Source organism: Natrix helvetica (genome assembly GCF_964273705.1).
Source record: "Natrix helvetica genome assembly, chromosome: 10".
Classification (NCBI taxonomy): domain Eukaryota; kingdom Metazoa; phylum Chordata; class Lepidosauria; order Squamata; family Natricidae; genus Natrix; species Natrix helvetica.
The window spans coordinates 20,921,246-20,992,035 of record NC_138561.1 but is presented as its reverse complement, the minus strand read 5'-3'; the positions used below and the strand labels follow the sequence as shown (position 1 = coordinate 20,992,035).

Genomic DNA, 70,790 nt, shown 5'->3' with positions numbered 1-70,790 from the left:
GTTAAAAATGTGCGATTTGGTCATTCATAGCCAAAATCAGTCAATCCTTCATTCTCTCTCTCTCTCTCTCTTTCTCTTTCTGGGGTGCAACCGATATAAAATTATATTTCAGCATTGTGGTGATGACAAAACTATCCTTGGCTGGATCTAATCACACACAATTTTTCCCATTTCAGCAGCTTCTAGAAAAAAATGTGCTCATCCTTGTTTAAGGGATCCTGAGATCGAGCCCTTGAAATTCATTCTGTCATATTTTCCTCCAAGATTAGCTACTCCAATCTTTCTTTTCCATTGCTGGACAAAGGACCAGAGGAAGATTTGTAAGCAATGCCAACGAAACAGGCCAATCTCTTCAAATCCATCAAGATTTTTTCAACCGATCTCGTCAGATGGGGTGTTGATTGATGGAGAGGGCAAGAAAAATGCAATTTTTCCAATTTGGGGCCAAGCTGATTGTATCCACACGCACCTAAGTTGAGTCGCCCTGCCTCGATTTAACCCAGCAAGAGTCCCATGGCAGCAAGCAGAGAGGAGTCCCATTGGCCAAGGTTACTTTTTGTGGTCCAGTTGGAAAATGGGAACTCCAAACTAATTTTTCAAATTTCCCGATGCATTTTGTGTTGCTTCACAACACACACCTCTCCAGTGAACAGAAGATATACTTAAGCAAGCTTTGGAGCTTTCGCTCAGATAAGAAAAGGATACGTGACAATATGGGAAAATGCAAAGATTTTGTGATGACAAAAATGGGATTTTCAGAAAAGTGCATTAAGAGAGTTGCTTGTAAAATATGGCGCAAAATATGTTTTCAGAAGTGAAATTACTTTTTTCCCTCACAGCCAAGTTGAAGACGTCTCCATCAGTCCTCCAGTGAGCGAAAAATAAAACCAACATGCAGTTTACTTCTCTGTTATTTGCATCAGATAAGTATATATGGAATTATAACCATTTACTCTTTTAATGACATATAAGTGTTTTTTTCTCTTTGCTGTAGTTCTTTCCCTTTTTTTGTTAAAACAGTTTTTACAGGTTCTTTTCCTCTTTTCTTTGACAAGGCTCTGTTAACATCTTTGTGTTTTGCTCTTTTTCTTTCTTTCTTATTGTTATTTAATAAAAGCAATGCAAATCAATAAAAAAATGTGATTTGCTGCTCTGTCGCCAATCCCTAGTGACTATTTCAAGCCGATGCCAGTTTTCCTTCCAAGATAATGGAAGACAGTTTTTATCAAAATGAAGTTGCTCCTGGCATGGCAAAAATAAGGGATGGAACACGTTCATTGTAACATTCCCCTCCAAGGGTATGACATTATTCCTCCAATTTTTGCATATATTATTCTCGCTGCCGTTATGTTATGTATAATTAAATATTGTGGGGGTTTTTGTCATATTTCCTTGTAGGTATTCCCAATAGAAATAATTCCAGTTTCATATCTATTTGCTGTTTAGTAATTTCTTCCAGCCATTTTCCTATTCTTTTCCAATGTTGTTTAGCCTTTGGCATGCCCCTTTCTCTAAGTCTGCAGGAATCAGGAGCGGAATAAATCTAATAAATAAAAGAATGGGGAGCCAGTTCACTTGGCATTAAGGAAAGAGGAATCCAACTATTTCCTGCCTTCTCTCCTGTGGATCAAGCTACACAAAGAACGAGGGCCATTTCGTTTTAACTAGTCTCCTCCAGGGAACAGCTCCTATCTTTATGAGCTACAGGCAGGAAATATGGGACATCCTCATCTGGAAGGTTTTCCCCTTCGGAGGCAGACTCGCGTCTGCTACTGCCCTACGTTAGATTAACTCCGGTGTGTAATCTTGGACCAGCCCTGATAACAAGAAGGCCCGGAAATGAAGAAGAAGAAAAAACCTCTCAAACTTCTCTTCTGGAGTGGAAAGGAAGAAGGACGCAGCTTGAAGATGCAATTATCACATCGTTTCCCATGAGGAGAGGCTGAAGGAACGGTGGCTTTGCTTGAAATCACATTTATCTGAAAAGGTTTAGAACCAAAAGAGAGCTTGGGGAACATCAGAGAATGTGCCGGGGTGCTCAAGATTCTTGCTTTTATAATTAAAGAGGCATGGACTTCCTCATAGCCTCATTGCTTTATCCTGTTAGAATAGAATAGAATAGAATAGAATAGAATAGAAATATGGATAGAATAGAATAGAATAGAATAGAATAGAATAGAATAGAATAGAATAGAATAGAATAGAATAGAATAGAATAGAATAGAATAGAAATATGGATAGAATAGAATAGAATTGGAGAGGAGAGGAGAGAATAGAATAGAAATATGGGTAAAATAGAATAGAATATGGATAGAATAGAATAAAATAGGAGAGGAGAGGAGAGAATAGAATAGAATAGGATAGGATAGAATAGAATTGAATTGAATTTCTTTATTAGTCAAGTGTGATCTGACACCCAAGCAATTTGTCTTTGGTGCATATGCTCTCAGTATACATAAAGAAAAAATAAAAGATGGATGGATTGCAGAACCCCCGTTTTGCTTGCTTCTAGGCTCATTTAAAAAAAGAAGACTCCCCCCCCCCAACAAAACCCCTTTCTTATGAAGAAATCGGAAAACATTGGTAAGGTTTTATCTAAGGTCAGACTGAATCAAGTTCCCCCAGACTAACATCACTGCAATTCCTTTCCATCTGTCTGTCCCCAACTCTTCGAGATAACGAGAGAATGGAGGGAAATGCTTTTTACCCTATTGTAACATCAAAAACACGTACGTCATGTGTTTCTTATGGCCGATTCGAGGTGATGGCTTATTTATCATTGTTTCCCTGCGTTTCTTGTGGTTTTTTAACTGTGTTGCGTGCTGACTTGGGAAAATTAGACCCTCTCACTCTTCCAAATCAGCTTACAAATCTTTCAAATTTAGAATAGAACAGAATAAAATAACAGAGTTGGAAGGGATCTTGGAGGTCTTCTAGTCCAACCCCCTGTTTCGCAGGAAACCCTATACCACTTCAGACAATTGGTTATCTCTTCTTAAAAACTTCCATTGTTGGAGCATTTACAAGTTCAGGAGGCAAGTTGTTCCACTAATTAATTGTTCTCACTATCAGGAAATTTCTCCTTAGTTCTAGGTTGCTTCCCTCCTTCATTAGTTTCCATCCAATGCTTCTTGTCCTGCCCTCAGGTGCTTTGGAGAATAGCTTGGCTCTCTCAAATGTGTCTGAAATGGTATAGTGTTTCTTGCCTGAGCAGGGGGTTGAACCAAAAGACCTCCAAAGTCCCTTCCAACTCTGCCACTCTGTTCTGTTCTACATATTAGCTTACAAAAATCTGTTTTTACTGAGCGCATGCAAAACGCCGATGGAAATTCCCTGTTTTCTTTGCAAATGTTTTATTCCGAGCCTAAAATTTCACAGCATAGTAGAGTTTCTCCCCACCCATCCGCCCACTCACTGAAGAGAGTTAAAGATTACTGCAGACTTAGGACTGTGGTCTGCAGTGGTTGAATCAGTCTAATGAACAATCAACCAAGGACTTTTTCCTGCAGGACTATTTATTTATTTGTTTGCTTGCTTGCTTGCTTGTTCATTTATTTAGTTTGTCACTTATGTACAAGATAACAGGAATAAGAATAAACAGGAATAAGAACACAGGAAATGGGTACAAATAAATGGGGACAGTTGGACAGGGACATTAGGCACGCTGGTGCGCTTATGCACCAGTAAAAAGTAAAAGTAAAGTTTTACTTTTACCAGTTAAACTAGTAAAAGGCCAGCTTCGCATCCGTGCATCTTCCCACTGTCCAGGGAGGGAAAACCAGACCTCATTTCATTATGCCTTGTTTGATGTCCAATGAAACTGAGAGTGGCAGTGGAGAAGAAGAGGAGGGGGAGGAGGAGAAATATGGGAAGTCTTCAGGGCAAGAAGCTATAAAGCCAATGGGCAGGAGAGACGGGCACTTCCACATAAGGAAAACAGCAGGGACAATATCTGTGGCGGTCCCTTGCATGATGTCGTCACATTGGAATGCAGTTGCTTCATCTGCAAATCCTGGCTTTTGACATGGGAACCGGCCTCCCCCCTCCGCTCTCCCTTCCGATGGAAGCAGCTCTTCTAGTGGCTTCCAGAAGGAATGTAGGCCTTGACAGAGCTGGACTGGTTTTTGATAGACTCACCTTAGCAGCTCTTCTTCTCCACAAAGGTCTCGCCTTCTTGGTCCTGAGCTACTGAGGTTGACCTTCACATTCAATAGGATTCAGTGCCAGGTGCATTTGGTTCTGCCCAAATACATATGGAGCATCATTTGGGTCTCTCTCTGTGTCTACTTGGGGTGGGGGGTTGGACTAGATGACCTACAAGCTCCCTTCCAACTCTGTTAATCTGTATCTGTAAAAGCGACAACCAGTGGATTTATTTTTTGTAGTGAAGATATCAGGGTCAGAGAACAAATATGCATATTGGTATTTTTGGAGACTCAATGTTTCCAGTTCTTTTCCTTCTGTATTTCCCCTTCCTAGCTTTTCATCCATATTTGTTTATCATCACCTCTTCCTCCTCCTCCTCCTCATTCACCTCCTTTTTCCTAGATTAAACTATTCTTTTTCTCTTTTCCCTTTATCCTATCTAGATTATAGTCAAGTATTTCTTCTTTCTCCTCTTCCCCTCCTCCCTTCCTTTCTCCTCTTCCTCCTCCTCCCATCACCTTCTTCCCTCCTTCTCCTCTTCCTCCTTCCCCCTCCCCCTCCCCCTCCTCCTCTTCTTCTTCTCCTTCTTCTTTTCACACTGACAAGTGTTTGGTTGTTTTTGTGGAGCAAGGCTGGAGATCTAGCTGGCGTTGTTCTCTTTGCAGAGTGTCTTTATTGATAGGTATTGGTTGAGAGGGTTAAACGGAACTTTTATGGAGAAGGAGAGGGAGGAGTGGAAAGGAGGAAGAGAAGAGGAAGGAGACGGAGAAAAGGAAGGAGGAAGAGGAGGATTAATTGGGATCTTTGGGCTGCAGAAAACAGATCTTGCACCCAGAGGTCTACTCCAAAACAAGGCAGCTATTTGTCCCTCACTTCTAAGTTCTGTAGAACCAGGTCTCACTCCCCAGCTCCCTCAGCTGCAATCTGGAGCAACTCCCTTCACCCAACCAGTGTTTATAGCCCACGGAACCGGCCGATTTCTGGATGCCCACAGGCACCTGAGTTGGCCACCAGCGGTTTATGCTCAATATCTCCAAGGCCCTGGGTGCCAACTTCACGTCAAGGACTGAATTCTGGTGGTCCGTCTGTGTTTGTTTGAAACCGGGCCCAGCGAAACGGACTTGGAGCAAAGACTGCCTGGAATGCAAGCCAGGATCCATCCAGACAGCTCTGTCAGCAAACTCAGGAAACTGGCTGCGTTCAAAGAGAAAGCTGGGAAAGAGGCCCACATTTTGCAACAACCTGTAGGGCTTTCTCTCTCTCTCATGAGAACCCGCTGCTTGGGGGAGGGAAGCAAAAGTGGAGCGATAGGCTTTGGGTGGGTGGGATTTTTTTCATCCCTTTCCCTTCCCCCCCCCCCAAACCTTTAAATTAATGAAGTACTTGCCCTGGCCATAATTCACCTCCCGGTCTTCCAAACTGCCCCTGTCAAAGATCTCATGCTGGATTAAAACAAAAAGAGAACATACAGTGAGTCCAATGTTTTCCTTCCCAGGCGGAGATAAGACTCAAGAAAACATGTTCGAGAGCCTTAGGTTGGAAATTAATTTGTCACTCCTTTGAACAAGAGCAAAACAGAAGAAGGGATTGTTGAAAAACTGGCAAGGCACTGACGCTTTCCATATGTTCTCCCTCTGACCTGGATTCCCAGCCTACCTCCGAGTTCAAGATTACCCATCCAAGATAAGAGACCTGGAGAGACCATTGAACTCTTGGACCACAGATAGCCTAAACTATTCCCTCTGAGAATGGGAAACTGCGGGGGAGGGGAGGAAAGCCCTCTAACTTTGTGTCCCCCAAATCCTCTGCTCCTCTGCTTGCAACAGAATACCTTATGCTACCAGACTTGAAATTTTGGGCTTAGAGTACTTAGATCTACACCACCTTCGGTCTGACCTAAGCGTAGTACATAAAATTATCCACTACAATGTCCTACCTGTCAATGACTACTTCAACTTCAACCACAGAAACACACAAGCTCACAATAGATACAAACTTATGGTAAACCGCTCCAAACTCGACTGCAGAAAATACAACTTCAGCCACAGAGTGGTCAACCCCGGGAATGCTCTACCTGACTCTGTGGTTTCTTCCCCAAACCTCCAAAACTTTAACCTCAAACTGTCTACTGTTGACCTCACCCCATTCCTAAGAGGTCTTTAAGGGGTGTGCATAAGCGCACCAGCGTGCCTTCCATCCCTGTCCTAATGTTTCTTTTTATCCGTATCCATTTCATGTATCCAAAATCATGTTTATACTTATGTATGTTGCAGGCTTGACGAAATAAATAAATACAAATAAATACAAATGAAATAATTTAGCTAAGGCTGGACAGTTTTGCAAGACTCAAGGGGACACGGCTGAGTTGTGTGTTGAATTTTCTTTCGTGGTTTGTCTCAAGCTGTTTGGAGGAGACTCAGAACGAAGACATGCCCTATCATAGGTTATTTGTGCTAGACTACCGCAATGTGTTGTACTCAGGGAAGTCTTCGAAGACTGTTCAAGGGTGTTTGGAACCAAGTACCAGGGTCACATTTGCTGAGTGTTTAAATAACTGTGTTGATTCCCAATGTTGGTGTTGCTCATCTGCCATAATTTCCATAACTCCAGGACTTTTGAACTTTCAGTACTTTATTCAGTACTTTATTCACATGTTTCTTCTGAACTGGGACCCACAGGAAAGGAGGAGAGGACCTTTTTAAAAAAAAATACGTAAGAACTAGTTGCTACGTTCAATCAGCCAACTCAACAACCTGCTGGCTGGAGAATACTGGGAGTTGAAGTCCACACATTTTCAAGTGACCAAAGTTGAGAAGCACTGGTCTGGATGGAATTGACGGATGAGTAGTTTAACAGGCGGGTGTGTTACTCTTCCATTGGTCCACGGCCAACATGTTTGGAACCTGTGACTCCAGATCAGAGAGCTTCTGCGAGCAGGGCATTGGGTGTGCGTGTGCGTGTGTGTGTGTGTTTCCATTGTGTGTATCGGCATTGATCGAATTGCTGAGCGATGACTTTTCCCATCCAGTTTTGCCTTCAGATTCCTTAAGAAAAACACATGCAGGCTGTTGCAATGCAATGCAAATCTGGTTCCATAAAACTTATCTCCTGAAATAGAGATAAGGACACTCCGGGATATCTAAGAATCCATCAGCTTTGTTGTTTAGACAACTGCCACCAAATGGGACCATCGGGTGCAAAAAAAAAAAAGGAGGAGGAGGAAGGGGGCCCTTTTGGCGATTTACTTAATTACTCTCATTTAAACCGCGACAGCTCTGGATCAAAAGCCAGAGCTACAAATTGCAATTTGCGTTCCTTGTGCCCTTGTCCCCCCAGCCACTCCACACACCCCCATCCCAAAAAAGGGGGTCTACAAAGACAGAAGTAAGATTAAGAGGACAGGGAAACTGTATTCAAGGGATGGAAGTATAGCATGGCCAAGCAGCCAAAAAAAAAGAGGACCCAGTTAGTAAGTCTATAACCCTGTTTATTTAACTAAACAACATATAGTCCGTTTGTTTGTGCAGCAGTTAGGATAATGTCACCTTTTCTAAATTGAGGCTGTTGATTGATGCTTTTGAGGATTTCCATCCACCCTTTCGCTGCCATGCCTGGTTCCAGCCGACCATGAATTGTTGTGGTTGTTGTTTTAATTTTTATTGCTCTGAAAACATTGAAGGAATGGCTTGCGGGAAGGCTACCCTATCAAGGGCAAGCACAGCTTGAAATAGGGGGAAAGGCCAATTAGAAATGGGCTAATCAGCTTCTGTTCAGTCAAGACACTGGGAAGAAAAATTATACTCCTTTTATTCAGTATTTTGTTTGTATCTGGCGGCCTCAAGGCTGTAATATAAATAGATTTGAATCTGAACTGTTCAGTTTCTTTGGAAGGGGACTAATTATTGCAAGGGGAAGAAGACTCACGTTGTTTTCCATCATAAGCCCTTTTTATCTGTTTCCTTGGCTGTTCTTTCTGCATTGCAAATTGTAATGAGTTGTGTCCACAATCATCCCTGTTGGGGTTTTTTTTGCTTAATTGCTTAATGAGTGAGAAATAAAGTTACCTGTAAGAAAATGCAAATGCTAAGACCAGAAACTAAAGGATTTTCAGGGGGAAAATGTGTAAATGTTTAAAAGGGAAGAAAGAGGGAGGGAAGAAGGGAGAGAGAAAGAAAAAAGAAAGAGAAAGAGAGAAAGAAAGAGGAGGGAGAGAGAAAGAAAGAAAAAGAAAGAGAGAGAGAAAGAAAAAGAGAAGAGGGAGGGAGGGAGGGAGGGAGAAAGAAAGAAAGAAAGAAAGAAAGAAAGAAAGAAAGAAAGAAAGAAAGAAAGAAAGAAAGAAAGAAAGAAAGAAGAGAAAATTCTTAAAGTATGTTTTGAGTCCACTCTGATGCTTTATATTTGCGTCTGTCACCCTTCTTGGTGATATAGCAAGATGAAACTGACACAGAATGTTTCCTCTCCCCTTGCATGGATTTGCACAACTCTGCTCTTTGGAAAGACACAAATCAGTCCTGCCAATATAACAATTAGCAGGACAAAAATAATCCCACCACAGAAATACAAGACCCTAAATGAAGTGACCGCTAGGCATATAAGCATATTTTCTTTCTCACCAATTTTTATTCAGAAGGGAATACATAAGGTAGAAGAATTGGCTGCCTGCAAAATGCAAGATTAGAAATAAAACTGCTTTCCAAAATAAATTTTAGAGGACTCCGATTCAGCCAGGGAGATTGTCCGGAAAAAGCACTCAACGTTATCCAAAGGAGCAGCATTATGACTTGGAATTAAAATATTCCCAGGAGATGCCATCTAGAAAAGAATCTGAGTGCAAAGTCTGCTCGATTAAAAACAAAATTTGCTTACCTCTTTTCAATAAAAATCAACAGATTCTCAAGCAGAGCTCAATCCAGGCTAACAGTGAATGGCATTCAAATCAGCAGAAGCCTGATTCCATTCCATCTGGAAAACCAGAAGTTCAAATGACTTTGCCCTCATTTTTCTAACTATTTGCTTCACGTTGGATCCAACGTGGGAAGTGAGGGGAAGGCTGATGCATCTGCTAGTATCTTGAACCCAGTTCCTGGATGTGTTAGTCCTAAGTCAAATGTTCCTCAAGCTCCTTGGAACTTCACTTCTCCTCTCTCAGGTCATACACAAAGTCTTGTTGAGTTGAGATCTTACAATACAATACAATCTTGTTTTGTTTTGTTTTTCTTTGCACACTTGCTGGATTAATATCTTCTCAGCATCTGAAAATGTCTTTGCTCCTATCTCCATTTTGAGCTTCCCAATAACCATGTCACTTAGGTTGGACTCACAGTTAGGGATGGGACAAAAACCACACAGTGAAAATTATACAACTGGTGGGGATTTAATCACAGCTGCCTCCTATTCAATAATAACAGAATAACAGAATGACAAGAGTTGGAAGGGACCTTAGAGGTCTTCTAGTCCAACCCCCTGCTCGAGCAGGAGAAGACCCTAGACCGTCTCAGACAAATGGTTGTCCAATCTCTTCTTGAAAACCTCCAGTAATGGAGCATCTACAACTTCCAGTGGCAAGCTGCTCCACTGATTAATTGTTCTAACTGTCAGGAAATTTCTCATTTTAAGTATGTTCTGTTCAGGGTTGAAATCCAGCAGGTTCTGACAGGTTCTGGAGAACCGGTAGCGGAAATTTTTAATAGTTCGGAGAACCGGCAAATGTCACCTCTGCTTGGCCCCAGAGTGGGGAGGGAATTGAGATTTTGCAGCATCCTTCCCCTGTCACGCCTACCAAGCCATGCTCACCAAGACACACCACACCCACCAAGCCACGCCCACAGAACCGGTAGTAAAAAAATTGAATTTCACCACTGGTTTTGTTCTTGATGTGTTTCCATCCATTGCTAAGAAGCAGCATTCTGCCTTCAGGGGATGTTGGATAATGTTGGTTTCTGTAGTTTTTAGTGATGGAGAGAGGGGGGAGGGGGAGTGAGAAAGAAGAAGAGGAGGAGGAGGAGGAGGAGGAGGAGGAGGAGGAGGAGGAGGAGGAGGAGAGCTGGCAGGTAGATCTGTTCTCCACACAGCAACCCGTTTACTAAGGAAGCATTGTTGAGATGTGAGCTTCCTCACCATGAGTGCCAATGCACAAAGCTTCAGGTCAGGCCATTCAGCTGTTTGAAACCATATTTGTGCAGTAATTCCATCCCTTAAACTTAGAACAAAGCGTTCCCATCTCGAATGGCTGCTGCTTCAGAGTGACGTTGGAAAACGGCTTCTGATGGTATCTGAACCTCCCAGATGTGTGGTCTCCAGATTCAACAACGGGGAGACGCATCACTTTTATGACCCTGTCTCCCAAAGTTTGTTTTACTTAAAACCATTCTCCAGTTTTGGACAAAGTTCTTTTCTCAGACCTCACAAGAGCTTCGTTTTATGTGACATGATGGAAGGGAGATACTTTCTTCTCCCTCCCTTTCCTTCAAAAGCTTTCCTCTTCTTTTTACTGCTGAAGAATCAAACGTCAGTTGCGGAGTTGAGACGAAAGGAGGGTTAAAAGCAATCGATGCATCTTTATGGCTGAACGATAAGGTCATCCTGGACAGAAAAAAATTAAAATAAGCATGGTTCTCCCCCCTCCTGCTCTCTAAAGCAAGGGTGAGGAACCTCTGGCCTTCTAGATGTTGCCAAACTACAATTCCCAGCATCCCTTGCCAAAGACCATGCTCCCTTAGGATCCTGAGTTTTGTGTGAAACTTTCCCATCAACTAATTCCTCCATAAAGTGCTGTCAAATTGTACTTGTGTTCTTGTGATCTCAGGCAAAAAGCAATTCACCCTTGGAAGATTTGTAATCTGGAAACAGGATTACAAATAATCCTGCCTGCCCTATTATCTATTTTTGGACAGTCGTGCCAAGGTGGCCTTTAAGATAGAAAAGTTTAAGACTGAATCGTTCCCCAAAAAGGAACGATCCTTCAAATTCTCCTGCAATACTTCTCTGAGCAGGGAGAATATCAACTGCATGTTTGAACTGGGATCCTGAGGAAAATCAAGTTGATCCCTGTCGTCTTCAGACAGCACTTCGGCTTTGAAACGGAGATGAGCACCGCCCCCTAGAGTTGGGAACAGCTAGCACCTATGTACCTTCACCCTTTAAAGCAGGAATATGCAACTTTGGTTGGCTTGGAGCCCACATTGGGTTCTGCTTAGACATCAAAGATCAGCTGCCCCAAATGGGCCAAGCAGAGTGGAGACACAGAGGCTTTTAAGGGTGAAGTGACCCATCGGCTTCATCCCACAGTCACCCGAGACCTCAAAAACCATATGTGGAAATAGCGGAAAGGTCTGACCTCACCCTGGCCATGGAGCCTCCAGAAGGAACATTGCAGAGATGCCTGCACCCCTCTCCTCAATCTTTGGCCCACAAGGAGAATTTGGATCCTGACCTCTCTGGGTAATGATGTAAGGTTGGAGTGACCTCCTAATGACCGCCACTCTGCTATAGGGATTCTTGTGGGTTCTTTTCCTCTTGCTGCGGCCCTCCACGTGCAAACTTTTTCCATTGCATCTGAGGGCTGAGTCAATGGAACCAAGATAAAGCTTGCAAGCCTCACCCCACCCCTGGTGTCCTTGGGACCTCAAAGTGAACTCCTGAGCCTCTCACTGGCTCGTTCCGTCTGCCCCGTCCCATCACGACATCGTCCTGGCAGCCGACCTGATTCAACAGAAGGCCCTCCCCTGCGGCTCTGCAGTCCCAGGGAGACCGAAGGCGAAAGCATCAGTGGGGAAGCTCAGGGCTGGGTCACGGCTGGCCGACTTCAAAGAAGCAGCTTGGATCCCGTCCTTCCAGGACTGAACCAGTTGCCAGGATCACCCGAAGGGCAGGCCGGTCCCAGGGAAGCATCTCCTCGAAGGCAGCTTGGAATCGGTGCAGAGGGAGAGCTGCCCTGTCTTGGGGAGGGGCTCGGTGGAGGACCACGTTTGGAAGATACGCCTGGGGAGGGGCGTGAAGAGAAAAAGCGTTTTCCAGCCAAGGATGAGCAAGGATGCGTGTGGTTCAGGCATCCAAGGGACCCCATCTGCTCCAGAAGGGGCCAGGCTGTTGCTGAGTGTCGCCTTGACAAATGCACACCGGTGGGTGTTAATGTCCACTTAACAACTCCAGGCAGATGTTCTACACTGGGTGGCAAACTTCTGCACAGCCACCTAAGCCCCACTCACCCTATCAAAATTTAAACAGGATTTTTCTTTGGATACACATTTTATTTCCTTCCTTTCCTTTCCTTCCTTCCTACCTTCCTTTATTCTTTCTTTTTCTCTCTCTTTTCTCTTTCTCTCTCCCTCCCCATCTTTTCCTCTTTTCCTTCCTTCACTCCCTTCTCATATCCTTCCTTCCTTCTTACCTCCCTTTCTTTCTTCCTTCCTCCTTTTTCTTTCTTCCTTTCTCCTTTCCATTCCTTCTCCTTCTCCTTATTCCTTTCCTTTTTTCCATTATTACCCTTTCTTTCTTTTCCTTCCTTTCTCCCTTCTCATTTCCTTCCTTTTTTCTCCTTTCTTCTCTCTCTCTCTCTCTCTCCACATATTCTTTCTCCCTCCCTCCCTCCCTCCCTCCTTCCTTCCTTCTTTCTTCCTTTCCTCCAACCAAACTCACCAAACGATACTCTGTGATCGTAGAATCCGCAATTGACTCAGCCTGGACGCCAGAATTTTTCTTTGCGAATGGCTCTTATTTTTAAAAGCTTGTAATACTTTGCATACATATAATTCGGTTCTCCCCCTTTTCCCCAGAGATGCCGCCTCTCATATCAAATCAGACACTCTCTAAAAGTGCTTTTAATTTGCAGTAATAATTCCAGCAAGGGATTGAACCAAATCTAAGGTTGCCCGTAAAATGATTCTGTATAGGAAAAAAAGGTTTTACGAGAGCCATGATTAAAACACTTGTTGGATAGCATGTTTACATCCAGGATTATAAGGCTTAAAGGCTGGAAATATGTGCCTGAAAGAATTAGCTGCTCTGCTTTTAAACAGAGCCATTAATTATTCCTGTCTTCTTGCTTCTATATGAGCATTAGGTGGTCCCTGAAGCACCAGCAGCTTTTCTGTGCCTTCAGTCAAATATTATATTTCCTTATTGGGTTCAACAGAGAGTTGGAAGACTCTACATGCTGTTATTTATATATTCATTCATCTTCTGCCAAATGCTATCAGAGTTTCTAGTCCTCACTGAATTGTCATGTCCCTGAAAAGGAAAAGGAGGGAAGGGGAAGGAAAGAAGGGAGGAAGAGGAAGGAAAGGAGGGAGGAAGATGAGGAGGAGGAGAAAGAAGGAGGAAAAGGAGAAGGAGGAAAAGGAGGAGGAGGAGGAGGAGGACAAGGAGAAGAAGGAGAGAAGGAGAATTTGTTCTCATTATTATCAAGGACTTTCTTCTTTTAAGATTCAGGCATTAAGAAAAACACAACCCAACCCATCTCTCTCTCTCTCATTGCCAAAATAATACAAAGGCTATTGTTCTTTCTATCAAATATATTTCTATCCAAATAATGGAATTAATTCCTCTTGGTAGGGAAGTGAAATGATTAGCAGTGGGGGAACATTTTGTGACTGACATTTATTTACAGTATAATATGAACCCCCCCCCCTTGAGAGATTTCTGGCTCGTGACCTCCCCCATCAATACAGCTTTTATTCACGAAAGCAAAAATAAGCACAGATTAATAAGTGAAACCATTTGGCTTCCTGTTTAGATTGCAAGGCTATGCATTTTCCCCCCATTAATTCCACAAGCGGATTAACTCACATTTATTTCCACAGATTTCCAAGGGTTTGTAAGTGAGATCCTTCACTTTTTAAAATCATTATTTTCCCATATTGGAAATCGCGGTCAAAGTGCAACTTTTGCTACTGGGTACATTTACAATATAGGGGCCTCTAAACTTGGCAACGGGCACGCGGTGGCTCAGTGGCTAAGATGCTGAGCTTGTCGATCAGAAAGGTCGGCAGTTCGGTGGTTCAAATCCCTAGCGCCGCATAAAGGAGTGAGCTCCCGTGACTTGTCCCAGCTTCCGCCAAGCTAGCACTTCGAAAGCATGTAAAAATGCAAGTAGAAAAATAGGAACCACCTTTGGTGGGAAGGTAACAGAGTTCCGTGCACCTTCGGCATTGAGTCATGCCAGCCACATGACCACAGAGACGTCTTTGGACAGCGCTGGCTCTTCGGCTTTGAAACGGAGATGAACACCGTCCCCTAGAGTCGGGGAATGACTAGCACATATGTGCGAGGGGAACCTTTATCTAAACCTGGCAGCTTGTTTCAGAGTTGTTGTAACTAAATGAACTGTACCCTGTACTCCAACGTTACAATGGAGAACTCTGCCCCTAACTGGTCCTAAACACGTGAAATTTTGCAGGGCTTCCAAATAATTTGCAGTATTTGCAAGACAATTACAGAGACGCTTTTCCAGGTCAGCGAGAGGGCTGGGCTCTTTGCCGTCTTCCGCGATGTGCATCCGAAGACTTCAAAGGAAATTCAAACCTGCTTGAGCAAAAGATTAATCTCCTTCCAGAAGAAATAGCATTACTGATAGAGGCATGGCTTTTAATCCTCAATTATTAAATTCGCAAAGGAGGGTATTAATTTGTCAGGGAGCGTTTTGATACATTTTGGACACCTTGCCAACGTCTGCTCGGAGGTTACTACACGTCGCTACGTGCGCTGAACTGCGGGTGAACTCCAGGTTGTCGGGAGCCGTCGTTGGAGAAAATCAGCAACCGCTCCAAAGCTGAATTGACATCGTAAAAACTGACACGGGTAAAAGCAGGTTTTGGCAGTCCGCCTTGGCGCACGCCTTTGTAGGGATCTGGGTTTCCTTCTTCAATCGTCATTTAGAAAGATGGGACGTTCTAAAAAAATAAAAATCAAAGGAAATTCTCCAGGCATTTATGGAATCTAGTGAAGCAGAAGATCCAAGCAGACAGCTAAACAGATGGCTGGAAAAGAAACTGAAGTTAGAAAATAGAATAGCAGAGTTGGAAGGGACCTTGGAGGTCTTCTAGTCCAACCCCTTGCTTAGGCAGGAAACCCTCCCTACACCACTTCAGACAAATGGCTATCCGACATCTTCTTAAAGGCATCCAGTGTTGGAGCATTTACAGCTTCTGGAGGCAACTTCTGTTCCACTGATTCATTGTTCTCACTGTCAGGAAAATTTTCCTTAGTTCTAAGTTGCTTCTCTCCTTGATGAGTTTCCACTCATTGATTCTTGTCCTGCCCTCAGGTGCTTTGGAGAATAGTTGACCCCTCCTCTTCTTTGTGGAAGCCCTGAGATATCGGATATAAGAAGTCCTGTTTTTAAGAACCAAACTTATAGATATACTTTGGTTTCATGCTTGCTCTCCAAGAGTGAAGAGAAAAGCAACAGATATGATTAGCGGACTGGAGGCTAAAACATAGAAGAGGAATCATGTATAGTCTAGTGGAAAGAAGGACTAGGGGGGGATGGGGCAGCCGTCTTCCAGCATTTGAAGGGCTGCCACAAAGTAGAGGGAATTGAGTTATTCTTCAAAACACCTGCGGGTAGGACAAGAAGTGATGGATGGAAACCAAGCAAGGAGAGAAGCAACCTAGAAATAAAAAGAAAGTTCCTGACATTGAGAACAATTAACAGCTTCCCTCAAAAAATTGTGGGTGCTTCATCACTGGAGGTTTTCAAGAAGAGACAGATTACATATCAACAGAGTTAATATGTACTTCATACTGTAAATCATCTAGTCCAAACAACCCCCCTCCCAGCTCAAGCTGGAGACCATACACCATTTCTGACCAACGGCAGTCCAATCTCTTCTTGAAAGTTTCAAGTGATGAAGCTCCCACAACTTCAAAAGGCTACTTGTGTTCCATTGGTTGATTGTCCTCACTCTCAGAAAGTTCCTCCTTGTTTCTAGGTTGTCCCTCTCCTTGGTCAGTTTCCATCCATTATTCCTTGCCTGGTCTGAAGGGGCTTTGGAAAATAGCTTGACCCTCTTCCTCTCTGTGGCAGCCCCTCCAATATTGGAAGACTGCTCTCGTGTCTCCCCTGGTCCTTCTCTTCACTAGACTAGCCATGCCCAGTTCCTGTCACCATTGTTCCTGGCTGCCAGGCTGTCAGTCAATGGCTGTCATTTGTCTAGAAGGGTATAGGGTTTCCTGCTTGAGCAGGAGGTTGGACTAGAAGACTTCCAAAGCTCCTTCCAACTCTGTTATTATTCTGTTATTGGATTAGATTCCAAGAAACTAGCACTCTTGAGGTTACCTAGTTTGGCTAATGAAAGAAAACAAGCCATTTCAGAGAGCACCAAAGACCCTTCCATTCCAAGAAAGCTCACCACTGCAATGGCACTTCTCTTACAACTGTCACACCATGATGTGGAGTCCGGCTAATAAGAAGGTGCTAAGTCCAAGCCACAAATCTGAAAGTCAATGCGAGAACGCTTTGGCCAACGCAAGGTGAACGTTCTGGTTGAGAGAAGATTCCGTCTTTTAGAGGGCCAAAATCCCCCCCCCCAGGTTGACATCTGGGTGTGTTGAGATCTCAGTTGGCGTTTCTATCATTTCTGACCCCTTATTTGTTTTTAGTAGAGCTGGGCGTCCAAGGATTGTAATAAATACAGAAGGAAAGAAACACAGCCGTTCTCGCGGGGGGAATTCATGCCAAGGAGAAAAGGTAATAAATAGAGTCGAAACAAGGGGAGAGGGGCCGGGTGGGGAGTGACACAAATTTTTAAAAATGACACGGCTGGAATGTAAACTACAAGGCCTTTCGTGGCGAGGCCAGGAATCGGTCTCTCCCGTTTGGGAAACTTCAGACAAAATAGAGTTGATCTGATCTGGGGCCTCTTTGGCCTTTCCAAAAATCCAGAAGAAACCCACCAAGCAACTCACGGAAAGATGGAATGACCCAACTGGAATCCAGAGAAATTGGATCAAAATGCAAGACCTTAACAGAAGAGTCAGAAGGGACCTTGGAGGTCTTCTAGTCCAACCAGGAGAGACCCTAGACCAGGGGTCAGCAAACTTCAACACTCAAAGAGCCATTTGGACCCGTTTCCCACAGAAAAGAAACCACCGGGAGCCACAAAGGCCCTATCCGGAAGCCCCCTGTTCAATTCTGGAGCTGACCAGAAGTTCAGTTCCCCCACCACAGAGTCTCCTCCTAGCGTGGCGTCCTTTTTCCTCTACCTGTCATAACCGAAAGCCCTATCAATTGTGGAGACAACTGGAAAACCCTCCCCTTGCCAAAGAGTCCGTTAAAATCTAATGAAGGTCCAAGTCTAAGCACGGAACTTGGCCTCTCTGAGGTAGTCCTCATCTTACAGCTTTCCATTTAGCGACGGTTTGAAGTTACAACCCGGCCCGAAAAAAGTGACTTGCGACCATTTCTCACACTTACGACGGTTGCAGCATCTCCATGGCCGTGCGGTCAGAATTCGGCAACTGGCATGGGGTTAATGACAGTTGTCATGTCCTGAAATCCTGAGATCCACTTTTCCGACCTTCTGACAGGTCAATAGCCAGACTTGCTAAACGACCGTGGCTACTGACTTAACAACTGAAGTGATTCGCTTAACAACAGTTGCAAGAAAGGTCGTAAAATGGAGAGAGAAAAACTCACTTAACAACTGCCTGGCTCAGCGACAGACATTTTGGGCTCAGTCGTGGTCCTAAGACAAGAATTGTCTGCATTCGGCCTCCAGGTGATCTGGGAGTGAGGAAGATGGGAGGAAAAAGATTCCTTCTGTGTGTGTTGGTGGCATCGGAGGCTTTGCTTATCTCTGGTTTGTGATGTAGGTGACAACCTCCCAGTTCCCCGACTTGCCAAGATGTAGACAATGGTCTACAGGACGTCTTGAGCCAAAAGCCAACGAACCATGTGATCGTCCTGAGCGCTCGTCTATCAACTAGCAGAATGGGAAGGAGAGGAAGGGAATCCTTGGGTGACTGAGCGATATTTGAAAGATGGCAAGACTCTTGGCATCCGAAAGAAGGCCGTTTAGGGCATCATTTCCTTCCAAAGGCCAAAACCAAACCAAAATTCGCATATTTTTATTCACCAAGGGATCTGTCCAGCTGGGGTTTGGATTCACACCTTTACTGCTGGAAAACGTTAAGGCTTGGGGACCCCAAGGGAGAGAGAAGGAGGGAGGGAGGGAGAGAAGCCATTTGGTTGGTCCAACACCTGTTCCATCAAGGAGGTCGGGGAACAGAGGCTGGCAAGATGGATGTGAGAGGCTGGAAAAAGAATGGTTGGAGGAAAGCAGGGTGGTGGTGGGGAGAAGGGATTCTCCCAGCCAAGCATCTGGGTCCGTGCTAGGTTATCTTAGTAGCTATAACAGGATCCTAATCGTGCCAGGGAGGGAGGGGGGATGGAGAGAAGGAGGAGGGAGGGAGGGAGGGAGAGGAGAAGGAGGGAGGGAGGGAGAGGAGGAGGGAGGGGAGGAGGTGGAAGGGAGGGAGGGAGGAAGAGGAGGAGAAGAGAGGGGAGGAAAGTAAAAAGGAAGGGAGGGAGGGAGAGGAGGAGGAGGGAGGGAGGGAGAAGAGGAGGAGAAGGGAGAGAGGAGGAGGAGGAGGAGGGAGGGGAGGAGAGGAGGAGGAGGGAGGGAGGGAGAGGAGGAGAAGGGAGGGGAGGGAGGTAAAAAGGAAGGAAGGAAGGAAGGAAGGAAGGAAGGAAGGAAGGAAGGAAGGAAGGAAGGAATTTCCTCTTGTTTTATCAGGTAACCTTTTAGGGCTGCTGACTATGTTTAGATTTAGCCCTTTTTACCCCCCTCTCTGATTTTCTCTGAGCATTTATTTAGAAATTGGTCCAGATTTATAAAAAGTCATGAATCGGCAGCCCAAAGACATCCAGAGGAGGACAAAATAGCTCTCTGGTTCTCCTGCATGGATTCTGAGCTCTTTGCAACAAACCGGCATTATTTCCTGAACCAGGAAGCTGCAGGTTCCCTGAAATGCGCTGGGGAAAATCGGCTGCCTCTTTAAATGCTCAGCCTCCCTATTTAATCCAAATATTCTATTTTATGAAACATGGAACAGCGTCACCTACTGTGCCTTCTCCGTATAAGCACTTACGTCTTCTTCCCCATAAGCTTTTGACTTCTCAGGACTGGTTTGGAGGAGGAGGGGGGAAAATAGAAAGCAATGTAAGATAGGAATCCTCCATCCATCCATCCATCCATCCATCCATTCATTCATTCCAATGTCTATAGCCGCCCATCTCAGACAAGCGGTGTTCCTTTTCCCCCCTCTTATATTTCAGGGCTAAATTCCCCAGCAGGAAGCCAAAGATATCAATAAGAGGAAAGGGAAGGAAGGCATATTCTCCACGGGCCGCAGAGACAGCTACAGGATTGCCCCCCCAAAAAAAGGTCAAGATGGCCCCCATATTGGAGCAATCAAAGCTGTGCCCTGCCCGGCATCCTGAGGACATCTCTGCCATTTGGCCGGGAAGAATTGGAGCCTCCCGCTGAGCCATGGAGGGGTGGCTGGAACATCTGGAGAAGGGCAAGCAGGTTTTCCATGCCTCTAGAGGCAGAAGGCAGGCGAAGCTTTTTAATGTTGTGATGGAAAAGATGTACTGTTGGCCTGGGAAAGGGTGGGAGGGCAAGAGAGAGAAGGAGGGGAAGGAGGGGGAGAGATAGGAAGGGGAGACAAAGAAAAAAAGATAGAAGGAAGGAAGGAAATAAAAGAGAGGAGGGAGGGAGAGAAAGAAAAAATAAAGAAGAAAGTAGAGAAGGAATTAAAAGAGAGGAGAGAGGGAGGAAGGAAGGAAAGATGGATGGAAGGAAGGAAGGAAGGTTGGTGGTATGGTGTATTCCTGGCCTGCAAAAGGAAGGAAGGAAGGAAGGAAGGAAGGAAGGAAGGAAGGAAGGAAGGAAGGAAGGAAGGAAGGAAGGAAGGTTGGTCACATGGTGTATTCCTGGCCTGCAAAAGAAGGGAGGGAGGGAGGAAGGGAGGAAGGAAGGAAGGTTGGTGGCATGGTGTATTCCTGGCCTGTAAGGAAGGAAGGAAGGAAGGAAGGAAGGAAGGAAGGAAGGAAGGAAGGAAGGAAGGAAGGAAGGAAGGAAGGAAGGAAGGAAGGAGGCAAGGAAAAGGGTCAGTTTACTTCACACCTGGACTGGTTTGCTGGCAGTTGTCCTGAATGAGCAAACCTCCATCATCTTGTAATCTGGCTGAAGGGTTTGGGGGAGCACTGGGAAATTCTCTTTTTCTCCCCCTTCCCTCTTTCAGATGCACTAACTATGGATTTGGAGCAATGATGGAGATTGCACAATATTTGGAATATGTGTCTCCTAAACGTCTTGCCTCTGGAACGATGCTCCAAGCATTCTGGGCAACACATGCGGTGGCTCCACATTTGGAAGAGGCATGAAAGAGTCGTGGACCACTTTCGTGACTGTTCCTCAAGGTTAAAATGCCCCTCCGTCCCTCCCACCAAGCCCCACTACAGTCCAAGGGCACCTTGGGGTGATACAGCTGCAGTGGTTGTGGGAGGGGACCTACCCAGGGTCTACCCAATGTTTCCACTTTTGAGCAGATTGGAGAGTGAATGCACAGATGAAAATTCCAGAATTCTGGGGAGGCTATAAATACATTTCTCTAAAACCCAGGCGGGGAGGGAGATGCCAGGAAGAATTCATTTCCCATCTCACTTGTAGAAGCCCCAAAGCCTCTCCTTTCCTTTGGAGAGAGTCGAAATTGGCAAAGCTTGCCCTCTCGTGGTCTGTGGGTTTTCCCCAGAAGACCCTCCCCAAGGCTACACACATTCAGGGAGCCGAGTCTTGTGTGGTTTTTGAGCCTAAAGATGCGGGGGGGAGGGGAATAATAGGGAGGAGGAAAAGGAGAGAAGGAAGACAGAAAGGGAAGGAAAATAATGGGGGGAAGGAAAGGAGGAAAGAAGGAGAAGGGAAAGAAGAAGAGAAATAATGAGGGAAAAGGAAAGGGAGAGAAGGAAGACAGAAAAGGAAGGAAAATAATGGGGGAAAGAAAAGGAGGAAAGAGGAAGGGAAATAATGGAGAAAAAGGAAAGGGAGACAAGGAAGACAGAAAGGGAAGAAAAATAATGGAAAAAAGAAAAGAAAGAAAGAGAAGGAAAAGAAGGAGAGGAAAATAACAGAAAAAAGGAAAGGAGAAGAAGGGGAAGGAAGGGAAGAGAAAGGAGAAAGAGAGTGAATGAAGAGAGGGAATGGAAGAAAGAAAGAAAGAAAGAAAGAAAGAAAGAAAGAAAGAAAGAAAGAAAGAAAGAAAGAAAGAAACTTTTAAAATGTGCACTGCAGATGTCAGAATACTTAGATGGGGAGCTGTGAGAGGGTGGAGCCCCGTTCTCACAAATCTAAACTCCGCGTCCGTCGATCTTGCTGGCTGGTTTATTTTATCTCTTCCTCCTCTTCTCACTCATCGCCTCTTCTGACGAGGCTCCTCAGTCGGCCGAGGGGCCCGCTGATTGCAGATCATTAGCGAAGGCTCAGAAGCTGGGAAAAGAGGCCGGGAGCTCCTGACTTTTGCCCACCCGGCGAGAGAGAGAGAAAGAGAGAGAGACGCCTCTCAAAACCCCTGATAGGAAAATTGCCCACGCCACCCAGAATCCCCCTCCCCAGCCATTAATCCCAACACCTAGCCACCTGGAATAATAAGGAGTCAGCAGGACGGGCCAATCTAGGCTCTGCGGAGAGATGTGGCCGTCTGGAAGAAGGGAGGGTGGGTGGGTGAGCTGGGGGGCTTCCTTTCTCACCAGGAATAAAGCCATTTCACAGACAGGCCTTCTTGATTTAGGGCCCAACTTGCAAAGTGGGGAGGGGGCCCAGCTGCTGAAGAGAACGCTCGCCACGCCTGATGATCTTCATCCATCATATTCCAAGAGTACCTTGACATCTAATGGGAGGGGACTTCCACGTGAATTGGATTAAAGCAGTGGAGAAATTCAAATTGTTTTACTACCAGTTCTGTGGGCGTGGCAAGGTGGGAGTGGTGTGGCTTGGTGGGCATGGCAGGGGAAGGATACTGCAAAATCTCCATTCTTGCCCCACTCTGGGGCCAGTCAGAGGTGGCATTTGCTGGTTCTCTCAAGTACTCAAAATTTCCACTACCGGTTCTCCAGAACCTGTCAGAACCTGCTGAACTTCACCCCTAAAGTGAGGGAGAGGGGGGCAGAATCAGCCTCACTCTCACTTCCAAGAGCAGGACAAGAGTCGAGACAGTTGGAGATGGGCTGGGTGCAGTAGTTGCCCAGGAGAGAGGAGGAGGAGGAGGAGGAGGAGGAGGAGGAGGAGGAGGAGGAGGAGGAGGAGGAGGAGGAGGAGGAGGAGGAGGAGGAGGAGGAGGAGGAGGAGGAGGAGGAGGAGGAGGAGGATGCCAACATGGCTTAACTCCAAATTCACCAAAGAGAGCCATTCTTAGGCTTTGAACAGGAGGTGGTATTAAAAGTTTCATTCTTTAATTGGTTTCTTCTCTGCAAACTGGGAGAAAGGACTGCAACGCTGGAATATTTTGGGAATGATTTTCTGCTGAGATTTTCAAAAAAAAGAAGAAGAAGAAAGTCTCCAAACTGTTCCAGCCTTTTGAAACCGAACCACATCGGGCAGTTTTTCCAACCCCCTCAAAGTGTGGCTGTGTTTCTTCAGCTGGGCAAATGTGTTTCCTTCGCACAGGATGGGCCACAAAGATGGGTTGTTTTTTTTCAGAGCCGGGTCTTCCAACCGCAGGCGCAATTTGACGTCTGGCCCCGTGACTTCTGCCGGTGTTGTGTTAATTGCTTGAAATTGACGCACAGCGCACCCAGGAAGCTGTCGGGTGGCAGCACAACCCTGCCCTAAATCTGGCACAATCTGCAACTGGTCCATATGCCAAGCAACCGGGGGCATTGTGAGGCCTGGGCTGGGGGCAGGGAGTGGGGATTAAGGCCACAGTTTGGAGATGGGAAGAGATGAACATCTAATGTCCCTAATGTCACTATTTTAACCTGCTAGCAATGATGGGAGATGAGATACTTTCAATTGCCATCACTCTGCTAAACAAATCATTCCCTCCCCACTGTCAAACTATTCACTAAGGCTGCGTTACTATTACTATTAGTCTTCTCATCGTTCCTATCCCCCATCTCCTCCCACTTAGGACTGCAGAAGTGTAACTTTGTGGCTTGCATCCTTACGATTTATATGGATATTGATTGTTTCCTGATTGCTTATTTGTGCCCTATGACTATCATTAAATGTGGTACTTATGATTCTTGACAAATGCATCTTGTCTTTTTATGTACACTGAGAGCTTATGCACCAAAGATAAATTCCTTGTGTGTCCAATCACACTTGGCCAATCAAGAATTCTATTCTATTCTATTCCTATTCTATCCCTATTCCATTTGATATATCTATTCTATTCTATTCCTATTTCTATTCTTATTCCATTTGATATATCTATTCTATTCTATTCTATTCTATTCTATTCTATTCTAAATATAACGCACAAGCACACCCAGGCAAGGAAGCGGAGGACAGACTGTTGGACAAAGTATTTTAGGAGTTTGCACATTTTAAGTCAAAGGAAGCAATTTGGAGGGTTGGGGGGAAAGTGTTCATTATTGAATAATCTTGCAGTTCTCGGGGCTTATCTGAAAAAACAAGCTTCATGGTTAGAAATGGGAAGATAATGGAAAGAAGGAAATTACACTGAAACTTTAGAAAGAGAGAGTAAGATATGAATATAGTTGTACTTGAAGTTATGAAGCTGTAAATCCTTTCTTTCTTCTTATTCTCCTTCTCTTCTTCCTCCTCCTCTCCTTTCCCTTTCCTTTCTCTCTCCCTTCCCATCTCTTCCCTTTCCCCTTCCTTCCCTTTTTCCTTCCCTTCCTCTTTCCCTTTCCTTTTTCCTTCTTTTCCCTTGCTTTCTTATTGTTTTTCTCTTATTTTCCTTACTTTTCCCTTTCAAAAGTTGTTTTTTTCATATGCACACATACATATGCACATGTATGGAAGTATGACCGAAGGAACAGTCAACAGCCCCCCTCCCCTTGCTCTACATATCCGTGGGCTTTACTCCCTACTAAATTGCCACCTCTCTGTGCTTCGAAGGGTGCATTGAGACCAACTAAAACATCTTGGGGAAGAAAAATAATAATATTTGGATTGGAAGGCTTGCAAAAATGCCATGGCAGCCCAGATGGACATACTTCCCTGCATTGCTTAGATATGTGGATTGTCGCACGGAGGCTGGAGAAATTGTTCAGAAATATTTTTAGTAGGGCTGGCGGAGCCAACTCTTCGCTGTGGCTGTTGGAAGGGCTTCCAGGAGTAAGACGAAGTTTGGGACATCCAAGGAGCTTGCAAAAGGACTTCCTCCCAAAGGCCACCTTTCTTCCTGCTTCCTTCACACTCCTGATGTTCTCACAGTGTCTCCTTAGCCATCTTCTGGCTTTTAAGAGGGGAGGGGGGACAGATTGTGGTTTAACTCAGTGGTGAAATTCATTTTTTTTTTACTACCGGTTCTGTGGGCGTGGCTTGGTGGGCGTGGCACGGGAAGGTTACTGCAAAATCTCCATTCCCTCCCCACTCTGGGTCCAGCTAGAGGTGGTATCTGCCAGTTCTCCAAACCGCTCAAAATTTCTGTTACCGGTTCTCCAGAATCTGTCAGAACCTGCTGAATTTCACCCCTGGTTTAACTAGATGACCCACAGAGCCAACTGGGTGAGATCATGGTGCCACGCGCCCAGCCAAAAGGATTTTCTCCGTTGTGTTGAGATTACGGAGAAGGGGAACAAAAGTTTGGAGTGAGGGGTCATGGTGTTTACAAAAGCCAGATCTCCATTTTTCAGCTCAGCCGAATTTTGGAAGCTGCAAAATAAGATTTGGCCTCCTATTTGAACCTGCCAAGAGGAGGCATCATCCCTTCACCTGCCCCAAAGCAGGAGAGACCTGGGACTGGATGGCTTTTATATGAAGAAGTTAGCAAAGTTTGAACTCAGAAGCTAAGCAAAGTCCTGGGGAGGAAATTGTCTACTAATAGTAAACTTAATTCTAGGAAAGCTGTCTTAAAGGAGGATGAAGAGAAGGAAGAAGGAAGAAGAGGGTGAGGATAATGTGAATTTCTCTTGCCTCCTTCAGAAGTTGTGGGTACTCCAACACTGGAGGTTTTTAAGAAGACATTGGACAGCCATTTGTCTGAGTCCTCTTCTTACAAACAGTTTGCTTAGTGGCTGTTCAAAGCTACAACAGCACTGACTTATGACCATCTTTCACAGATACGACCATTCCAGCATCCCCATGGCCATGTGGACAAATTTTGGCAACGGACTCATATTTATGATGGTTGCAGTGTCCCAGGGTCACATGACCCTCTTTTGCGACCTTCTCACAAGGAAAGTCAACAGGGAAGCCGGATTCACTTAACAACCATGTCACTAAGTGAACAAGTGCAGCGATTCACTTAACAACGGTGGCAAGAAAGATAATAAAATGGGGCAACCCCACTTGTGATCGTAATTTGTGGAGTACCTGTATAGGGTTTCCTGCTTAAGCAAGGGGTTAGACTAGAAGACCTCCAGGGTCCCTTTGGACTCGCTGATTCTGTTATTCTATTCCGTTATTTTGCAGCATAAAAAAATGATTGGAAAGTGACATCACCACCATCCAATTCCTCTTTATCGTTGGCCAGATATATTTTTAAAGCTCCCTCGGGATCACCATCTCCCTCCTTCCCATCCATCTTGCCCTACACGTTGACAACTTTTATATCAAGCTGAAACTGACCGGTCCTGACTCAGATTCCCAGCTTGGTCATTGAAATCCCGTGATTAATCACCTCGCCTATCTTATCTGTTTGGGGGAGGGAAAAAGAAAATAAAAAAATAGGACAGCTTGTTTCCCTTTGATTACGGGCTGAGCTTTAACAACAGGAAAGTTGCCTGGTGACTTCATTTTTATGGAGTTTCCAAATGAGAGAGGGAGAGGGAGGGAGAGAGAAAGAAAGAGAAAGGGGAAGGGAGAAAGAGAGGAAGGGAGGGAGAAAGAGAGAGGGAGAAAGAAAGGGGGAGGGAAAGAGAAAAAAGAGGGGGAGAGAGAAAGAGAGGGAGGGAGGGAGAGAGAAAGAGAGAAAGTGAGGAGGAGGGGGGAGAGGGGGAGAAAGAGAGAGGGAGAGGGAGGGATAGAGAAAGAGATACAAAGAAGAGGGAGAGCATAGGCTTTCCAAGCAGAGGGAAGACCTGCGGGAGTGCAAGGCCAGGTACCGGCACCTGGAGGCTTAACGGGCTGAGATGGTCAGCCAGTTCCAGGCCATGATGCAGTCCCACTGGAACAAGGCCCTCCGGCTCTTCGCCACCAGCAGCGCTTCCCTCCAGCCTTCGCCCAAAGCCCCGCACCAGGAGGCTGAGGCAGACCCCAAGTCAGAATTTGTTCCACTCCGACCCGCACAAAAAGACCCCAAAGGGGCAGATTCTCTGTAGCAACACAAACGTTCATTGCACGTATCCATCCCAGGGGCCATAGTTTGAGGACCCCTGATTTAGTGCAATATAAAAAAGGCAAACAATTTTTCTGTGGACACCAACTTTTTTCTTGTGGATCACTGGTGGTCCACGGATCACCAGTTGGGGATTGCTGCTCAAAAGCATCCAAACAACCCAAATTGCTTGGGAGACTTTCAGTTTGGTTTTGGCCGCTGTTCAGGTGGTCTTCCAGGTTTGATGAGTCCAGGTGAGTTGAGTCTGAAGTTCAACTGAACAAATATCAAATCCTATTATCATTCCACACACCACCACCACCACTGGTTCTATTAGTTCCTTTCCCGCGATAGATGGATGGAGGTTTGAAAAGAATTCTACACTGGTTGGTGGAGGCCACCCAAGCTGACAATGGTGGGTAAACTGGGATTTTCAAAATGGGAGGCTGGTTGACTCCGTGGTAATTGATAAAACTCATAAAAATGTTTCATGATCTTCTACTAGTAGCCCAACCATGGGTGAGTTGAGTTTTTGATCTGGCCCAACAAGGAATAGGTTCGCCGTTCTTAAATTGCCCACAAAATTATTAGGGCTTTGGAAGGCTTCAAGCAGTCCACTTAGAAGACCACTCCTTTCCCTATCTGCAGAATCAGTCCAACAAAAATATCATCTTGGAACCTGCTAAATGTATCCTTTTAGAATATTTATGTGGAAAAAGAACAATATAGGATCTCTATGCAGGCCATAACTTGGCTCGGCCGACTCTACCTGTGGATACGCATTCAAGAATTCCTCGCTTCCTCCTTGATCTGAAACAGCCTGAACTCATTGCCCAGAGGGGCTTATCAAAACACCGTGTGGTGGAAGGACCTTTTTCAAATTATTTTTTATTTTCACAGGCTCGGAGCGTAGAAGGGGATCTCGAGAGAAGAGCGCCTACCCTCGAGGTTCAGATTGATCATAATTGTCCAAACAAATGCCGTTTCTTGGAGGCCAATACCACGAATTCCACTCCAAAATGTCACTCCACCCCAAAGCCAAATAAATACACCGTTTATGCTCTCATCTCTTCACAGCAAGGGACGGCCTTTGAGTGAAGCCCAAGGCTTGGCCATCTTCAACATTATCTGTTCAAGAGCATTTCGAAGGCAAAAGTCCATTGAAAACATGTTCGCGCCGGCCCCGGGACGCCCTCGGAGGCCGCTCCTGTGAGATCTAAGATGCTCAGCGAAATTCAGGAGGAGACGCTGGACGATGACAAAGATTAAAACCAAATTCTTGAACGGGTCCCAAAGCGAACAAAGGAACAGAGAGGTACAGGAACTTCAGCTAATTGGACCTGGGTTCAGATTCGGGTTCTCCTTTTATGACCAATGCAAAAATTGGCTTGGATCTTTTCCACTCAAAAAGTTCCAGCAGGTAGAAATGGGGTACATTCACCCCACATTTGAAGATGGTCTCCTTTTCACTTGATAAACCGCTGCTCCGTGGTCAGGTTAAAGGAACTGGGTATGTCTAGTCTAGAGAAAAGGAGGACTAGGGGTAACATGATAGCAGTGTTCCAATATTTGAGGGGCTGCCACATGGAAGAGGTGGGATCCAGCTGGTTCAGGTGATTAATTTTAATCTGGTTCGCCGAACCGGTAGTTGCAAGGACTGGCTGACCCCACCCACCCTGCCCCTCCCCTCCAGGGAGTCTCCATGCGGTCCGTTCATCATGCCAGGTAAATGCAGGGACCGCGCGTAGACTCTGGCAGGGCGCAAAATGGGCCTACCGGAAGTCCGGAAATGGGCCCATTTGCAGCCTCCAGAGCCTGGGGTGGCCGTTTTCGCCCTCCCGGAGGCTCGAGCAAAAACTCCGGAGCCTGGGGAGGTCAAAAATTCCCTCCCCGGCCGCCCCCATAATGCAGGAAGCTGACTAGGACATGCCCCCATGGCCACACCCAGCCAGCAACCAAGCAGAGAACCGGTTGTTAAATTTTTTCAATCCCGCCCCTGGAAGAGAGGGTCAAATATTCTCCAAACCAGGACGAGAAGCAGCGGACAGAAACTAATCAAGAAGAGAAGCAATCTAGAACTAAGCAGAAATGTATTGATAGGACAATTACCCGTGGAAGGCCTTGCCTCCAGAAATTGTGGGTCCTCCATCACTGGAGGTTTTTAAGAAGAGACTGGACAACCATTTGTCTGTAATGGCATAAGGTCTCTTGCTCGAGAAGGGGGTTGGACTAAAAGACCTCTGAGGCCCCTTCCAACGCTATAATTCTATGTTCATCCTTCTCCTAAAATTGCTGTGCGATAAAAAGGAATATATGAACTAAGAAGGTGCATCTGGGAAAACCCCACACATAAATATATTCTGTTTCTGTTATTTTAAAAAAATCAGCAGGAAGGATGCACATTCAGCAATTTTTCAAGCAAAGGAGCAAACGTTCAGAGAAAAAGGCACAAATTTTAAAAGTAGCTTTTTTAAAATAAAAAAAAGTCTCACATTAGTAAGGAACTGGGGTGGGTTTAGCTTACCAAAGGACAAAGAGAAAACTTGAGAAAACTTAGATCACAGAAGTAAGTTAGAAAAATAATGCAATTGCTGATACAGGGAATTCTTTTCTGTTTGATATAAAATAGATTGAAATTATTGGAAGATATAAGGCAAAAATAAGCTGTCAAAATATAGCTAAATAATAATTAGCTTGTTTATTAATATGTGAAAGTTATGAGAACTGGGGGGAGTACCATTTCCTGCATAATGTAGCTGTCAAAATTTGTAACCATACCCATTACCCTTTTCCTCAAAACTTTGTAAAACCAATAAAAAATTTTATTCAAAAAAAAAAAAAAAGGACAAATGCGAACCGAAGAGAAACCAAAACCGAGAGATTTGCAAGAATGAGAAACAGAGGAGAAGCAACACTGACCTACTCTCAGAAGTGAAAACCTGAAACTGACAGTCTTGCTTGTCCGCAGCTCCAGCTCTGAAGGACTAATCCAGATCTGATGGCCTGCCGCTGAGTGACAGGCCATTAGATAATCGCAGGGCTCAGCCTGATGCCAGGAAGAAAGAAAAATATTTTCTTGTCCCTTCCCCGGAGGATTGACTAGAAGGCCTTGTGATTGAATGACGTGGCTCTAAGCTTCAGCTGAGCTTTGACCAACCTGGAGAATCAGAAAGAAGGAACATTGGGATCTTCCACAGTTCTTGAATTATAACTCTCAGTAACCAGCCACCGATGGCCAACAAGCAATGGTCTCTGGCAGCTGTAGTTGAAGAAATCTAGAAGACACCAATGTGTCCGTCCCTTATTTCGCAGCTTCCAGATGAAGGCACCGTGACTCTACCCCATGTTTTCAGATCCTGCAAAATTCTTCTCAGCCCTATGAACTAATATGACAGTTTGACAAAATCCGAGAATTCCCTAGTAAAGGACCACAGGAGAAGTGTGGAAAGTCCTTATTAGGACTTCAGCGATTATCTATATATATAAAAACGGCTGTTTGTGGGAATATGAACATAATAACTCTGGAACGCCTTGAGCAATTTCAACCAAACTTGGTACACAGATGACTTGCCCTCTGGAAAGAAATACTGTGGGGGTAAGACATCCCTAACACCCGTTTGGGTGTGTGTGTATGTGTTCTGTTAAGATAGATCCTGTTGTGCTTCTACTGTACTGCTGTAAGATGGCTTCTACTGTACAGCACAGTGGAGTTGCCATGATAACGGCTTCACAGTACTCCACAAGTGGGCTCCCTCTGGTAAGGGGGAAAATCCAACATTAGAAACTACGTTTGGTCTGGACATTTTCCCCCTATAAGTAAATACCCGGACAACACTGGGCTGTGAAAATATCTACAGATCCCTCACATCCTGGACATAAATTGTTTCAACTTCTACCTTCAAAACGATGCTATAGGGCACTGCACACCAGAACAACTAGACACAAGTACAGTATTTTTCTCAAATGCCATCACTCTGCTTAACAACTAATTCCCACAACACTGTCAATAATTTTCTAAGAATGTATTACTATTCTTCTTCTCTTCCTTCCTAGTATCTCTCTCTCCACACATATGACTATAACCATGTTGCTTGTATCTTTCAATTTACATTGTTTTTATTTGTTTCCTAGTACGATTTGGTAGCTTATTAGTAACCTTGACTATCACTAAGTGTTGTATCTTTTTATTCTGGTTGAATGTATTTTATTCTCCTTATGTACACTGAGAGCCTATGCACCAAGGACAAATTCCTTGTGTGTCCAATCACACTTGGCCAATAAAGAATTCTATATTCTATACATAGGGGAGCAAGCTATCCATGGGCACCAGTATTGATAGCTGGCATTACTTCCAGAATCCACGGAGCAAACCTATAATTCCAGTTGCTGAGAAGCAGGCCAGAAACCTTATCTCATCTCCTTGTGAACATCTCAAATAGCTCCTGTTGTCCACCGGATGACCCCAAATTCTGGACTAGTGTCAGGGCCAGATGAAATGGATCTTTGGTGTGATCCAACCTCACAGCCTCTTCCAAATGTAATCCCTCACCAGTTCCCCCCCCCCCCAGCAATGTGCCCTTTTCAAATCCGCCTACAAATGGAACAAGGACTCTTCCCTCCCTTCTGCCATTTTTGACAGCTGGATTTTAAACATTTGTTACACCAATGTGTCCCAGGAGACAGGACAACCCTTTAAAAAAATGAACCCTCAACCATTGGGGAGCGAGTTTGGCCGGGTTTTAGCAGCCCCTGCTCAGGGTTGATTTAGGGGATGGCCGTCAAACTTTAGTGCTGTGTCAGTATGAACTTCGCTTGCACTGGCCTTTTTGGAGGATGGCTTTCTCTCCCTTGCAAATGTGTTAAAAACGGCGCTTAAAAAACGATGCAAGAGGGAAGAGAATTTATTTCCCGAATGTGAAACCTCAAAACGTTTTGAGGTGTTTTGTTTTTTTTAGTGTTAAGCTTGGAATTCTGAAAACATTCCTCTTTTTTAGTCACCGTTATGCCTTCAATTGTGGAGGGACTTTTGTCACCCTGTCCCATAAATACTAGAAAAATAAAGACTACTAGAAAATGCTAACGAATATTTTAAAAAATACTAGAAAAATAAAGAAATATTAATAAAATAAAAACTCTTAATGATCCATCTCATCCTGGGCATCCTTTTTTTTCTGGCAGATGGTACAGGGCAATGAAAACAAGGACAAATAGGCTGAAAAACAGCATCTATCCCAAAGCAGTAACCATATTGAATTCTACTGTATACTGCAATATTAATGCAATATCAGGGACTTTCAATTCAATTGTATAGAATGTGAAGCAGTGGTGGGATTCAAATTTTTTTACTACTGGTTCTGTGGGCGTGGCTTGGTGGGCGTGGCACGGGAAGGTTACTGCAAAATCTCCATTCCCTCCCCACTCCAGGGGAAGGATACTGCAAAATCTCCATTCCCTCTCCACTCCAGGGGAAGAATACTGCAAAATCTCCATTCCCTCCCCACTCCAGGGGAAGAATACTGCAAAATCTCCATTCCCTCCCCACTCCAGGAGAAGGATACTGCAAAATCCCCATTTCCTCCCAATCAACTGAGACTCGGGAAGCAGAGAGTAGATGGGGGTGGGGCCAGTCAGAGGCGGCATTTGCCGGTTCTCCGAACTATTCAAAATTTCCGCCACCGGTTTTCCAGAACTGGTCAGAACTTGCTGAATGCTACCTCTGATGTATGTTTTTGTTTCATTCTTTATAGTTTTCTTATGTACGATGTACACTGAAGATGGCGTTTAATTTCATTGTATGAGATGCAATGACAATAAAACACTTAACTAACAAAAAATGAAGAAAGGGTCCGTAGACAGATCAGATTTTTGAGGTGACACCAAATGGGAGGAGGTTAGCCTTTTTCAACTTTCCAGAGGGATGAGCCACTGTTCCTACAATTCCCCCCAAGAAGACGATGGCTGCCAATTACGGGCACTGAGTCTGGCATTCATCTGGAGGACACCAGGCTGGGCAAAGCTGAATCAGCCAAATGCAAGAGTTACGGTTAGCAAATACAATTCATCCTATAACACCAAGACATTTATTTATGGGTCGAGCGATGAGCAGGAAAACAGGAAACTTCCATGTTCTGTTAACCACAGTCTATCCTTATGTCAAAACCAAAAATTATAGTCAGCTCGGATGAGCGAAAAAAGAAGAAGAAGAAAAGCCAAGGTTGTAAACCACAATTTGGAGAGACCTTGTTTCAGAAAACCCCGGTCTGCGTCCAAATGAATGCTGGGATTTGATTCTTTCAAAAGCCTTCTTCTAAACGCTACAATGAATGGTTAAGGGGACTACGTAGTCTAATGAAGAGAAGGATTAGGGGTGACATGATAGCTATCTTCCAATATCTCAGGGGCTGCCACAAAGAAGAAAAGCTATTCTCCAAAGCACCTGAAGGCAGGACAAGAAGCAATGGGTGGAAACTGATCAAGGAGAGAAATTATTTCCTCCTTGTGTTTTGTTCTTATCATTTTTAAAAATATTTTCATTAAAATAGACATAGCCAGTTCCTGCAACTGTTCTTCATATGTTTTAGCCTCCAGTCCCTTAATCCTCTTTGTTGCTCTTCTCTGCCCTCTTTCTAGAGTCTCCACATCTTTTCTACATCGTGGCAACCAAAACTGAATGCAGTATTCCAAGTGTGGCCTTACCAAGGAATTATAAAGTGGTATTATAACTTCACATGATCTTGATTCTATCCCTCTGTTGATGCAGCCTAGAACTGTGTTGGTTTTTTTGGCAGCTGCTGCACACGGCTGGCTCCTATTTCAATGGTTGTCCACTAGTACTCCAAGATCCCTCTCACAGTTACTGCTATTGAGCAAGGTACCACCTATACTGTACCTGTGCATTCCGTTTTTGTTGCCTAAATGTAGAACCTTACTCTTTTCACCATTGAATTTCATTTTATTAGATAGTGCCCAATGTTCAAGTTTGTCAAGATCCTTCTGTATCTTAAGCCTATCTTCTGGAGTGTTGGCTATTCCTGCCAGCTTGGTGTCATCTGCAAGGATGATATAAGGATTCCTGCCTCGGGCAGGGGTTGGACTAGAAGACCTCCAAGGTCTCTTCCATTACAAGGAAGCGGCAGAAAGAAATGTGGAACCAAGCAACCCTCCAAGGACAGCTCCCTCTGAATATTCTCAATTTTTATTTGGGAGGCTCGGCTGTCCAGCCGTTGCTTCTGACCACAAGGGGTCACCCTGAAGCTTCCAAAAACATTAGCAAAACAAACTGTTCCTTAAGTTTCTCTGTACTTATTGGAAATACCTAATAATTTATAAAGAGACAAAAAAGGGGATGGGATTTGGTGGGTAGGAAGTGCAAGTTTTAAATGCAAAGATCTCAGCTCTCGCGGGCAAAATGGTTCTGGAGATACAATCACCATTCTGAGATTAGATCTAAAATGCCACCCCTCGTCTGACTTGTCTGGGAAGTACGGCAGCAAAAGGCAAAGATTAAAGGAGTACTTCAGACTGGCACATAAATTAAAGAGAATTTTCAGGGAATCTTAGCAGTTTTGGGGGGTACAGGAGGAGGAAGAAGACATTATTGATGCTTTCTGAGCTTGCAGACATTTTATAACCCAACTAGATAGCATCACCAGGGATAGAAGGGAGTGGAGTTGGGGAGGGGGAAGGAGGGGGAGGAGGGAGGAAGAAGAAGAAGAGGAGGAGAAATAATAATAATAATAACAACAATAAAAGAGCAAGGGGATGCTCTATTATATTTATCTGTCTAGAGGCAATAAATCTATTATTGTGGGGTCCTTGATGATCTGTGAGCTTGGTTGTTTTTCTTGCACAGGTTTCATATGCTAAACTCAAAGAATTCTCCCTGTGCCAAGGTAATTTGAGCAAGGGTATTTTCCCGCTTTTGCAAAGCCCTTGTGTAATGCAACCAGTTTATCCTTACAATTGTCATCAGAACAGGAAACCCTTTTTTTTTTTTTAAGATCAACTTCTTTGCTTTAAAAACAACTCCATATTCAACCAGAGGTCCAAGAACCTGAAGAAGAATGAGACGGTCATTTAAGGGAAGAAAAAAAAACCCACCCAAATTTAAGCCCCTGAACCGAGGACTCCAAGACCCCTCCCCCAGGGGAAAGAGGAGCTAAAGGAGCCTAAATAGGTGTGAAAAACAACTTCATAGCTTCTAACTTCTCTCGCTCAAAAAAAGATGGGGGAGTATTTGGAAGGACACACTGGACTTCCAGGGCTGTTTTTTTAGTAGCTTAAACTTGGAGGATTCCATTATTTGTCCCCTGCCAAGGTGTGCTTTGGACAGCGTTCCTCTGCCATTTCGTGCATGGAGGGAGCGTGCTGCCAAGGGAAACAGAGGGAAAAGGAAGGCTAGGCTATGCCCACCTGGCTCGAGAGAAATTACGTTTGTCTTCCAGCCCATCCTGAAATTCCAACAGTTCCTGAGTTCGCTTCAAGTATCCTATGTCGTAACATGGACACTCTTTTCTTTCTGTTCCCCATTTTCCAGCAAGGGAATTTTCGGCTTGTCTCTTAGCAGGAGCAAGGTTGAGTTTCCAATTTGCAAATTATAGAGCGGAGTGAACCTATATATTCATAAGGGAAATATTTAACCCTAAATGCCCTCCTTCCCAGCATCTTTGATTGATTTGCCCCAAAGATTCAAGAACTCGGTGAAAAGAGAGGGTAAAAAAGAGGGGTAGGTGGGAAACCCAACAGTTAATTTTCACTTCTTATTTGCTCCCCTGTGCCATGGAAGCCCAATTCTAAAGCAACAGATGCACAGATGTTTGAAAACATCTGGATCCCAGCTGGGCTTGCAGCTGGACTCCATCAGTTGCAGATTGCCAAGTTTTACAAATATTGTCAGAAGGAAGGCCATAAATAAGTTATCCATCCTGAACAGATGACGCCGTCCACCGCCATTCCTCTTTCGCTACCACTTTGGCAAACAGATATTGCGGAGGGTTCTCAGATTCCAAGCCGTGCATGATTCCATATTTCTTTCTTTCTCTCTTTTTTTTTTAAACAAATGGCACATATTTGGACTCAGCTACACCGTGAGGTCTCTTGTTCTCACGGTTACAAAATGGGAACGTGTTTTCTTTGCACGGAAAGATCTGTATCCCTAAGGGGGAAATGCGGCAGATTTTTTGCAGACTTCCTTTTTTCTTGAGAAGCTAGCTTTCCAGATGCAAGGAAGAGTTTATGCAGAGGGATAGTTAAAGGTACGGGTCTCTAAATTGAAGCCTCAATGGAACAGTCGGCAAAAATTGTACATTATGGGTTATGGATGGGTGTTTGGGAGGAAGAAAACTGAAAAGATGCCTAGGAAGTTTCCAGTTTTTTAAAAAAAGATGCTTCCCTATTTTAATCCAAGGCTGCTCCCTGGTGGACACAAGGAAACCAATTTAAAACTGTTTTGTGCCTTTCAAAACAAAACAGAACAGAACTTCATCTAATAAACTAGTTCAGGATTCAACTCTTGAGAGATTTTTTTTCCCAGAGAAATTTGGGATATTGGGTCCAAAGAGAGAGGCCAATGTCTCCAGCTAGCATTTATTCATTTTGTCTGAGGAAAGTTCTGAACTTTGAAAAGCATTGAAATAAACGTGAAATAACCTACTGAAATCCCATTGCCGGAGTACAGTCATAGATTTTGGGGGGCCACATGGTTTGAATCACGTTACTTGTCCCAGCTTCTGCCAACCTAGCAGTTCGAAAGCACATAAAAATGCAAGTAGAAAAATAGGGACCACCTTTGGTGGGAAGGTTAACAGCGTTCCGTGCGCCTTCGGCATTTAGTCATGCCGGCCACATGACCATGGAGACGTCTTCAGACAGTGCTGGCTCTTCGGCTTTGAAACGGAGATGAGCACCGCCCCAAGATTGGGAACGATATATATATATATCAATATTTTTATCAAAGCATGTCTCGAAAAGTCGAAGTACTTCAGATTAACTCAGATTTTAAGGCGATTCAGTTTCTCGACATTTGCATTCTAAGGTGGACAGAACCAGAATATAGAATATCAATATTCTCATTGATAGAAAGGAGAATAAAACGGGAGGGGAGAAATTTATCCTAGTATGATTTATATTCATTGCTTATTTAATGTCCCATGACTAAGTGTTGCATCTTCATAAGAAGACTTTATGGTACATTTTATGACCATTATGATCATGATTTTATTACTTGTTGCTTGTATATACACAGAGAGCTTATGCACGGGAGACAAATTCCTTGGGTGTCCAATCAACTTGGCCAATAAAGAATTTTGTTTAGGCTGAGCAAACACGCATGAAATTATTGTTTTTTTTTAAATTTTATTGTTTTAATTAGACAGAAAACACACATATAAACACTCTTCAATACATCTTCCAGCAAGCCTGTCGATTGGTTACAATTAGATTCCGTGCATTACTACAATCATTCTTTATATTTCATTCAAATTGAATTGTGCATTTTAAATCAAAGATCTTTATACCGTCAATATACCAACATCTCATTTAACTATATTTGTTTGAAAGTACTTTTATCTAGAATCATTCATATTTATATTATCCAACGAATAACCTTTTTAAAACCGACAACAATCTATAAGAGCTACCACATTCTACTTATTTATCGCCTAGGATTCTTATTTCTTTCCTCCATCCACCTATACCATTTATCCCATATCTGATAGAATTCTGATTCTTCTTTTCCCTGGATTTCTTTAGTTAGTTTGTCCATTTCAGCACAGTCCATTACCTTTCTTATTATTTCATCTTCACTTGGAGAAGTTGTGGTTGCAATTGCAATAAGGATAGCAATTCCATTTGTTGGCTGTCAATCACCATAGTGATTGCAGGGTTCAAGGGAAACCCCGTAAACACAGAGCAGTGAACTAAGTTTGCAGCTCGCAATGAGAATTGCACTCGTTTCTTTTATTGCGCTGTCTTACCATGTGCACAACTGTCCTGCGAGGTTGTCCTGGGTTTGCTAAGAAAGCAGCATATATAAAATGCATTATTCGCCAGCAGGGAGGGTGGCATGGATAGATTTGAAAGTCCGCGAGGAAGAACAGAGCCCAAGGCTTTCTGCACATGCCCAGAGGCATTGCAAAAGCCGAGGGGAGAAGGAACGAGGAGAGCGCCGGCGCCCAGCGAAGTTGCAGGACTGATGAATTGCAGCAACCCTGCAAAGGGCAGGAGAGGCAGCGTGCGTTCTGCGCAGGCGCGGACCCAGCTGGGGCCGAAGTAGAACACCCTAGAGTTGGAGGAATAAAGAGGCGTGCTTACGCAAACGTCACTTCCGATGTCATTTGGCGGCCGCCATTTGCGGAGCAAACAGGCATATCAACGCCACTCTTGTTCCTTCTCTCCGGCCAGAGGGGTCATGTGCGTTTTATTTCCCACCAACCACATGCTCCGGTCCATCCTCAAAACGAGAGAAGCGGTGAAGTCTCCTTCGCCCCGCCCCGCCGCCCCATAAAGTCGTCGTGAACTCCTATTTTTTTTTATCGCTCTTCCCTCTATCCCCTTGGGAAACCCCATCCTCTGAACGCATGCGCGGACGTCCCCCTTGCCCTCCTGAGGGCCGGGCCAAAAGTGCGTGACGGCGCGCATGCGCGGGACGCCGTGCTGCTTCTGGAGCTCGACCGACCGACCGTCCGCTCGGCGCTACCTCCGCGGCGACGGATCCTCAGCCGACGGGGCCTGCGGGGCCGGGCCCCATCATACGGAATGGGCCGGGGCCGCCGCCATCGTCATCAGCCGCCATCGTAAGAAGCAAAACCCTGAAGGAACCGGGGCGAGGTGAGTCTGTCAGGAGGCGAGAGGGCGGGGCATAGCGAGGCTCCGCCCATATGGCCCCTCCCCGCCGGATGGCTCCGCCCACGCCAGCTGTTCTCTTCCTGTTTTCAGAGGCCCCGCCCCCTTCCAGCCCCTGCCATGTGCCGCCGCCTCCTCTCTCCTGCCCTGGACCTCACCTCCCATAATCCCCAGCCACGGGGGTGGGGGATTATGGGATTTGAGGCCCATCCCAATTGGAAGCTGATGGGAGTTTTCCCAGCTGGGTGTTCTCCAGGCAGCCTGGACTGTCATCTCTCATCCCTCGCCTTCCTCTTTGGAATCCTGGATGGGAATGATGGGTATTGGAGCCCTGTCCTTTTAGGGGGACTGTGGCCTCCCAGGATGAGTTGCTGGAGTTTCAGGACACAGGGGTGCCAATCCCCACCTGGGTGAGGGGTTCCTCATCTCTCAATAGAACATAGAATAACAGAGTGGGAAGGGATCTTGGGGGGTCATCTAGTCCAACCCCGGTAGACTTTTTCATCATGCCTATCTGCCCCTGCTTCATTCAAGACAGGATTTCCCAGTTTTGCTCAGGGTTTCTCAACTTTGGCAGCTTCAACTCTCTAAAATCCAGTATTTCCAGCTGTACATCTGAGATTGAAGTCTATCCAAAGCTCTTAGCAGTGATACTTCTAGAAAATAATGGGAAACCGATTGTCTTGAGCTAGTTCAGGACGTTAGTGTAACTCCTAGAGTCCTAGGCTATTCTCCTTTCTAACTAGAATGCTTTCTTAGGGCGTGGGAAAATCTAGCATCCGTTTCTGGGGTTGTTGGTTTTTTTAAAATTCTTTTTAGAAGAAAAAAAGCGAACTGAAACTGAGACATTTTGCAGGCAAAGCATCGTCTGATCCTGCATTAGAGCATGCCTCCTAAGCACCTTCAGGAAGTGATACGCAATAGAATGGGTAGGCTTTCTCGTTGCCTGGCAAAACCTTAAATTATTTCTGTCCTTTTTTTCCCCCTTGCAATAATTGGTGACTGTACAATTATTCCAAAACAACACTAATTGGGTGACTCTAAAAGATGCTGGAAGTCATTAGTGGAGATCCTGCCTCTGTAAGCCTCAAATAATTGAATGAAAGAGATGCCTAACCCTCCCATCCATCAGCTGGCCTCAGTAGTTGCATATCAATTTTGGCCAGTAGATCCAGCAGCCGAAGGATGAATTGCAAAACTTTTGAGAGCAGATCAAAGCCCCTGGGGAGAGGCTGAAGACTGCTAAATGGAAGGTTTAAAAAAAGCAGATAAATGTTCACTTCGCTCTTAAAAAGAACAAGGAGAGAGGAAAATGATGTGGACCATCAAATGTTATAGCTAAAAAAAAAAAATCTGAGTTATATTACAGATGTCAGCAAAACGTCAAAATGTACCATAGCTTGCCTGGGTGTTCGGTTTTTAACTTGTCCCATTCTTGGTCAATTGCTGGTAGGATGAAAACATGACTCCTGTTTGCCCTAAATCTTCAAAGTCCCCATCAACAGAATGACAGCATTGGAAGGGACCTCGGAGGTCTTCTAGTCCAACCCCCTACTCGAGCAACAGAGTCCAACCCCCTACACAACAGAGTCGGTTGGCGTCTTGACTTGATTCTGGGAAAGTCCCTGCTCTAACGTGGATTGGCTCATTTACGAGATGCCCGAAGTTACTTCACTTTCTGTACTTTTGAATTATTCACTCTTGTTGACTTTATCACTGTGCTGTTGAGTTGTTTGCATTCTGGGCTGTTGAGAGAGAAGTCAACAGAGTTATTTGAAGAAGCATTTTGTGTTTTTGCTCATTATGATTTTGTGTTTCGTTAGCAATTTCTCTCGTATTTGCTGGGGTCCTTCTTTTGCTCGTAGACACTGGTAGTTTGGCTACGTAACGGCTACTGTCTTTTTCTGCTTTTTAAGTTGCTTTAGAGTTTCTGTTTAAAATAAGAGAAAAGTAAATCAAAGTAAAACATTAATAGCAAGAATCCATTTGCCACAGCCATCCTCTAAAGGCAGGGAAAGAGGATAATAAAATGGTAAAAATGTAAACGCTAAAATAACTTAGAAGTGAAATTAACTTGCAGTTTAGTTGGCAGCATGGGAAATGAAATAATGGCAGAGGAAGTAAACCTGAACAGAAGCGGTGACTGACAAAGTAACTTCGGGGGGAGGGGGGATACCACAAATGGAAAGAAATATCTAATCTTAATTACCCAAAGAAGAACGTATTTCATACTGTAGAGCAGAAACAACTTTTAGGGGACCCAAATCCTAAACCTTTCAAAACCAATTTCAGCTGGAGGAATATAATACCTAAAATAGAAGGTTTTAAACCCTGACAAAAACGGTTCCAAGTTATCCTGGTTACCTTGGTTTGTATCGGTCGCAAGTTTCACGCAGCCCTCGGGGCGGCCTGCATTCTGCCTTCCAGATGGGTCATAACCTTCTGGAATATGGCAGCGACCTGGGGACAGCTGGCCAGTAAGAGAGCAGGGCAGATAGCCCGAATTTGACACCTCTCTCTCTTTCTCTCTCTCTCTCTCTCTCTCTCTCTCTCTCTCTCTCTCTCTCCCTCTCTCTCTGCCTCTGCCTCTGCCTCTGCCTCTGTCTCTCTCTCAATCCAGAGAAAGGAAGATGCTTGGACTTGAGAAGTGAGCCCAGAGGTCAAAAAGTGCTTCTCCAGGGAGCCCCTGCTATCAGGTTCAGCAGATGTTCCTCACTTTGCAGATGATGCCCCACTTGGGTTTTCTCTCGGGCTGTTCTGACTGTGAGCAACACGCACTTCTATTTACTCTCGTCACAGGTCACACCAGAGATGACCATGTGCGCATCATAGAAGCCCAAAGGAACAGCAAGATGTCCGACTAACCGTTGTCCCTAACAGGTATGTATCGTTTTCTTTTCCCCCTGGCCCTTAGAAACACCTGCACGCACCAACCTCCACACCGTTGACCCAGCTTCCTTCCTGTTCACGAAGCTTTCTTCGGATAGGCAGCAGACAAAACAGCAGAGAAAAACTGGTGAAGTTCATAAGCTGGCCTCGACTGTTCCATTAGAAAGCCAGGGAGGAGGGGTCTTTTCCCATCAGGTAGATGATTTAGGGAAGTGAGATTGATGGATAACGTTTCAAACTGGAAGCACCACTAGAGGTTCGTGGCCAGTTGGCCCGCATACATGACTAGGCTCTTTTCTTTCTAAATTGCAGCTTTTTGGGGCAGTGGGGCAGTTGTATTTTCATCAGGAGTTCACATTATTCCCAGGGTGAGTATTTGACGGACCTTTCCCTGAGCTTTTGGTACAGTTCATATTTTAAATCGTCGTGGCCTCTTGTTGCTGACTGCCCTCTTCATCAGTTTCCCGGGTGTCGTTATTGCCTTTATGCAGTGAATGCAAAAACCTCTATTTGATAGTCTCATGACCGGGAAATCTACACTTGACGTCCCAAGTGAAAAACGTTTCATCTGCCATCCTTCTCCTAAGATCAAACTCTCTTTGGTCTCTTGGCTAAGAGGATGCTGGCTAAGAGACGTACGTAAACTGCAATGCAGCAAGCTTGAAGGGCACCAGGTTGGAGAAAAATGAATTTTTCTCCAACCTGGTGCAATTTTATAAAGCTGCAAAACAGTCGAGCCCTGTCTAAAATGTTTGTGGTTTGAAAGAGATCCGTTTTCTGCGAAGGCTCTGTGCATCAGCATGAGGTTGGAATCATTATCTCCTCCCTTCCAGTCTAATGTTTGATCACATTTTTGGGGTTTTCAACAACTCAACCTCCTTTATGCTGTCTTCCCCTCTCCCTTGCCTACAGCATGTCTTTTAACTTACACAGCATCTTGGGGGAAAAGCAAAACCAGGTTTTTGCTGCAGAATTTCTCCGTGGATTATGATCTGAACCCTGTGCCAAAAATGAAGATTTTTGTTCTCCTCATCTAGGTGGTGGTTGTTTTTTGTGATCGTAACAGCAATCAAGTCATGCTTAGGATGTTGTGTGGATGACTTGATTACTTTCCAAGGGCAAGATTAGAAGCTTGTAATCTTGCTTCAAAATGCCATTTGTCAGCTGGATCCCTAAGGATCGTAAGCCTTGGGTTGGTTCTGAGTGAATCCAGACTCCTTCCGAGGTATCAGCGAAAGAAGAATTTGCTATAGACCCAGAAGCCAGTTCCGGGTAGTGGTGAAGGCATCAGGCTCGAAAGCAGGAGACTGTGTGAGTTCTAGTTCTACCTTAGGTGCCCAATCTGCGGGGTTGGCTTGGGCCAGTCCTTCAATCTCAGCCCTAGGAAGGAGGCAATGGCAGACTGCTTTTGAAAAACCTCCCCAGGAAAAGTGCAGGGGCTTGTCCAGACAGTCTCCGAGGACCTTGAAAAGAAGAAGAAAAATAATATTGAGGGGTGATTACTATCATCAAGTTGTTGTTGTTGTTATTATTATAGATTTATTGATTAGCCTATAGGCCATATCAAAGCACAAGGTTCAAACACATATCACCAATAAAGTCCTATTACATTGGCATCCTTCAGTCTCAAAAGATGATGGTATCGTGCTCTGGAAAGAGATAAAGCTGGAGTCTCCTCTTCAGAGCACGAGGCCTGGGTAGATTAATATGGAGGATAGACTGTTACCCAAGCAGCAGATCCCCCCTCGCCACATCCCTGAAATAATCCAACAGAAGGGCAGAGCTGATACGATGGGTTCCAGCTGCGTCACAGGAGTTACCAGAACGTGATTGTACACAGTCACGAACTGCTTCTGGGTCTCCGGCTCTGGATTTTTCCTGGAGGTTGACTCCTGAAGCCTTTTCCCATAGTGGATGCAGCCACAAGGCAGTGGAGGTTTGTAATCAAGAGTTTCCCTTCTCCTAGAAGCTGGTCCTGCCGCTTGATCTGCCGTTGGGGCGTACAGCCCTCTTCCACCTTCAAAGCCATTGACTGTCTTCTCCTGTAACCCTGGAAAGGTGCTCCCAGCCGGGCCAGCTGGACCAAGGTTTTTTAAGGCAGTGTTTACTCCTCCATCACTCACCCTTTATCCTGGCTTGTGACAGGCAGAGCCTGGCTTCCCAAACGGTGGGCCCAGGATGGCGGGTTTAAAATCCTATGCAAACAGTTTAAAGTAAGAGTAGGGTAAAATACAATAGCTATAGGATAAGATACAATATAATTTAATACATAAATATGTTAAACAGAATAAAATGACATCAAATTATATTTCGGTGTCCCCCTTATAATCTACCCCCATCAGTCCCACATATGCAGATCTCAAACGAACCATTTTGTTTAAGGACTGTGCTGAGTTAAATGTTATTTTCAGGTTCTGGCTGCAAGTTGTTTTGATATGGAGATCCCAAGGGATCCTTTGCCTGGTATATGGACCAAGGTAACTGTCTCTCACCCCCTTATTCACGCAACAATCAAATAGGATGTGAGCCAAGTCTTCTACCTCTGCCGCTCCACAAATGCAGAGACGCTCATTGTAGGGCTGTGATGGCGAGCCTATGGCACGCCCTCCCTGTCGGCATGCACACCATCGCCAGCGGCTCTTCTGGTTTCCAGCTGGTCTTTGTGGACACTGGAGCGCCAGAAAATGGCCTGAAAATGGCTCAAAAAACAAGCTGTTTTTCAGGCCTTTTTCTGACTGTTTCCAGGCCGTTTTTGGCCCAAAATGGCCTGAAAAACAGCAAAAAATAGCAAAAAAAAAAAAAAAAAACCCAGGCGTGCGTGCATCGGCCAGCTGGTGTTTGGGTGCTCTGGCACCCACGTATGCATGCACATTCCGATTTGGGCACTCAGTGTCAAAAAGGCCCGCCATCACTGTTGTAGGGTATCTGGCCATATCTGTCCATTGCGTCGAGCTGTTGGAATCTCGCTCGCCTAAATATCTCCCTCAGATGTTTTGGCAGTTGTAACTTCTAATAGCGACTATCACTCTTCACAGGCCCTTTGTCCCACCGTTTACAACACCAGTGAGGAAGAGGAGGCAGAATCAATCCCTCCTTCCTTCTGCCCTACTTTTGTTGAGTTTGCCTGGCCCAGCAATCCCGCCACGATTGGTGATAAATCAAGGATAATCACACATTGGCCCAAGCGCCTCTAAGGCTGCCTTCATGGCTGCTGCGTTTGTAAGGAGAGAAGGAAGCTTGCCATGGGGGGTGGGGGGAGGTGGCGAGAAGCATCTGCTCAGATATCAGCAAATCAATAGTAGGCTTTCAGCACTGCTCTTTGCCACCGATTGTAGTAGCACCCAATCAATAGGGATTTTAGGATGAAAAGGGTCTCTAGGATTTCTTGTCATTCTCGGCATCTGAGAGACTTCACACTGCAGCTGTTCCTCCTACTTTGATTTTCCGTCCGAATCGTGGGGCCGCTCCCTGGGAGCTCCTTCCTTTCCCAACGAGCCATGATTTACTGTTATTTTCCGGAGTATAAGATGCACCCATTTTCCCCCCCAAAAAGAGGATGAAAATCTCAGTGCATCTTATACACTGGATACAGCATTTTTTTCCTCCCGAAACCCTGCCCCCGCATCCCATTTTTCCGTAAAAATGGACGCGCAGAGGGTTTGGGAGGCCTGTAGAGTGCTCCTGTGGGCTGGGGAGGGGACAAATGAGCGAAAAAGGGGCCCATTTTTTCAAAAACGGGGCTGGTTTCCCCCCCCCCCCCAACCCCCAGGAGCACTCTACAGGCCTCCCACATCCTCTGCATGCCCCGTTTTTGTGAAAAACAGGCCCGTTTTTCACCTCCAAAACCCACCACGCGTTGCATATTTGCTCTCCCTGGCCCCCAGGAGCACTTTGCAGGTCTCTCAAACTCTCTGCATGCCCCTTTTTCACAAAAAATGGGGCGTGCAGAGGGTTTGGAGGGTTACAGAGCCTGGGGGCCAGGGAGGGCAAAAAACTTTTTTTTTAAATTTACCTCTTCAAAATCTTGGTGGGTCTTATACTCCAGTGCGTCTTACAGTCTGAAAAATACAATAATGAGGCCATCCTTGCCTTCATGAAGCTCCTTAGAACTTCATTCAAGGCACCAAATGGGGTTTAGCAACTATTCCCCCGGAAGTCTTCCGTGCGCGAGGAAAAGAGAAGGATGGGCCAGGCAAATGAGAGGACCAAGAGACGGATCCAAAGCAGAACTTCTTTGTTCCCCAGAGGCGGACTTTTCAAAAAATAAAATAAAAATAAAAATCCTAGGTGCAATTCCTACGCGAAAGTAACTCATTGAAATGGCCATCTCGTTTAGCACGGCTAAAGGTATTCAAACTTCTGCAGAAACAGCATTAACCGATGGAAGTCCAACGATGGATCTGTCAAGCAGGAGGTGGATTTCATGAGCCCCCCTTGCAAGGTCCCTCCCCCAAAGGTTTTATACTTGAGAAGCCAGTTCGAAAGGACTGCCAGAAACGAAAGCAGTGTGAAAAGAGAGGAAGATTTTAATTTTATGGGGTCCTGGGTGCTCTCTGAGCTAGATTGTTCAGTGATGGTGTTATCTAGTTTGAGTAGTGAAAAGTCTGCAAAAGAACAATCAAGCACCAAGGATGCCACAATCGTCTCCTCTTCCTCCTCCTCCTCCCCTCTCCCTTATAGCATTGATAATGTTATTCCGTTGGGCAAGGAGATGTCTGCAAGAAAACAGGCAAGCTCAGAGAGCACCACAGACCCCTCATTTCAACTCTGAGCTCCAAACAATGCTTTACTTTTATTTATGTTTCAACATCTGACTTGAGGACTTCTAGAAGTTCTTCTCGGCAGCTGGCATAATGTGTGTGGTGGGGGGGGGAATCCCTGATTGACCCTTGGGATCTTAAATATTTGTTCTTCTGAGTCTGTGGAGATCCACCTTGGATACATTGATTCTGGAGTCCTTCCTACTGCGTTTGACTCGTTTAAGTTAGAGCAGGATGGGCTGTTCGCCATCCCTTGGCGACACAAGATGTGCCGTCTAGGATCCTAAGTGCACTGCTACTCACTGGTTATTTTCCCTCAGGGCCAGTTCGGAGAACCATGCAGTCATCCGGGCACAGGTTGCGTGAAGTTGAACACCATCCACTTCTTGCCGAGAACGACTGCTACGATTCGTCGTCATCCGAGTGCGACGCGGGATATCGCCTCTGGTTCATCCGCGACAGCTGCGGGATGGTCTGCGCAGTGATGACCTGGCTTCTGGTGGTCTACGCCGACTTCGTGGTCACCTTTGTCATGCTGCTGCCTTCCAAAGACTTCTGGTACTCCCTAGTCAACGGAGTCCTCTTCAATGGCTTGGCTGTGCTTGCATTGTCCTCTCACCTAAGAACCATGCTGACGGATCCAGTGAGTATGGAGACCCAACAGTTTTGGATGCCACACAGAGGAGTCTTTCTTGACCATGTGGAGTCACGCTTCCTAGAATCCCGGGAATCTTGGACAACTCGCCACAGCCAACTTGCCATGGCCAACTCGCCACGGAACAAAAGTTACATAATATTGAGGAAATGGTGGAATAGAATCATTAAAGGAAGGATGCAAAAGGAGGGACAAAATGAAATCTGAATGACAAGGATTACAATAATTTTTAAATTATTTTACATAAATATATTTCTTAAATTGTCCTGTGGCGGGTTGGTGAAGGCAAGTTGGCCAACACAAGTTGTCTGTGGTGAGTTGTCCATGGCGAACTGGCCACGGTGAGTTGGCTGTAGTAAGTTGGCCGTGGTGAGTTGTCGCATTCCAAATCCCACATTCAATGCAGCTGTCAGGATTCCAAATAGCCTCCAAAAGTCAATCAGAGTCCAAGGCAAACAATTCCTCAAAGTTCCAATTGATGAAGAGAGCCATGTTGGCACATCTGGGAAAAGCCTGAAAGCTTCCCAGATTTCCCACCCAGTTGAAAGTTCAAGATCTTGCCCCAACACCCACAAGTCCATCACATGGTCCAATCTTCCACTGCCATGCTGGCAGCTTCCACCCATCCAGTTCTGGCCAGGTGCAGAGACTAAGGATGACCTTGGCTTTCTAGAAAGAATGTTGTTATGGCTACATATCATCTAACTCCTTACAATCCCCCCTTCCCATTTTCCCACAGTAGAAAATGCATAGCAGAATAATGGAAAGTGTGGCTGGCGAAAGAAAAGATGGCTGCAGGCCTGACAGCAGCCGTGGGATTTTGGGAACTGAAGGATGGCCTATTTGGAGATCGAGAAGTCCACGGTAAATGAGAAGCCTCCTCCTGAATCACTGAGTTTTATCCTTCTGGTTTTTTAGGGTGCTGTCCCCAAGGGAAACGCTACAAAAGAATACATGGAGAGTTTGCAGCTGAAACCAGGCGAGGTCATCTACAAGTGCCCCAAATGTTGCAGCGTGAAGCCAGAACGTGCCCATCACTGCAGGTATTTGTCGCGCTGCCCTTGACTTGCTCTGAAACCAGCATATAATACATAACTTGAGGATATTGTGGCACGGTGGTTAGAGTGCAGTACTGCAGGCTACTTCTGCTGACTGCCAACTGCCTGAAACTTGGCAATTGGAATCTCACCAGGCTCAAGGTTGACTCAGCCTTCTGTCCTTTCAAAGTGGGTAAAATGAGGACCCAGATTGTTGGGGGCAATGTGCTGACTCTGTAAAGCACTTGGAGAGGGCTGTAAAGCACTGTGAAGCAGTATATAAGTCTTAAGTGCTGTTGCCCTTCCTCTCTTCCTCTCTCCCTTCGTGGTGCAGTGGTTAGAAAGCTGTATTGCAAGCTAGCTCTGCCCACTGCCAGGAGTTCGATCCCAACCAACTTCACTCAGTCTTCCTTCCTTTTGAGGTCGGTAAAATGAGGACCCAGATTGTTGGGGGCAATGTGCTGACTCTGGAAAGCACTTAGAGAGGGCTGTAAAGCACTGTGAAGCGGTATATAAGTCTAAGTGCTATTCCTATTATCTCCAAATTCCTTAAATCCTAAAGGATTTGGGAGCTATTTGAATTTGGTGAATTCTGAAGCTAAATGAACTCATCTCTGTTCTTGGATTACTGGTTTTATATTAATTTAATATTTTATCTGACATATTGTATTGTCCACATTCTCTCTCTCTCTTTCCCTGTCTATCTATCCATATCTAGCATTTTCTTTCTATTATCTATCTATCTATCTATCTCCATTTCTCTATATCTCATCTCTATTTATATCATCTATCTCACTGATGCTTTATTTAAACATACATATATGTGCTGTTACTATCTTCTCCATCTGGTTAGAACTGAGGTGTGAATTCCTTTCCCTTTTGCTACCCTGAGGGGTCATCAGCCTAGTCATCCTTCAAAGGAGCTTCTCTCCTAGAGTCTGTGGAACTTCTCAATTGTCCAGGTCATGGTTATCCCAAAGATGCTCCCCCCACCAAAAAGCATTTCTCAGAGCTTAAAAAAAATGTTTCACCCCTTTCCGTCCAGTTGAGGGTCCTTGCTTATCCCCATTGAGCTCTTCTTCCTGACTCTGTATCGCTGGGAGCCAAGAAAAGTTCTTGGATTCTCCACTTCAGCGTTATTCCAAAGAAGACCTTTGGCCAGGTGTCTCAGTATAATCAGCATTCAATTTTGGTCACCATGTAGAAAAGCTGTGGAGACTCTAGAAAGAGTGCAGAGAAGAGCAACAAAGTTGATTAGGGGACTGGAGACTAAAACATATGAAGAACGGTTGCAGGAACTGGGTATGTCTAGTTTAATGAAAAGAAGGACTAGGGGAGACATGATAGCAGTGTTCCAATATCTCAGGGGCTGCCACAAAGAAGAGGGAGTCAAACTATTCTCCAAAGCACCTGAGGGCAGAACAAGAAGCAATGGGTGGAAACTAATCAAGGAGAGAAGCAACTTAGAACTGAGGAGAAACTTCCTGACAGTTAGAGCAATTAATCAGTGGAACAGAAATTGCCTCCAGAAGTTGTGAATGCCCCAACACTGGAAGTCTTTAAGAAGATGTTGGATAACCATTTGTCTGAAACTGTATAGGGTTTCCTGCCTAGGCAGCGGGTTGGACTAGAAGACCTCCGAGGTCCCTTCCAACTCTGCTATTGTATTGTATCTTCACTCCTATCAGATATGATACAGACCTGATCTTTTTTCCAGCGTTTCGCCTGGTGGGAGGTGAGCGGTTCAGAAATGCAAAATATAAATTAATAACGTTTCGTCCTGTTTATAAAAGAGGAAATAAATCTGGCTTGTTTGCTGTATGCAAATACCTTGGTTTTTTTAAAAAAAAATGGGTTCTACTTTCAGCTACAAAATGCACATAACCATCCCCCCCCCCCCGTCCCTCACTTGTTTTTCCTTTTAAATCCCATCAGTATTTGCAAACGATGCATCCGGAAGATGGATCATCATTGTCCGTGGGTGAACAACTGCGTAGGGGAGAGGAACCAGAGGTTTTTTGTGCTTTTTACTGTGAGTAGGGATTGTGGTTTCGTTTTTTGGTAATTGGGGAAGAGGGAGTGAACGTTAGCAGAATATTTAAATCTGCAAGTCAGAATATCGGTGGTGTTTTAATGCCGACATCACCTCCTTGGCTGATGGTGCCTGCCTTGTGAAATATCGTCTCTTCTATCGCTGTGCCCTTTTGGCTATTTCTCAGACCTTCCTTGGGTTAGAAATGGAGGCTGAGCTTTTTAGTTTTGCTGTTTGAACTTTTTTTTTCGGGGGGGGGGGGGGAGCATCTTCTGATTAGCTCTGTTCCTTTTATTTTATTTTAATTTTTTCGGTAGGCATAGTTTGCATTTAATTTTTGTTTTAAGCTGCCTCAAATCATTGTGGAATCAGGCAGCTTCCAAAAATGGAGAAAATAAATCACGGGTGTCAAAGTGGGGTGCTTAGATCTGGCCCGCAGGGCCGCCATGGAAGCAACAAAGGACCGGCCCGCTGTACCTCTGCCAGCAAAGCAGAGCTTGGGAGGGCTGCATGCAGCCTGCCTGGGCTCCGTTTTCTGCCGCAACAGCCTCCTGCAGCCCTCTGCCAGCAAAAACGGCGGAGGCCATATGTGACCCACCTGGGCTCCGTTTTCTGCCACGACGGCCTCCTGCAGCCCTCTGGCAGCAAAAACGGAGCTCAGGAAAGCCACGTCAGGCCAACCCAGGCTCTGTTTTTGCTTGCAGAAGGCTGCAGGAGGCCGTCGTGGCCAAAAACGGAGCCTCACCAAGTGATGTCGAGTTGGACACATCCACACCCACCTTGGCCAGCTCCCCCCCCCCCAAGGTCAAACACAACCCTGATGTGGCCCTCAATGAAATCGAGTTTGACACCCCTGAAAGAAATGAAGACAGATGAGAAATAAAGGAAGGAGACATACGATGGCGTTGAAGAGATGCCTTCTGACGATTGATGCCTGCATCTTCCCTTCTTTTCCAGATGTACATAGCTCTAATTTCAGCTCATGCCCTCATCCTCTGTGGATTTCAGTTCTTTTCCTGCGTCCGAGATCAGTGGATTGGTAAGCGAGTACGCGGTCTTCGGTTTATTTTAAGCACGCCTGAATCGGCTTTGTCTAGTAGAACGGTTCAGGTGCCGTCAGACCGTAAAGGAACCGCCTCGCACACCTGAAACCGTGGAAGGATTTTAAGTAGCCGTTGACAAAAACAAGCGATGATTAATAAAAAGCAGGGGGAACTGCAGCAGAATGTCTAAAGTTGTACACCAAAGCCAAATCATTCCTTATAAAGAGAAATAATTCTGAAACAAATACATGCAATTCGGGGGTCTCATGTGATTAAAACAGGTTTTTTGGAAGAACCGTTGTTTTTTCTGAGCTCATCTCCAGAGCTGCAGTAGTTTTGGAAAACGGATCTTAAGACAAGACATTTTAAAGTAGTTAGATTTTCTGGGAGGAGCACCTTTGGAAAAATCTAGGTACCCAACCGTTTTGAGAAGCCTGAAAATCGGAAATTGGCTGTTGAGTGTTCAAACGATGGGAGCCTTGGGAGATATCCGCATCGTTCTGCTTCCTGAAGGAAGCTGCTTGGCGCGTTTCCAAAAGAGCATTTTGCTGAGTGCTCGGGCGACATCTTCCAACCGGCCTGATGTATTTGGGAGTTTTTGTTTTCAAAATAATTTCCTTTTTGAATTATGCAGCGTGGGCAATGCTTAGATCGTGCAGCGGGAGAGCCACGGAGAGAATGCAACCGTTTCCGTGGTACATTTTGCTGTGTGAGGGTTGCGTGCATGTGGCGCCGGAGTTGCAAGGGTTAACCTCCCCTTGTCCCACTGAACGTGATGGTCGGATGCGGCCAGCCTGTTTTCTCGGATATTTTGCTTGGGCAGCCATGAAAATGTAATTCCACAAACTGCATCTCGGCAGATGGCTGGCCTTATCTCACCTTAGGAATTAGCTGAGTCAGGCCTGATTATTAGTTGGATAGGAAGCCACTAGCAAATCGCAGCCTCTAAGGTTAGATTAGGACAAGGTTTCTCAACCATGGAAGCTTGAAGAGAAGTGGACTTCAACTCCCAGAATCCCCCTGGCTGGAGGTTAGTGGGAGTTGAAGTCCAAGTTGCCGAGGCTGAGAAAGACTTGATTAGGAAATCAAAAATGCTTCCTGAGGTTTTCAGGAGTCCCGCCGGTTTTGAAGCCCTAAAATTGGAATGTCGCCCTCCCAGACCAGTAGAACTCTCCTAAACTATCTGGCCAACATATCTAATATATATCCATTCTCTGTGACTCCCCATTCCACATGCTTATCCCTCCAGTATATGGTTCAATGTTTTTGTGCCTTCTCTAAATACAATAGTCTTTTGTATTTGCAAGTCAGTTTTGGATTCCACCTCACAGTTCCTTTTTAATCGGACAGGCTAATTATTCTTAAAAAGACTCGTGAATGTGATTGTTCTGAATTGAAACTTAATTATTCCTTCCTTCCCTCTTCTCTCCTTCCTTCCCCCTCATTCCTCTCCTTTCCCCTCTCCTTCCTTCCTTCCTTCCTTCCCAGAATGCAGTAACTTCTCCCCGCCCGTGACCGTCATCCTGCTGATCTTCTTGTGCCTTGAAGGGTTTCTGTTTCTGACGTTCACCGCCGTGATGTTCGGCACCCAGATCCATTCGATATGCAACGACGAAACGGTAAGCCATTTCCCTCCCCCTCCACCACCACCACCACCCCCCGGTTGCAATTTGGACCTGCCATTCTCGCAACCTCTCTCCCTCCCCTCCAGCTGAGACCTTGAATCTGGGCTCACACGCACACCTGCCCCAAGTTTGCAGAATTTCACCCAAGCCCCCCCCCCCCCTTAACTTGCAGGAGATCGAAAGGCTGAAGAGCGAGAAGCCGACGTGGGAACGGAGGCTGTGCTGGGAAGGGATGAAGTCGGTCTTTGGGGGACAACCGTCTCTGCTCTGGATTAATCCTTTTGCTGGGTTCCGAATCCGGAGGCTCCTGTTGATGAGGGCCAAGAAAGGCGCGCCTGAGTTTTCGGTCTGAGCCTGCCCAATCATGCTGAAAACCACCATGAGGCGTTCGTTGTATTTATTGTGCGGGGGGGTGAGGGGGGGGGAAGCCGCAACCTGGGGCCAGTGGACTTTATAATCAACGTACCGAACAAACATTTTGCTTGTAGCAAGCAGAGTTTTATACCTTTATAACCTCCGATATCTCGCTTGCGGAATGTGGCCACGCCTGGCTTCCGTCGAGCGGAACGAACCAAATGCCATGGGGAAAGGGACAGTCACGCCGAGGAACTGTCCAAATAGCATCTCCATCGCGGTTACGTGATTTTAGAGAAACTACACAGGCTTTTTTTTTTTTTCATTTTTTCGCCAGATCTCTTTGTTAAAGGAGTCTGTGGGATTTCCTCTTTTTTCCCCCTTTGATTTCTCCTCTGTTTGGAAAAGATTGTTCCTGCAGCCACCGTTGTCAATCACAGGACGCCGTTGTCAATCATGAGATGCAATTGTCAATCACAAGATACCGTTGTCCATCATGAGACACCATTGTCAATCACGGGACATGCTGGAAGCGGCTAGCCAAACCCAGTCTACGAAACGGAAAAGTTTCAGGATGGTGCCTGGCGCCATGGCGTCCTTTTTCTCTTCGCCCCGACAAGGCCTGGGAGTTGTGTTAGGGTGGGTGATGATCTCCCGTTGCTTCGGATTCTCCCACTAGAGAACCCAAAGCTTGCCAGGATGAGGTCTCGGATTCCCTCACCTCACTGGATCATTCCATTTTAGGTTCAGTATCCGTCCCGTGCTAAATAGGAGGCCACCCTACGGACAAGAAGTACCCTCTGCTTGTGTGGATGCTTGGATCAAACGGCTGTTTTGGCCCTCAATTTAAGGGAAGCCCTTCTCTGCTATTTGGGGAGGCCGAGGATGGGTTTTAAAGAAACAAGAAACACGGGGGTCAAAGCGTTTTTGAAGAAGCTGCCTTAGATCTCAAGAGTGCAGGTGGTCCTCGACTTGCAACCATTCGCTTAGTGTCCCATGGCTGGCTGGGGAATTCTAGGAAGTTGAACTCCAGCTCTTAAAAAAAAAAGTTGCCAAGGTTGAGATAACATTAGAAGAAGGGAAGAGTTTCTTAAGAGATTGAAAAAACGCTGCAATTAAGGAAGCACCCCCAAAAGGCAGGTGGGCGGCTAACTCCACATAGGATTCAGATCAGTCATGAGATTCCACATGTTTCCTAATGGTAATTATGCTTAAATGATGCTTGCCCACCCTGTGTGTGTGTGTGTGTGTGTGTGTTTTCGTAGATTTTCACGGGTGTAGGTATGCTGGTCTTGTATTCGGGTCTTTTCCCGTGTAAAACAAAATGAGCTTCTTCTTAAGAGTTGTCTTAACTCTAATAGGGATGAGTTCTTTTCGTCCCAGTAATGGCATCGCATGCTTCTACCCCCTTAGCTGGGCATCTACAGAGGGTGGCAGGAGAACACCCGTGCGAGGAAGGTGCCGCACGAATGTTGGCGCTTAAAGTACTTGTGTGTCCGAGGTTGAGATACAAGTTCACCAGAACTGCATTTGCACAACAAGATGTATGGATTAAGGAGGGCTTGGGGTGGACACCCCCGAGTTTGTGGTTGACCTCTCAGAGGAGATTTTGATTTGAGTGAAGTCCTCTGGGTGCAGATGTAGAAGCATTTGGGGGCGGCGTGGTGGCTCAGCGGTTAAAGATGCTGGGCTAGTGGATTGGAAAGTTGGTAGCCCAGGTTCGAGACCCAAGCGCCACATAATGGGGTGAGCCCCCATCCTCATTCCAGCTTCTGCCAACCTAGCAGTTCAAAACGTGCAAGTAGATAAATAGGTACCGCCTTGGTGAGAAGGGACCACATGACCACAAAAATGTCTTTGGGCAGCGCTGGCTCACAATGGCCTAGAAATGGAGATGAGATTCAGCAGCAACTAGCGGAGTAAAAGTCTGCAGGAACCCCTTTTTAACCTTCGCGTTTAGAAAGAGGTATGTGTAACGGGCTTAGACCCACGTCGTCTCAAGATGAAGGTCGTAGGGCAGTGATGGCAAAGCTTTTTGGCACCAACAATCATCCACAATCCAGAAGAGGAGCAGCCCTGGCGGCATGCGCGCACCGGAAAATGTACTTCTGGTTTCTGGCACGCTAGTCTTCCAGTTACCGGCACGCATGCGCAAGCAACGATCAGCTGGCGCGAGCTCACGCTGGAAAACAGAAGACCAACTCTTCCAGTTTCCGGCAGTGCCATCTGAACGAAGGCCAGCTGATTGTCGTGTGTGTGTGCATGCCAGAAACCCGGAAGAGAATGGGTGACACCGCATGTGCCAGGCAACATGGCTTAGGTTCGCCATCATGGCTGTAGGGTGTAAACATTCAGACGAAAGCAGGTGGCATTGGTTCCTATCGCTCTTGTTGGCTCACCTCGCTGCTTGTTGTATAGTGCCTTACCTTTTTTTGTGAGTTGGGTTGCATGTTTATAATAAGAGGTGTCCAAGAGAGTGCTATTATTGTTAAGAAGTCTCTCCTAACATCCTTCCTGGGGTATGCGTCAGCATTTAAAAATACACCGGATTGATGGAACAGGTGAGGAAGAAGAGAGACAAAACCACAGGCGTGTCCTTCGGTATGTTTTTCCTAGACGATGTAGGTGTTTCTCCTCCTTGCAAGCCAAATCTAGTGTTACTTCTCCTTTCTGAGAGAACTTGGTCTACCAGTATATGTCCACCACGGTGTTAAGGAGGACACCAATCCTCCATTCTTAAAGAGCCACATCAGGCTAATAAGCATATAAAGATATCCATGAATATTTTTCCTGCTATCGGTTGGTACCACCTGCCGTTTTTAACATCTGCCGTGCAGAAGAAATATTGCCCATTGCAAGTGAGCAGGGCCTTAGTAAAGGGTAAGATATTTAGCATTTACAGAATCAGGCCGAGGAATGCTTGATACATCTTAACAAACTCTTCTCAGTTCTCTAAACAAAATGTGGGCAGTTCAGTCTTAGTTTGACGTTAATCCTGGAGGAAACTGCCACTGGAAGAAAAATGCAACACAAGATAGAAAGGTGGGGGAAAAAAGGAGTCAGTTAAAAATCTGTGGCGGTTTCATTTCTGTCGTTTGAGAATTAGGTATAGCGACCTTGAAGGACCTCACTCATATCTAGGTCACCTCTGGTGGGACTGTCCTTCTGAAACTCAGCAGATCATGTTTAAACAGATGATGATGTCTCTGGTTTTAGCAAATATGTGTGTGGAATGGATGGAAACGAAGTTCCTTGGTTCTCAGATCCTCATTCTGTTGTATTTTTTTTAAAATAAAAATGTGGAATAAAGTTAACCGATTGAAGCTTTGTTGACTAGCTCCGGGAAAAGGACGGCTTTGATTTATTTTATGGGTGTGGAGACATTGCTCCAGGGAAGCGGGGCACAAAGTCCCCAGGTTCATAATGTGGCTGTCTCTGACCACAAAATCATTGATGGAGCCCATCAGGAGAGAGAATATGGGTTGATTTATGGGTGACATGGTAGCAGCGTTCCAATATTTGAGGGGCTGCCACAAAGAAGAAGGGGACAACTTATTTTCCAAAGCGTCAGAAAACAAGACAAGAAGCAAAGGATGGAAATTAATCAAGGAGAGAAGCAACTTAGAACTAAGAAGGAATTTCCTGACAGTGAGAACAATTAATCAATGGAACAATTTGCCTCCTGAAGTTGTAGGTGTTTCATCACTGGAGGCTTTTTTTAAAAAAAAAAAACCTATCTGAAATGGTATTGGCTCTCCTGCTTGAGCAGGGGGTTGGACTAGAAGACCTCCAAGGTTCCTTCCAGATCCATTCTGATTGATTGAGTGCGTACTTCAGCTTCTTGTGAAGACCTACCTTGCCCGCAAGCCATAAATGGCCATTCCGAAGTATTAACTCGATACGTTGCTTTGAAGACTTTTATTTTAAGTACAATTTACTTTGTTCCAACATTAATATTTTACAAATGGCAAGAGGAATCTCAAAAATGTAGGTTAAATCCTAGGAGTATGCCAATCATATGTACTGTATGTATCTCTCAGCTAGAACTACCATTGGACTATGGCCATCAAACTGGTTTTACGATCTGCGTTGAGCTAATCTCCATTTGCTGTTCCACCCAAACCAGTCCTGTTGTTTCCACAACAACACAATAGATGGGAGTGTAACACAAAATAAGCCACTTAACTGCCACTGTTTTATATGATAGTTAACACCTGTTATGCTAATGATGTTGCAGGATCTTGGGAAGGACCCAAGCGACATGCAAGGTGATTTTAATGGGCGAGAAACCTAGCGATGTTGACTGCCGTCATGGGAGCAAAGCTTGTTGAATTCAAAAAGGGGCAACTACAAAAAAGTAAGAGTGGATTTCCTAGAGGATCTCTTGTTTGGGGATGACCACCTGGGGCAAAAGGGTTGTTTGAATTTCAGATCCAGAGGTGGGACCCAGTTTGTAGTCTTCACTTCCTGTGCTGGTGGAAGGAGAAGGGAGCGAAGTTTCTGGTGAAGCTGTAGAAGAAAAGATGAACATGATAATTACTTCTCATGTACGTGAGCCATGATTTGCTTTCCTGACCAGTCTGCCCTGGACCTTCAAAAAGTCCTTCATGATATGTTCAGAAGTTCCTGTTCCCCAGTGGATCCACTCCTTCTCTATTGTCTTCCTGCCAATCTACTTCATCACCACTCTTTCATCCAATCATTATCACCCACCCACTCTAGTCATTTCCAAGCATTTGTATCCTTTAGGTCAATGGTCAAGGTTCAACCACAATTTCCTAGTTGAAGCATTGAGAAATTGGGTACCTACAGACTGAGATGGTGTGAATGACTGAGCCAATTGTGCTAGGCAGCACGATGTGACTTGGAAGATGTTCCATGTTATGGCTGGAAGGGCCTGGCTGATATTGGGGCATATCCATGCTTGTTCCTGCACAAAAAGAAACCCATCTCAGTCCAATCATATTCAATGAACAAACCCCCAAATAGCAGTCTGATTTTATTTCTGGATGTCCACGTTCCTCTGCCTTTCAAACTACGTCAAGTGACACGAAAGGAAATCATCTATCTTGGGAGCCTGTCCCCCTTGAAGAATCTACACAAAAGTCGGAACTACAGTAGAAGCAAAGAGCATTGAACTCTCCTGGCATTGCCTTTCAGTTTTCAACAGATGACAACCCCCCCCCCCCCAAAAAAAAATTTTCAGTTCTCTAATAAAATCTCACGGGGCAAGGAAAGAACTAAGTTCAGTCCTTGTTGAATTCCAAGCCATTTAACATGTAGGTAGGTTTCTAAAAAGAAATTTAATAGAAATGGAATCCACGCCACAGAATTTCGTTTGTTTGTGTTATAGGGCAGGGGGTGTCCAAACTTTGTAACTTTTAAGACTTGTGGACTTCAACTCCCAGAAAGCTTCTTTCTCTGTCTCCCAGTTTTGTTACCCCACTTTTCTTTCAGCAGGTTGAGATGGTAGATGGAACATCCATGGTTGTGTTTTCTCCACAACCACCACCTTGTGGGGTAGGTTGGGTTGCATGAGAGGGACAACCTAAGAGGCTCCTCAGAGGTTCCTTCCTGAAGGAGGAGCAGAAGTTGGGTGTCCTTGCTCCTAATCCAGGTCCCCTTGACATCTAGTCCAGGCCCCTTCACATCTCCACCCACACTGTACCTCCAAGGAGCATTTCTTGCAGCAAGCTGTCAATCCTGGCCATGCCGAAGAGTTTGATGAACTGCACTTGCTCGATCATCTGCCAGGTGATGCTTTGCAGAGGAGGGAGCAAGAGGAGGATGTCGCTGAACCTTCCCCGGGAATCGTACTGCCGGTCATTGATGTAATCCTCCAGGTTCACTTGCACCTGGAAACGCATGTTCTTGACTTTCCCCGGATCGCTCAGCCCTTTGCAATCTGGGACAAGGAGAAAGGAGAGAAACAAGGCAGATGGGAATAGAGGCGGACAAATGTTGTCGGTCACACTTACGGTGGGAGCATGACCGAGAAGGGAAATGACCAGGTGAAGCAAAAACAATAGAAAATTAGATTTGGTTCAGGACGGAGGTACCGTATTTTTCGGAGTATAAGATGCACCAAGGTTTTGAAGAGGCAATTTTTTAAAAAAAGGTTTTGCACTCTGCAGACCTCCTAAAAACAGCCCGTTTTTCATGAAAACGAGCCCTGTTTCTTTTTCTTCAAAAAAAAGGGCATGAATACCCTTTAGGAGGCTTGTAGAGTGCTCCTGGGGAGGGCAAAAACGAGCAAAAAACGGCCCGTTTTGCCAAAAAGGGGGGCATGGATAGCCTTTAGGAGGCTTATAGAGTGCTCCTGGGGATTGGGGGGGCAAAATTGAGGAAAATGCGGCCCACTTTTAGCTCATTTCTGCCCTCCCCAGCCCCCAGGAGCTGTCTGAAAGCCTCCTACGGGCTATGCACAGGCTTTTTGGTGAAGGAGGCAGGGTTTCGGGAGGCAAAAAATGCTGCGTTCAGTGTATAAGGCGCACCCAGATTTTCAGCCTCTTTTTGAGGAAAAAAGGCGCGTCTTATACTGCAAAAAATACAGTAGGTTTTAAGACAATGGTAGAAGGTCCAGAAAAGCTAAAAGAAGCCCAGATACCCGAAAATAAGCCCTCCCCAAAAATATATGCAGCATAGCATCAGCCATGAGGTGACCACGCTCGTCACCTCCTCCACCTCAAAAATAATAAGACCTCCCCGAAAATAAGGCCAAGAGATTATTTTGGGGGCCAAAAGAAAATAAGACCTTGTCTTGTTTTCGGTGTAACACGGTACCTGTTGGAAGCTCGTCCTATCAATTGTCTCAGAGGTGCTTTTTCAAGAGGCAACTGGATTATCTTTGCTTTTCCTTGAAGACGCTTTACTTCTCATCCAAGAAGCTTCTTCCGTTTTGAAGAACTGAACCGAAGAAGCTTCTCGGTTGAGAAGCGAAACGCCTTCAAGGAAAAACAGAGAAAATCCAGTTGTCTCTTTAAAAAGCACCTTTGGGACAATCACGAATCTCCATAGACTTTCTCCTGTCAATTCCTATCATCTTCTGGTAATCAAAAGGTGGTAGTTGCTTTTTTTGAATCAAACTCGGGACGATATGAAGAATAAAATACCTGGATCAAAAAAGACGATGGCTTTAAGACAGGCATATTCGTTCTCGTCGATCTGAATTTCCCGTAAGGGCTTCACCAGCTCATCCAGAATCCTGATTGCCACGCGGGCAATTTCAAGCTCTGGACATTGCATGGGGATGATGAAGTCGTTGCCTATAGAAGAGGAAGGGGTGTTGTGAGGCACAGGACGGTGATACACGGCTCCAGCTAATAGCTGAAACCCGTGGGAACAGTCAGCGTCGGTTTTCACCAGCCCGTGCCAATATGATACAACCCATCAAACTATTCTTTGAGGAATCTACCTGCTATTCTGTTTGCTAAGGGTGTGTTACTTGGAACCCTGGCCCCCTGATTATTTATAAAAGCTCCACAGGGACCCCTTGGAACGGTCCAGAGATCGAGAAGCTCCATTGGAGTTGGATGATGGTGAAAAAAAAATATATTCTTTTTACCTAATAAGAGAAAATTTGTGTATGGAATGGAGCGCTTTGCAACTCCCAGCAAGAGGTTCTCCCCCGCATGAGCTCTTAGCAATGCAACCTGCAAATAGGAAGAAGGGAGGATACGTTATTGCAGACTCGTGCCTTCCAAAACCGCTCTAAAGAAGCAAACTTCTCAGTGTGCGAGTTAGTAAAAGTCGCCCACCGTCCTTTGTGCAATTTAAGAGTGTAACACTGGGCAAAAAGACGGTTTTCCTTGCTCACCTGGTCATCCAGAGGAAGCTCGCAGAACACGGGGATGCATTTTGCCCACTCCACGAGAACCAGAAGCTGCTGCTTCATCGACTCACACACGTCGTTGATGGTGGCGATTTTCTTCATGGCAAGCTCTGCGCTGTGCACGGGACGGAGAGCTGAATACTGCAAAACAAGAGACCAGGTAACCCCCTAGGCCAGTTCCCAAGTTTGGACACCCCTGCTCTAGGCACTAAGCCTCCCTCTTTCCCCTCCTTCGGTTCTTCCCTCCCCTCCTTTTCTATAAGGGAGCAAGGAGAGGAATTCGTTCACTTTCCAATTCTGTGCAAACATCTGAATTTGTATTGACAAACGAATCAATGAAGCGAGAGCATTATCCTTGCAAATTCAGATTTGGCAGTGCACATAGGCAGGTTTTTTTGGGGGGGAAATAAGTCTTTAAAAAAGGTCTGTATAAAGATGAGAAAGAAAAAGAGGAAGGAAGGAAGATAGGAAGGAAGGAATAAAGGACAGACAGGCATCATATGGAAGAAATTACATTGTAAAATGTACATTAATCAAAACAGCAGTGATCCCTACTTTTGGAGAAATACCCTTCAGCATGCATGCCCATTTTAATACAATTTCTAAAGAAGCCTTGGGTTAAATGGGATAATGGGATAATGAAATGAAACCATTTGTGCATGCCATGGGCATGTTTTCAACAACGAACAACAACAACAGCACCAGAAACATCAAAGCAATACATTTTGTCTCTTCTCTGCCCCATTGAGTTTATTTGGGCATAATATGCTCAAATTCGGTAGGTTTCGTTGCTCCAGCAGGTGGCAATATATCACAAGTGTTTTATTAACGCTCCCGGTTAAAGATAAGACTGCACCCCCACTTCAAACAGATTATTAAACTTGTAGAGTTGAGATAGATCAAAACTAATTCCGCATGGGCAAAAACCCTATTGGAGAGTTTAGTGCAAAGTTATCTATCAGAAATAACTGGGGTAGCAAAATAAATTCACAGTTACATTCTTGCAAGAAGATCTGGGGAAAGTTCTCTCTCTCCATCCATCCATCTATCTATCTCCCCTCTCTCCCTTATCTATCTATCTATCTATCTATCTATCTATCTATCTATCTATCTATCTATCTATCTATCATCTATCTATCTACCCACCCACCCATCCATCCATCCATCCATCCATCCATCCATCCATCTCCCTTACCTGCTGGGCCATTGCTTCTGCTTGGGTTAGGATGGTGATGGACAATGCCCCATTGTCTTCATAACTGTTTCTCCGGATGCTGATCCTGTCCCGTTCATTCTGTACAGCTTTTGGGGAGAAATAAAGAGACGATGAAGAATTAGCTGGCCGACCAGTGATTGACAGTTCAGTCGGTGGATCGATCAAGTGGCATCATCACTCATGAACTTCTACCTGAGCATTTGCAAACTCCATGGGAAGCCAAATTCACTAACAACCATTTCACTAATTTAACAACTAGGATGATTCAATCCAGGGTGTTACAGGACGCGAGGATAATTATAAATTCACTTCTTACTCTACGGTGACTACATAACTCCCTTCTCTCTGAAATCTATCCGGTCTCATCATAAATCATAGGTTCATTTTTATTCCTGTTTTATGGAAAAACTCCATATCCAATTCATCATGTGTTATGGACCTCCATTCAGAAAAGTCATGTTTATCTTTGAAATGTCATTGTTTGGGTGGCCTACTCTATTCATGTAACATTGCTCATCAATGCATTGAGAAGTTTCACGCAGAGAATTTAGGGAGACGGGCGCATCAGGGCTAGGAAGAGGGCAGAAAGTTTTATTAGAGCAACAGCTTTTTTTTCCTGTCCCTTCGATTATAATTCATAGGAGCAAGATTAATCTGGGTCATTTAAACTTTTGGAAGAGAGGCCATCCTTCCTTGCTGATCTGTGACTCATAAAAGATACGAGCAGAGATTTGCTTACGTGGAACTTACTCTGACTCATTGTCACATCCAGAGGCTAGAGATCACACAGCCAGCAACACAACCTGGACTGTATCACACTCCAAAACGGAGGACAGTTGGGGGGAATTACCTTCTTTTTTCATTCCTGCTCGGAAACATTTTTTCAGGCGGCAATATCGACATTGATTTCTCTTGTCTTTGTCGATCACACACTGTCGACTGAACCTTGAAAGGAAAACGGAGGTTAATTCTGAGGAAAGAGAATGGATTATTTCCCAACCTTGAATTGATTTTTTTAAGGGCTGTTTTAGCAAAGGACATAGCATTTTTCCTGTGTTTTTCCCCAGAAGTCTCCTAAAAAAATATGAGAAAATTATATTATGGAGAGAGCTTCTTCGTTTATTGCTTTGTAAATCATTACCTCTTCCAAGAAATAGCTAAGGACAACGTTTATGCCTGATGTTTCCCAGGACTATTAATGGTAGTGTCTAAGGCAGTGTTTCTCAAACTTGCCACTGGAAGATCTATGGACTTCAACACCCAGAATTCCCCAGCTAACATGCTTGGAGATGTGTGGACTCCACTTTCAGAGTGTCTGCAGCCTATTTTTCTTTTGGATCTGTCACACTTTCTATTATTTTACTATGCATTTTCTATTGGGGGAAAATGGTAGTGGGGATTATATGGAATTGGATGATATGTAGCCATAACAACATTCTTTCTAGAAACCCAAGGTCATTCTTTGTCTTTGCACCTGACCGGAACTGGATGGGTGGAACTGTCAGCATGGCAGTGGGAGATTGAACCATGTGATGGACTTGTGGGTGTGGGGGAAAGATCTTGAACTTTCAACTGGGTGGGAAGCCTTCAGATTCGAGTTCCAACATGGCTCTTTTAATAACTGAAACTCTGAGGAATCATTTGCCTCAGACTAATTTTGGATGCTATTTGGAACTCTGACACCCACCTTTATACACAACCCACATGTGTGGACTTGAAGATGTGTGGACTACAACTCCCAGAATTTTCTTGCTAGCATGCTTGGATATGTGTGGACTCCACCTTCATATGCAACCCACAGGTGAGAACTTGAAGATGTGTGGACTTCAACTCCCAGCTTTCTGGAAGTTGAAGGACACTCATCTTCAAGCTGCCAAGGTTGAGAAACACTTGCAAGGAAATGGGAATTTCCCAGAATTCCCTGAAAAAAGTGACAGCATCTTTATACCTGCAGGAATACATGTGATTCTTCCGGACGCTCCTTCTGAAGAAGCCTTTGCAGCCATCGCAGCTGGAAGCACCATAATGCTTCCCAGTTGCACGGTCCCCACAGATGGAGCACAACGAGTTGATCCCATTTGCAAGTAAGCCATTGTTGCTTGTCTCTGAGACAAGGGCCTCTACAAAAAGAAAAGACTGTCAGGCAGGCCTCTTATCAAAATTTCAAGGGGGCCAATTGCCATGATTAAAAACCATACAGAACCGATAAAGATAACAACTAGGATTTCAACCCAATCCAATACAGGCAGTCCTTGACGTACGACCACAAATGAGCCCCAAATGTCTGTTGCTGAGCGAGACAGTTGTTAAGTCAATTTTGCCCCATTTTATGACCATTCTTGACACAGTTGTTAAGCGAATCACTTCAGACATCAACTGAGTAACATGGTTGTTAACTGGCTCTGGCTTCCTCATTGCCTTTCCTTGTCAGAAAGTCGCAAAAAGGGATTGCATGACACACACACACACACACCCAGGACATTGCAACTGTCATAAGTACATGCCGGTTGCCAAGTGTCCAAATTTTATCACATGACCACATGAATGCTGCAATGGTTATGAGTGTGAAAAGCAGTCGTAAGTCACTTTTTTCAGTGCTGTTGAAATTTTGAACGGCCACTAAGTCAACGGTTGCAAGTCGAGGAGAAGAGAATAGAGGGAAAATCACTGGAAGCATCAGTGCAAAATTTTAAAGCCACTGAAATAGAACTGCTTTTAGCATAAAGCATTAATATCACTTCATAAGGCCTTGGTAAGCCCCCACTTGGAATATTGCATCCTGTCATGGTCACCGTGATATAAAACAGAGGTTGAGATTCTAGAAAGAGTGCAGAGAAGAGCAACAAAGATAATTAGGGGACTGGAGACTAAAACATATAAAAAACGGGTATGTCTAGTCTGATGAAAGGGAGGACTAGGGGAGACATAATAGCAGTCTTCCAATATCTCAGGGGCTGCCCCAAAGAAGAGGGAGTCAAGCTATTCTCCAAAGCACCAGAAGACAAAACAAGAAGCAATGGGTGGAAACTAATCAAGGAGAGAATCAACTTAGAACTAAGGAGAAATTTCCTGACAGTTAGAAGAATTAATCAGTGGAACAGAAGATGCCTCCAGAAGTTGTGGCACCTCCTCACTGGAAGTTTTTAAGAAGAGATTATCTGAAATGGTATAGGGTTTCCTGCCTAAGCAAGGGATTGGACTAGAAAACCTCCAAGGTCCCTTCCAACTCAGTTATTCTAGTCTACCTCTATGAAAAGGAACTTAAATGCAACTATTAGCTGTCTCTTGGAAAAGTCAAAGTAGGTGGACTTCACCTGCCAAAAGGGAATTGTATGAATCAGGGGAAGCCTAAGAAAGATGACAGGTGAAATCTTGGGAGCAGATCTGACCCTTGAAAGGTGTGGTCAATCCCTGAAGATTCAGAGTAGGAAGTTTTTGATTTCCACAAGAGAGAAGAATCCTAGAACGCTAAAGCTAACATCTTTCCCAATGCTTCCTTTGTCAACAAAAGTACACAGATATTGAGTAAGACCAGAATGCTAGGTTTTCCTTTAATAAAGTACCTTCTTCCTCCCTCGCTCCCCCCATGGGATGTTCATAACACAAGATCATAACTATGGATGGGTGTGAATAGGTTAATTTTTTTCAGCCAGAAATTTGGAGAGCTGGCATGATTTTATCTTTTGAAGTACCAGGAACAATGTTCTGAGATATCTCAGGTTATTAGCTACCTCTATATGAGTCTATGAGTCATTATGATTACCAGGAAAATACCGTCACTGAGTTGTGATGGTGGGAACAGAAAAACAAACTACTCAACAGCGACACTATGTCAGAACATGTCAGTATGTCTAAAAAAAGGACTAGGGGAGACATGATAGCAGGGTTCCAATATCTCGGGCTGCCACAAAGAAGAAGGAGTCAAACTATTCTCCAAAGCACCTGAAGGCAGGATAAGAAGCAATGGGTGGAAATTAATAAAGGAGAGAAGCAACCTAGAACTAAGTACGAATGTCCATCAAAAGCTTACACAGGCCCAATGTCTGATTTTTTCAACATAGACCATCCTCTCCTTGAATGGCTGGGTGGACATTAACATTTGACCTAGTATAAATCCATGTATTTGCCATACACTAAATAAATAAAAATAAAATCAAACTAAGGAGAAATTTCCGGACAGTTAGAACAATAAATCAGTGGAATAACTTGTTTCCAGAAGTTGTAAATGCTCCAACACTGGATTTTTTTTAAAGAAGAAATTGGACAACTATTTGTCTGAAATGGTATAGAGTTTCCTGCCTAAGCAGGGGGTGGGACTAGAAGACCTCCAAGGTCTCTTCCAACTCTTATTATTCTGTCCATTCCTACCATTACAAAGAATAAAAATGCTTGCAAAAGGCATTTTCTTGATACTCAATCGCTCAGGCTCTCTTTCTCGATGTGATTGGAGTGGCTTCCTTAACCGAACAGGCTCCCTTCTGATTTGTTTCCCTAAATTTTGCAAGAACAGTTTCCCTAGTGCGTCATGTAAAGTTCTTGGATAGACCTTGATTTCATTGACGGGATTGGTCTTGAACAAGGGAACTTTTTGGCTCAGGTCTCTAAAGCTGTTTTGACCACTTTTTCAAGAGGGTGCTTACCCAAGGCAAACACGGTTAATTTCAAAACAGCTAGTTCCTGAGCAAGCTGGTTTACTCATTAGCTCATAAGCAAACACACCGCTGCCTGCTTGAAACAGCCTTCACCTTTAGGAAACTCTAGAGTGTGGCATCTAACAACGTGAACTTTTACCGTACATCGAGATTCTGGTCTTTTGGATACCGAGCGAATTCAGAGGCGTTTCGTTGCAGAAAGAGAATGAATGAGTGCATGGGTGCACGTCTGAACGAGATGGGCAGCTATATAGATTCAATCCATCAATCAAAATAAAATACTTGAATGAACTGAAAGGAGCCTTTAGGCTTAATGCAGATATTTAAATTCAGCTACACCTGGTAGGAGATGGATTGTCAGTTTCTATTCCAACTATGTTTCCCATTTAGAATAGAATAGAATAACAGAGTTGGAAGGGACCTTGGAGGTCTTTTAGTTCACCCCCTGCCTAGGCAGGAAGCCCTACATCACTTTAGAGAAATGGTTATCCAACCTCTTCTTAAAAACTTCCAGTGTTGGAGCATTCACAACTTCTGGAGGCAAGTTGTCCCATTGATTAATTGTTCTAACTATTTAATAGGCACCAAGATGATTGATATCTAAAACCAGGCCATGAAAATGGATTTGCATAAAATTCACAGCCTCGGGATGTCTACATATAGTACCAAAAATAATAAATTGTTTGGTCAAATTTGTGTAAAAAATGTGTCTATGGAGATTCTCAGGCATCCAGGTCATGGTTGTCCCAAAGGTGCTTTTTTCAAGAGGCAACTGGACTTGCTTGTTTTTTTTTCTTTGAAGACATTTCGCTTATCATCCAAGAAGCTTCTTCAGCTTCCCCACCATCCATCCAGAACTGAAGAAGCTTTTTGGATGAGAAGCAAAACTTCTTCAAAGAAAAAAAAGCCAAGGAAGTCCAGTTGCCTCTTGAAAAAGCAGCTTTTGGGGTAAAAAAAAAAACATTTGTAAGCCTGGCCAGGATGCAAAAGAACTCGGGAACTTGCCTCTGAAGAATCTTATTACAGAAAGTCCTCAACTTACAACAGCTTGTTTAGTGACCTCTTGAAGTTACAACGGCACTGGAACCAGTGACTTCTGGCCGTTTTCGTACTTACGACCATTGCAACATCCCCGTGGTCATGGGATCAAAATTCTGAGGCTTGGCCACTATCTCATATTTATGACAGTTGTATTCTCCTGGGATCCACTTTTCTAACCTTCTGATGAGCAAAGTCAATGGGAGCAAAGTCAGATTCACTTAACAACTGTGCTACTACTTTAACATCTGAAGTGATTCCCTTATTAGCTGAGACAAGAAAGGTTGTAAAATGGGCAAAACTCACAACAACTGTCTCACTTAGCAACATAAATTCTGGGCTCAATTGTACCATGTTTCCCTGAAAATAAGACAGGGTCTTATTTTTTATTTGACCTCTGAAATAAGTGCTTGGCCTTGTTTTCATGGAGGTCTTATTATTTTTGAGGTGCAGGAAGCAGAGAGCGTGGCCACCTCATGGCTGCTGCTGTGTTGCAATCTTTTCGGGGAGGGCTTACTTTAGCGCATGCACTCCAAAGCCCGATTATCTGGGGAGGTCTTATTTTGGGGAAAACAGGGTAGTTGTAACTCGAGGACATCCTGTATTCCATAGGCCTAGGTTTTCGACTGAACCTCTGACTTTACAAGGTCCTGTTGTAAAAAAAAAAAAAACACCCTTTGTTTCCTAAAACTCCAGAACGTTGCTTGGAAGGAAGAACTGTCAAGTTGTTGCTAAAAAAATACTTTCCTCTTTTCCTGTGGTCCATATTTTTGCTGTAAAATAACATGAAATAAAAACTTTCCCATCTGCTGTGAAATGATCAGGTGGTTTTCCATTGCTTATAGAAATTGTGGGTGGCCAACTGTGAAACCTTACGAGCTTCACTCTCCATTCTAATAAAACCAATATTGGTTTCCCACTTTTTAAGTCTCTGGATTTTCATCCAGCCAGGGACTTCTATATTGGTTGCCCTCGTTGGCTTTTTAGCAAGACTCAAGCCCATCACTGGAGGCTTTCAAGAAAAGATTGGGAAACATTTGTCCAGGAGGGTATAAGGTTTTGGGTTCCTGGGGTTGGACTACAAGACCTCCAAGGTCCTTTCCAGCCGTAGGATTCTCTGATTCAGAACAACAGGCACATACTCTCTTAGTACAAGCAGTAAGTAAGCATGATTTTGCACCGATTTGATAACAGTACAGCTCACAGGAACTGAACAGTAAGATATACCCAGGTGCAGAAAAAATATCCCAAAGAAAAATCACATTAATGCCATCTTTCTTACGGTCTCCAAAACATGCAAGCCCCCCTCACAACATTTTGTAAAACAGCCCGGAGACTTACGCCAGCTTTAAAGAGTCGCATAGTTTTTGTGGAATACTGAACACAAAAAGTAAGGCCGTCAGGCACATACACTGACATGTATCGCAATGAACTTTTGAACAGGGGACACAAACCCAAGCTATACTAATTCTCCGTTAAGTTTGATGGTGTGAAGAGAAAAACACCAACGTTTGCTAAGCAACAATGAATTCTAGATGGCCTTTTCCCCCTCCAGCAAGAGGAAAAAGACAGTGGCAAAGAAATTAATTTCACGGAGACAAGACTGCTAAATTATCTATTTCCCTCCCCAAAGGAATGTTTGTTTATTTCCTGCTCTATTTCTAAAAGCCCTCGTTGTCTAAATGAGGTGGCTCAACTCTCTGTGTGTGCTATCTCTTTTCCCAAAGGCCCTTGACAAACAGAGTGGCCCGTGATAGGAACGGCATTCACTTATTTCGGAAATCCACCAACCATCCTTCGGAAGACAGTCATCCAGACTTAATCCTAATCCGTGTGGCTAAATAGTTGGTCTTACTAAGCAAGATCTTAACCAAACATTCCCTCCAGCCCAATCCAGGAAAGTTCTCAAGAAGTTTCATCTGCTATCAAATCCTAGGTCCTGGCATCTCCCCACAGCCCCATTCTTCTGTTCCTCGGAGAGTTCACCAGGACAAGTTAGTACCTTCGACCCCACAGTCTCCTTTGTCCACCAAGAGGGCAACTAAGATAACAGGGTCCGACTGGAGAGAGGAAAGAAGGATCTCCTCACCTGATGAGTTTGTGGGCAGCACCCTCAGATTTTCAAACTCTAGCATGGTGTACGAGGAGTCGAGAGACTCGGCATAATCTGGCATTTCCATGTCCATTAGGCTTTGACAAATCCTCATAATTCTTGTCAACGCAGGCGGGCAAGGCCCCCGCTACTCAGCTGTCAATCACAGCTAGGGTTTCTAACACAGAAGGTTTGACTACTACTCCGAGCTGCCCGGATGACAAATCATTACCCAGCTCCCCACCCCACCCCCACCCACCCCCTATCCCGTTTACTCTCTCCCAGCATTATCAGGAGGTTGGAAGGTATAAATGACCTAGTATTTATTGCTCTCTCTCTCTCTCTCTGTTTCTCTTCTCCCATGAATGTATGCCTTGGATCATGATTATATGATGCAGATAAGACTCGGTTCAAATCAACTTGGATTGCATCCTTGGTTCAATAGCATGCAGTTTATGGCAATCCTTGGGTAAACATTTAAAAAAGTGCAGACAGTGAAAGATGGCCCATAGAGATTCATTTTAAAAAAACCAGACACAAAAGCCATCCACGTTACGTGGAACTTAAGATTCTTTCCAGGGTCTCTGCACCGATGACCTGAAGACCAATCTCTCCTACCTGCAGCCCGACCTCTCTGATCCCTCAACGTTTTAAAGGAATATTATACCGCAAATATAAAGGACCCGGTGGCTCAGTGGCTAAGACGCTGAGCTTGTTGATCAGAAAGGTCGGCAATTCAGTGGTTCAAATCCCTAGTGCCACATAACGGAGGGAGCTCCCGTGACTTGTCCCAGCTTCTGCCAACCTAGCAGTTCGAAAGCATGTAAAAAATGCAAGTAGAAAAATAGGAACCACCTTTGGTGGGAAGGGAAGAGTGTTCTGTTGAGTCATACCGGCCACATGACCACAGAGACTTCTTCGGACAGCGCTGGCTCTTTGGCTTTGAAACGGAGATGAGCACCGCCCCCTAGAGTCGGGAATGACTAGCACAGATGCGCGAGGGGAACCTTTACCTTTAGTTTAACGAAAAGAAGGATCAAGGGGTGACTTGATAGCAGTGTTCCAATATCTGAGGGGCTGCCACAATGAAGAGGGAGTCAAGTTATTCTTCAAAGCACCTGAAGGCAGGACAA

At 44.8% G+C, this 70,790-nt stretch overlaps 2 protein-coding genes across 5 annotated transcripts; one reads left to right on the top strand and one right to left on the bottom strand.

Moving 5' to 3' along the window:
- The first annotated feature begins 37,076 nt into the window (after positions 1–37,076).
- ZDHHC7 (zDHHC palmitoyltransferase 7) lies at positions 37,077–56,142 on the top strand. Of its 4 annotated transcripts, XM_081963457.1 has the most exons (10): positions 37,077–38,418; positions 41,054–41,129; positions 41,233–41,313; positions 42,360–42,633; positions 46,403–46,725; positions 47,656–47,780; positions 49,710–49,806; positions 50,764–50,845; positions 52,338–52,468; positions 52,647–56,142. In XM_081963457.1, exons 5-10 carry the CDS (start codon positions 46,420–46,422, stop codon positions 52,824–52,826), a joined length of 921 nt encoding a protein of 306 aa, XP_081819583.1. In that variant the 5' UTR covers positions 37,077–38,418; positions 41,054–41,129; positions 41,233–41,313; positions 42,360–42,633; positions 46,403–46,419; the 3' UTR covers positions 52,827–56,142. The 4 variants fall into 4 exon arrangements, with proteins under 4 accessions (XP_081819583.1, XP_081819582.1, XP_081819581.1 ...); XM_081963456.1 differs by lacking the exon at positions 41,054–41,129; XM_081963455.1 differs by lacking the exon at positions 42,360–42,633 and having other exon boundaries at positions 37,078–38,418.
- A 595-nt stretch (positions 56,143–56,737) lies between these two features.
- Positions 56,738–69,885, bottom strand: LOC309397270 (hepatocyte nuclear factor 4-beta-like). Its single transcript, XM_081963134.1, has 10 exons — positions 69,655–69,885; positions 63,824–63,995; positions 62,726–62,820; positions 61,855–61,961; positions 60,645–60,800; positions 60,393–60,480; positions 59,941–60,093; positions 58,497–58,733; positions 57,639–57,758; positions 56,738–57,337 (listed from the first exon to the last, which is right to left on the bottom strand). Exons 1-10 carry the CDS (start codon positions 69,770–69,772, stop codon positions 57,201–57,203), a joined length of 1,383 nt encoding a protein of 460 aa, XP_081819260.1. The 5' UTR covers positions 69,773–69,885; the 3' UTR covers positions 56,738–57,200.
- Positions 69,886–70,790: the final 905 nt, after the last annotated feature.

Coding starts and splice junctions, on each gene's coding strand:
- ZDHHC7 (XM_081963456.1), top strand. CDS start 46,420: ATGCAGTCATCCGGGCACAGGTTGCGTGAAGTTGAACACCATCCACTT. Junction 49,807..50,763: donor GGTTTTTTGTGCTTTTTACT/GTGAGTAGGGAT, acceptor CTTCTTTTCCAG/ATGTACATAGCTCTAATTTC. Junction 50,846..52,337: donor CGTCCGAGATCAGTGGATTG/GTAAGCGAGTAC, acceptor CTTCCTTCCCAG/AATGCAGTAACTTCTCCCCG.
- LOC309397270 (XM_081963134.1), bottom strand. CDS start 69,772: ATGAGGATTTGTCAAAGCCTAATGGACATGGAAATGCCAGATTATGCC. Junction 58,734..59,940: donor CATCGTCTTTTTTGATCCAG/GTATTTTATTCT, acceptor TCCTTGTCCCAG/ATTGCAAAGGGCTGAGCGAT. Junction 57,759..58,496: donor GCAAGAAATGCTCCTTGGAG/GTACAGTGTGGG, acceptor CTTTTTGTGCAG/GAACAAGCATGGATATGCCC.